The 72,089-nt window shown below is 40.7% G+C and overlaps 4 protein-coding genes across 4 annotated transcripts; all 4 read left to right on the top strand.

Annotated features, from left to right (window-relative positions):
• The first annotated feature begins 38,118 nt into the window (after window positions 1-38,118).
• LOC122054830 (BURP domain-containing protein 6-like) lies at window positions 38,119-38,457 on the top strand. Its single transcript, XM_042616259.1, has one exon. It carries the CDS (start codon window positions 38,119-38,121, stop codon window positions 38,455-38,457), a length of 339 nt encoding a protein of 112 aa, XP_042472193.1.
• A 655-nt stretch (window positions 38,458-39,112) lies between these two features.
• On the top strand, window positions 39,113-39,778 carry LOC122054829. The gene has a single exon (XM_042616258.1). The coding sequence runs from the start codon at window positions 39,113-39,115 to the stop codon at window positions 39,776-39,778; it is 666 nt and encodes a 221-aa protein (XP_042472192.1).
• A 2,157-nt stretch (window positions 39,779-41,935) lies between these two features.
• Window positions 41,936-43,521, top strand: LOC122054827 (uncharacterized mitochondrial protein AtMg00810-like). Its single transcript, XM_042616257.1, has 2 exons — window positions 41,936-42,945; window positions 43,323-43,521. The coding sequence occupies exons 1-2, from the start codon at window positions 41,936-41,938 to the stop codon at window positions 43,519-43,521; spliced, it is 1,209 nt and encodes a 402-aa protein (XP_042472191.1).
• A 26,519-nt stretch (window positions 43,522-70,040) lies between these two features.
• On the top strand, window positions 70,041-71,659 carry LOC122056399 (BURP domain-containing protein 3-like). Its single transcript, XM_042618331.1, has 3 exons — window positions 70,041-70,191; window positions 70,337-70,460; window positions 70,558-71,659. Exons 1-3 carry the CDS (start codon window positions 70,159-70,161, stop codon window positions 71,349-71,351), a joined length of 951 nt encoding a protein of 316 aa, XP_042474265.1. The 5' UTR covers window positions 70,041-70,158; the 3' UTR covers window positions 71,352-71,659.
• The last annotated feature ends 430 nt before the right edge of the window (window positions 71,660-72,089 follow it).

Raw genomic sequence — 72,089 nt, 5'->3', positions numbered from 1 at the left:
TATATTAGGATTAAGAGCACACACTTCCATAATAACTGAGGTCTTTATTCTTTTATAAAGTCAGTATAAAAGGAACGACCTCAAATGGTCCTACTCAATACACTCTAAGTGTACTAGTGTAATCATATAGTTAAGATAAACTAATACCTAATTACACTACGACCTTCCAATGGTTTGTTTCTTTCCATCTTGGTCGTGAGCTACTGTTTATAATTTATAAGGAACCGATAACATGATCTTCTGTATGTGACACCACACACCATGTTATCTACAATATAAATTAATTGAGCAACTACATTTATCATAAATGTAGACATTTGACCAATGCGATTCTTATTTCTAGATTAATGTTTATACCAAAAGCTAGGCTTTTAGTATACACTCTAACAGGAGCAAGTGCCACCCCTACACAAGAAGGTATAAATAGTTCATTTAAAAATAAAAATCATATCATATGCTTTGAATGTAGGGAACATGGGCATTACAAGAGCAAATGCCCTAAATTGACCAAGAAGAAGGGCCAAGTGGCACAAAAGGGCAAGGAGAAGCCCAAGGAGACCATCCCCAATACAAAGAAGAGCAAGGAGCACATTGTGTGCTTCTCTTGCAATCAAAAGGGGCATTATCGAAGTCAATGCCCTAAGGGGAAGAAGGCGGTCAAGGCTCAAGGAGGAAGCTCAACTCAAGGGGGAGCCTCCAAGGTAAAAAGGAAGGTATCATTCATTGAGCGTATCCCCTTAAATAATGGTAAAAAATCATGATAGTTCTAATTTATATCATTTCAATGCTATTTACCATGAAAATAGGAGGCATGATAAAGTTAAGGAAAATCATGTAGCTTTTCATGCTAAAACCTCTCAACCTAGGTTTAGAAAGGTAGATAGAAATTTAGGCAAGAACCCTAAGGATTCTAGGTATTTGCTTAAGAAAAAGAAAAGTCATGATTTTAGTGAAAAATCTATGGTTGAGGGATTATGGAAGGAAAATCAAGTTTTGAGGTCAAGACTTGATAAATTAGAGAAGACTCTTAGAAAAATCAAAAATGAAACACAAGGATCTAAGGGTAAAAATCTAGGGCTAGGAGTATCAAAGTCATCCAATGGCCATAGAGGTTTGGGATACAAACCAAAGGCCAAGAAGGATGTAATTTCCTACAATAGGGTTCCATATAGCTATGGAACTAACTCTAAGTCTAAGGGTCAAGTCAAGGATACAAGGGAAGTTATCCCTAGAAGTATCTTTGCAACAACAAATGTGACTAAGATTTCTAAGAAGTCAAAGAAAGTCACTAAGAAGGTCACAAGGGATGAAATCCCTAGAGTTGACCTAGAAAAAGTGACCAAGGCTTCTAAGAAGCCTAACAAAGTCATTAGGAAGGTATCTAGGGAGGTTATCCCTAGTGAGTACCTAGAGCATCCAAGGAGCACTAATAGGTTTTGGGTTCCTAGCTAGGAGCATCTTCTCTACCCTATAGATGGGTTAGAGAGTGTCAACTCTAAGTGAAAGGGTAGTTAACCCAATCATGATGAAGTTGACACTCAAGGAGCATTTTCAAGGTTATTATTAACCTTTGAAAATGAAAATGATAAAGGGTTTACTCTTGGTAAGAGTAAAAAGTGTCACAATTTAATAAATTGGATGATATTTTGAGTGACACAAATTGGGAAAATCATAAGAACTACCAAGTTGTGACTTTGGTATTTTCTTAGTAATTTAAGGCAAATCTAAGCCTTAATTTAAAGTGTTACTCTTGTGGAAAAATGAAATATGCCAACACTTGAGGAATATGCTTAATTTCAATTGGCATAAATTAATCATGAGAAATAGAAATGCCAATTTAGGTTTTGACACTTTCTGGAAGCACTTTGGACAAATCTAGGTTAGATTTTAAGTTAGCTAAGATTAAGGATACTTAGATAGGTAATCTAGGTATTTTATTTATGATAGTTTGTCATGTTTTGTTTGCCCATTATATGCCATGACATCATGATTATTTTTGCATTCATATTCTATTATGAAAAATACAAAAATATCATGTCATAACATGCATACATCATGTAGTTTTAGGAAATTTTCTTTTGAAAATTATTTCTTTTTGATGTATGTCATAACATTATCATGAATTATGTTTATTTCTTTAAAATTAAGGACAAATGACATTTATCAGCAGGTGGTATCAACAAGTGACATCCTACGTGGATGTTCAATATCCGCAAAATGTCTAGATAGATATACATGATACCTAGATTAGGGCAAAACCAAATTTTACATCTCACAAAGACCTATAAGATGACTTGTATGTGTTTTGTGCACAGTAGATACAAGTGAGATGTTAGGATAATGAACAAAACTCAACATGTTGATTTAGTGCATTTCCTTGAGTTTTAAGTTCATCAAAACACATAGTTATGTGTTTTCCAATCATTGGGAAAGCTAATGTACAAGTCATGTGCATTGAGCCCAAAGAACATGGTTGGATATTGGTTTTAAAAATAAATTTAAATATATTTTGGAAAACCTTGATGAAGGCTATCTTTTTATAGTAATCATCATTGAATAGTTGAACACAAATTTGAAGAAAACACTAAAATTTTTACAAGTTTTCAAGTTTATGTCAATCTTTGAAAATATGATGTATTTTCTTATAAAATTATTTTTCCATGATAATATATGCCCTAAATAGTGTCTACACAAATTTTCATAATTTTTAGAATTTTAGGGAATTTTTGGGGAGTCTCTGAAATTCACCGCAAATAAATTTCAGAACTATCAGGCATTCAATCGATCACCCGATCGATTGAAGGGTCTCAATCGATCAGGCGATCGATTGAGAGCAAGCTTCTCGCGAACAGAAGCTTCCTAGATCGATCCAGCCCTTCTGAATCGATCAGTGGATCGATTCAAGCTGGTTCAATCGATTAGAACCCAACTCCAATCGATCGAAGATGCTGATTTTGGCTGGGAAAGCTTATTTTCAGCATTTTGAACCTATTTTAGTCTAGGTAACCATTCCAAACCCCTAAAAATACAATTGTATACATAAAAAGGGTGTTTTCATGTTGAAAACAAGGATGGATTGGTTAAGGGAGACTAAGTAGAAGTTTACGTTGAGGTTGATTCAAATTTTAAACTTTTGAACCTCAAAACTTCTAAATTTGGGTTTCCTAAAGGTTTAGGGATTCCAAGTCATTGTTGGTGCAATGACAGAAGGTACGACCATGTTTTTAGGGGAAGGTACTCTTTAAAGACATGAAAACTATTTTTCATGAACCTTGGAAGGTGGTTAACCTTCTTTTAAGAACATACTCAAGGTTGAGCATTTTAACTTTAATGGGGAGTGGATATCCTCATTGTTCAAGTGGTTCAAGTTGGTATATGCTCATGGATGAGCATTCGATGCAAATGAAGGGTATGGGACCTTCATTTGGGTTATTGGACCTTGTTAATGCTCAAGGGCGAGCATTGATGATAATGAAGGGTATGGGATCTTCATTTTCGTGTTAATCACAACGAGTGAAGTTGTGAACAATGATAAGCAACTCTTCAGGAGGAGAGGTTGTGTTTGATGTGTGCCAATATGGGGAGAATGTGTGGTTTAAGTTAGGCCTTCATTTCCAGAAGAGGAAGGTTACCCTCTAGGAAAGGAGGAGAATGAAGGGAACCATCATTCATACTTTGGCATGAACAGAGTTAAGACTATGGGGTTAGCTTAACTCAAAGGTGTCCTAACTGTTGGTGCGGGAAGCATCCGACGATCGAACCTGAGTTTTGATAATGGCAAATGATTCAAAGTTAAGGTGTGTTGTTATCTAACATGTTAAATGAGTGTCTCAGGAAAGTCCTAACTGCGGTTAGGCAGGTGAAAACCCTAGGGGGTGGTAACCCTAGGTGGAGAAAAGTCCTAGCTACGGTTAGGCAAAGGGAAAACCCTAGGGGGCGGTAACCCTAGGTCATAGGGGGTGGTAACCCTATACGGAAAGTCTTGGCAGGTCGATGGCTTCAGGCAAAAGTCCTAGGGGGTGGTAACCCTAGGTGGAAAGTCCTAGTGTCGCGAACCAGGTGAAAGGCTGGACTAGCCGGGAAGCGGATGTCCAGCAGAAAGTCCGGGAGCCTCGAGTGTCGAGCAAAAGTCCAGTCGATCTGGAGGATCGAACTGGCATCAGGTAATCTCTCCTAAGGGGAGTAGGTGAGGACGCGTTCCCCGTAGAGGGAACAGTAGGCGTCGGGTCGACCTAGGGTTTCTGGTCGGAAACCCGAAGTCAGACCCGGACAGTCCGGAGACTGTCAGATAATTCCATTCTTCATATTTATTATTGTTTTGTGCTAACTTTGTGCTGCAAGGTATTTTTGGGATTAACATATCTTGTAGGGGCCAAAGTGCACAATTACTCTCGGATGAACAGTGTCCGAGGCGCCTCCATGGAGTTTGGAGGCGCCTCCATGGAGCTTGGAGGCGCCTCGGGTGCAAGGCTGAAGTTGGCTGCAAAGTGAAGCTGGAGGCGCCTTCATATGGATTGAAGGCGCCTTGGACCATTGAAGGCGCCTTGGAGCTTTGATGAAGGCGCCTTCAGGTTAGGATAAGCAGCAGTCAGCGGAGGTTATCGCAGCATAGGAACTGGGATAGAATTCAGCTTCAAGGCGCCTTGGAGCTTGTTTAAGGCGCCTTGAACACTATTTATAAAGGGGGTTCGACCAGCAGATTGAATCAACGAACTCCAAGCAATACTTACGCTACGAGCTGCTCTAGAAACGCCCAGAAGTTCTGTTACAAGTCCCCGACAACCCGGAGCTCCAGATTCTGCTACTTTATTGTTGTCGGTATAATTTGTTTTAGTTCTTTCAATTGTAATATCTTATTGTACATTTTACGAGCTTATAGTTGTTGCCCACGGAAAGCGATCAAGGATCGCGTGCCTTCGAGTAGGAGTCGCCTTAGGCTCCGTGTCACGCCCCCAGAGGAGACCGTACCGAAAAATTTCGGCAGCATCTCCCCTGTACGGGTGACAATCTGAGGCATACATACATACAATATACATCAGCCACATACGGCTGGAATATATCTACACAACCACGCAGTTATATAAGCAGCCAACTCGGCTGAGACAGAAATAAACACAACCACGCAGTTATATAAATATATGAATCAGCCCAACGGCTATACTAAATCAACACAGCGGAAATCACAAACAACGATAACAAAACATAAAGTAACTAACTGCGAGCCGGCTCGGCTTGACACAATAATATCAAACCAAATACAAGAGAATACAAATACATAAACAAGTACAAAACCCAAAATACAAATAACGTAAGCAATACCGAAAACGTAAGGTCGTCCTCGGATGTGACGTGGAACTGGCGGACAGGATCTCCAGGCGACTCCATAAATCCTTTACCTGCTACCTGGTGAAATTACCAATATACAGGGTGGTGAGTATAAAGACTCAGCGGGTAAGAGACAGATAGTGCATGAGTGTAAGTAAAGAACTAGAGATGCAAAGGTATACAGTCTCGTATGGAAATAGCAGATACTACAGTGATATCATAATAAGTGTCCATACCTGAAATCATATCCTAGGCTAGTAAGTAAAAAGTGTAGCAAAGTCCTTACAGTATTGCTCATAACTACATGGTATCGTGTGAGGTATATACATGTCAACAATAAGTAAGTCGGTGTCTAAACACATATCACAGTATAAATCTCAACCTATGTAAGCATAACAAAGATAAATAAACAACAAGAGATAATCTAGCAATATAGATAAGCAACAACAGATAAGTAAACAACCAGATATAAACAACAGATGTACGAATGGTCACCCGCCCACCTCTCTGCACCACCCCTGTATGGGCGAGAGGCCGGATCGATGACAAAGTACCACCCAAAGGCCGCCACTACTCTCGAGTGACCGATGGGACAGTGCATAGTAGCTGAATAGCTACGTCAGCGACGGGGTCCCGCGACTCCAACAATCACTACCCATGAGTGTGCGAGTGGGGCAAGACAGGACATGCGGCACGCCCCAAGCTACCACTACCCATGAGTGGCCGAGGGTGCGGCCAACCATCTCAACCACAAGGGAGCCAAAGTCGTCGGCTATGCATGCAATGACATGATGCGAATAATGCAACAGTCATCATATATATATAACGGGAAATCAGGTATGCTACATGAATCCGCATGCTCAATACTAAGCATAAATAAACAGTAATCAAAGTAGGTAAACATGGTATCAGGTGTCCATATATCCAATACCTACTATCTAATGTCTGGTATCTGGTCTCCAATACCTAGTACTATAGTATCTGCTAAATATCATGAATAGCAACGAGAGACTGTATAGATACAGAAACGAGTAGCTCAAAGATCGAGTGGAAGTATCAAACGCAGGAAGAATAAGAGTGGAGTCAAGATAGATACAGCAACTATCTGAACATAAAGCTCATGCACTAGGATCAAAATACTAAAGAGATAAAGCAAGAAATACCCGCCTATATATGTTGATCGTGCCAAATGACCTCACATCGAGACGCTCATCTCGAATCAAAGTCCTGCAAATCACAATATACAGTTTAGCTAACCGCATATGCAATAACTAGCTAAACCCTAAAACCCAAACTCCATAGTCCAACCAATTTAAACAACATAGATCAATGCTAACCAAATCACTACAAACCATGAAATCCGATCTCCATTTTCAACATTCCATCGAATCCCAAATCTGCTACATCACCAAATCAATCCCAACCAATTAAGTGTAAATTAACAACCTCAAACCACAATCAGATCCCAACAATCCACAATTTACCATACAAATCAATTTTATATCGATTAAGCCTCAACTATTACAATCATCCTTTAGATAACTAAATTCCAAACATAAATACTCATATCAACTAATCAAGTCCATAATCCAATAATTAAATTCAACTAAACAATGAATCCATAATTTCACTATTTTATCCCTTAACCAAATGGACCAATTATCATCAAATCCTAATTAACCAAAACAATACCAATAGAATGGCTTCAACTCAATAAACATCCAATTCTAACCACAACTTACCTAATTCCATTGCACTCCACTGTTAGCTTACAATCGGAGCATCCCACTGCTGGAAATCACGATGTGATGCTTACTGCTACCCACAATTCCATCATCTACTAACCTAACAACCAAATCAAAGAAATCCTTCACTTACCCTATAATAAAATACAAGATCAGTTCATAGCCTTACCTTAATCTGATCCACAGCGACTTAGTGAAAAATCCACAGGTTCCAGCGATGCACATTGGATCCATACCCAAATCTACAACCACCTGATGAAGATCCCGGATGCTGTTGTGAGAAAATCAAGACCTCTTGCGGGTTGCCCTCTTCTCTCAATCACGATCGGCAATGATGTCACCAAGCAAAGCAAAGATTGGCTGGAAATCAGGAACAAGAAGGGCTCTCGGTGATCGGGAGAAAGAAAGGGGAGCAGCGGTGGATCAGCATTTCTTGCGCTTGTGGCCAGAGGTGGAAGAGGATCGAGTTGCCGGCGATGGATTGGCTCTCCTCCGGTCATTTGGTACCCTTCCTAGCCTTGCTATCCCACTGCCGGCTACGTGATGGGAACGGAAATCCGGAGCTAGGGCACAGCGTCGGGTGGCGCTGGTGGTCGGCAACGAAGAGCTGATGGGAGAGGGAGGCTCTGCCGATGCGGGGTGAGCGTGGCCGACGATCGGCCGACGCTGTTGCGGGCTTCGGATGGTGGCGCGAGGAAGCGAAGGGGAGAAAGGGAATCGGTGAGATGGCGGTAGGCTGCGACGTCCGGCGTCAAGCTGTGGTGGCCGACGGTGGCACGGAGAGGAGGATGATCGGGAGACGACGGCGCATGAGGTCTCGGCGACAAAGAGCAAGAGGGAGAGAGATCAGCGGCGATGAGGAGGTTTAGGGGAAATCGGGAGAGGGAGAGGAGAATAAAGGAAAGAAATTAAATACCTAGGGTTAGTTTAATGAAACCTAAAGTTCATTTCTTAATCAACTCCTACTCAAGGGTATTCCAAACAGGCTTTCTCTAAACTCAATAATTGATCCCCTTAAAATACGTCATACGAGCTCCGATTAAATCCCAAAAAATTGCTAAAAATTCCTGAAAAATCTAATAAGATTATTTTTCCAATAACTTTATTATTTACTTATTATTTGGGCACCGTATTTTACACTCCGAACGAAGTAAAATCTCTCGTGTCATTCTGTGTGTGTTCATTCTTTATTCCGCTGCGTGTTTTAATTACTCCGATAGTTTTGCAATTCGAAAAATGATTTTAGCCACGAGCGCTATTCACCCCCCTCTAGCGCGGTCTCGATCCAACAATTGGTATCAGAGCGGGATCGCTTTAAACTGGTGCAACCACCATTCAAGCATTTTTCGTGGCTTTTTCGTTTGTATAGGGTAAAAATTATTTTTGAAAAATTCATTTTTCATCCTTTCACGGTTTATTAGTATTGATAAAATATTGAATTTGGCAAAATTTGAAATAATATTTTTTAAATATTTTTTAATAATATTTTATTATTATTTTATTATTTTTTCTCGAAACTGGTGAACTTCTATTTCTATCCTTCCATACCGCACTGCTAATCCAGGATCAAGTCCTGGTACATTTTTTTTGCTATTTTTTGTGTGCAAGGTTCTTTTAAAATGGCATTCCAAGAAGGATTCTGCATCGTCCGACCGCCGCTCTTTTCTGGCGAGGACTTCGGATACTGGAAGAACCGGATGGAATACCACCTCAAGACGCAAGTCGAGATGTGGATCATCATCCAGACCGGACTCGAACTTCCACGTGACGACACCGGAGAACTTATCTCATGCATCAACTGGGATTCTATCACAATGAAAAAAGTTGAAGCCGATGCCAAAGCAACCTGCATGCTACAATGTGGCCTAACAAATGAAGAACTGAACCACATCGGCCCCTTCGCAAGTGCAAAAGAGTTGTGGCAAAAGTTGATGGAACTACACGAGGGCACTTCCGACGCTCAAGTAAGTAAGCATAATTTAATAAATGATTTATTTGAATTAGATGAGCAGAATAATACTACTTCGGCCAAGGAAGGTATTACGATGGTTGCAGGTACAAGTAAGACAGAGGAAAAGATATGGTCCGAGTCTTCAGATGAATCCGGGTCCGACGAAGAAGAACCGACGAGCTTCCTCGCTCTACAAATACTATCAACCGTGGCGGAAACTAAGTCAGAGTATGAGTCAGAAACCGAGAGCGAATCCGAGACTGAGTCTGATCGAAGCCACGAGTCCGCATTCATTTCCGAAGGACCAAAACCCACTGTAAGTTCACTACTCGCAGAATTTCAATTAGATAACTTGCATGAACTATTACCTTACTTAGTAAAAAAGTTGGCTAAATCCAACGTCCGGGTTAAGTCGCTCCAAAAGGAGGTAACAACCCTTAAGAAAGCGACTGACTCGAGCTCTTTAACTGAGTCAGTTCAAATTGGAAGTTCAACTCAAGTCCAACAACTTGAGGAAGAAAATTCCAATTTGAAAGCTCAAATTAAAGAACTCAAGGACACGTTGGAACGGTTCACCTTGGGCTCCAAGAATCTGGATCTGATTCTTGGAAAACAGCGAGCCGTTTACAACAAAACTGGACTTGGATTTAAAACTAAAATAAAATACAAATCATATTTATCGCTAGTTAATAGAAATAATAGAAAAATTGTGCAAGCATGGGTGCCAAAATCCAACTTGGTTAATCAAGTTGGAACTGGTCATTATTGGGTCCCCAAGGATCAAGTCTATTACCTTGATAGACCATATCGAGGCTATGATCCAGGGAGAGCTAATAGAAAAACAATATTAAGAACATAATTCAAATTAATATTCAAAATTCAAAATTCAATTAAAAATTCGAAATTCAATTAAAAATTCAAAATTAAATTCAAAATTCAAAATTCAATTAAAAATTCGAAATTCAATTAAAAATTTAAAATTAAATTCATTTAAAAATTCAATTAAATTTAAAATTAAATTCAAAATTTAAAAATTCAATTAAAAATTTAAAATTAAATTCAAAATTTAAAATTTCAATTAAAAATTTAAAATTAAATTAAAAATTCAAAATCAAAAATTCAATTTAAATCGAATAAAAATATAGAAGGAGGATCAAAAATAGCTGGCACCCCTAACTAAACTACCCGACTGGGTAACCGAACTTAATCTACCCGAAATAGGTAAATAAGAGTAGACTACCCGGCAGGGTAATTAAGGTTAGATAAAACGGGCTAGATTTAACTTAACCCACAGTACTGGTGAAGTTTTTGGATGATAGTACGTTAGGGAAGCTTGGGCATCACATGTCTAGGAAGATATGGCTTCGACCTGGTGCATTTGGCCAAGTGGAACTGACCGAAGCTACCCTTAAATGGATCCTAACTAGTTATACCAAGGTTTAGTATTAAGTTCAATGAGTAGGACTATTTGGAAAACCTCGAAGGCATGGTTACTTTAATGAGCTCCTTGTGACTCACCATAGCCCAGAAGTTTATCCAAAGAATGCTTACTTGTTGAACCCAAAGCTAAACCTGAATCTAACACAAAGTTAAACCAGATCCTAAAATTCAACCATAACTCATCTCACAACAATTATAGGGTTCCCTGATTGAAAATTTAGATCGGGTGAGATGACTAAGTAATTAATTAACTTAAAATTATTTTCAAAATTAATTAACTTAAAATTATTTTCAAAATTAATTAACTTAAAATTATTTTCAAAATTAATTAACTTAAAATTATTTTTAAAGTTATTTTAAAATCATCAAAATTTAATTTCAAGGTCATTTGAAAAATCTTTTGAAAAATCATTTTAAAAATCCTTTTAAACTTCATTTCAAAATTATTTGAAAAATCTTTCAAAATCTTTCAAAATCATTTTAAAAATCCTTTTAAACTTCATTTCAAAATTATTTGAAAAATCTTTCAAAATCATTTTAAAAATCATTTTAAACTTCATTTCAAAATCATTTGAAAAATCTTTCAAAATCATTTTAAAAATCATTTTAAACTTCATTTCAAAATCTTTCAAAATCATTTTAAAAATCATTTTAAACTTCATTTCAAAATCTTTCAAAAATCATTTTAAAAATCATTTTAAACTTCATTTCAAAATTATTTGAAAAATCTTTCAAAATCATTTTAAACTTCATTTCAAAATCTTTCAAAATCATTTTAAAATCCTTTTAAATTTCATTTCAAAATTATTTGAAAAATCTTTCAAAATCATTTTAAAATCTTTAAAAAAAAACTTAATTTCAAAATTATTTGAAAATTCAAGACTTATTTTATATCAACTGCAAAGACAACTCCATCTCACGCTCACTCATATGCTAAACATGCTTGTTAATCTAGAATGAGTGAGATGGAAAGATAGGAAAATATTTTTTTTAACCTCTCATGCTTGGACTCCTGAACTCAAAGAATTTATTAAGGCATTAATTAAGGGGAAGTGATTTTGAGTTGGTTTTAAAATTAGTTTTTCTTTCAAATAAAATTTTGACTTAACCTCAAAATTAAAAACTATTTTTACTTATCTTCAAAAATTCAGGTTATTTTTAACTTAACTTTAAAATTAAAATTATTTATGACCTGGCTTTTAAATTACAACTATTCTAGAATGTTTTCAAAGCTAAACCTTTATGTAAAACTTCATTAAGCTAAGTACTTAATCAAGTCTTCTTTAACTAAGCTTAGTTAGACTATACTCTAAACTTAGCTATTTGGCAAGAAGTTCTCTCAAGGCAATCATTTTTAAGCTGAATATTTAACTAAGTATTGTCAAATTTAGCTAAGTACTCTTTAAAATTTTCAAAAAAAAACAAAACAAAAAGGGAATTTAGCAAAGTATCTCTCAAACTAAAGGAAATGGAAATATTAAGATTAAGATTACTTGTACTTTAGGGCTCTGATACCTGATCAACACCAATTAGATAATTTGATTGTTATTTAACTTGACTCATGCTTGGACTTAAGGACCAACTAAATAAATAACCTAAATTAAAATATTAGCTACTCTCTCTTCAACCTAAAAATTAACAAGTTCTTTTTCAAAAATAAGTATTATTTTATTCAAAATTAAGCTAAGTCTCTTTTCACTTAAGCTATATTTTCAAAATTCAGTGTTTGCAAAAAGGCTTAGCTAAGTGATTCATAGAGCAACTTTCAAACTTTTTTCAAACTTAGCCAACCTTGAAACCCAACTCTATAAATTCTTGCTAAGATATTTTCTAAGTTACCTTTCAGATAGGCTTGTAAAATTTTAACTCAGTGCTTTCAAAATTTTAGGTGAAAATTTATTTTTCAACTTAGCAATTTTAGTTGAAAATTGTTTTCAACTGGCCTATTTTTTGATAAATGGCAAAGGGGGAGAGTAGGAAATTCAAAAGTAAAAAGTAAAAATTCAAAAAGGAAACACCCTGTATTAAGGGGGAGCTTCACAAAAGTTTAAGTGTTAGCTTAAGTTAGGCGTTCATTTGAATTTATATACTTAAGCTTACTCACTTAAAACTTTTTAATATACGTATGCATTTGTTTTACTTAACTTTGAATTTGGGTTACCATAATCAAAAAGGGGGAGATTGTTGGTGCGGGAAGCATCCGACGATCGAACCTGAGTTTTGATAATGGCAAATGATTCAAAGTTAAGGTGTGTTGTTATCTAACATGTTAAATGAGTGTCTCAGGAGTCCTAACTGTGGTTAGGCAGGTGAAAACCCTAGGGGGTGGTAACCCTAGGTCCTAGGGGGTGGTAACCCTAGGTGGAGAAAAGTCCTAGCTGTGGTTAGGCAAAGGGAAAACCCTAGGGGGCGGTAACCCTAGGTCATAGGGGGTGGTAACCCTATGCAGAAAGTCTTGGCAGGTCGATGGCTTCAGGAAAAAGCCCTAGGGGGTGGTAACCCTAGGTGGAAAGTCCTGGTGTCGCGAACCAGGTGAAAGACTGGACTAGCCGGGATGCGGATGTCCAGCAGAAAGTCCGGGAGCCTCGAGTGTCGAGCAAAAGTCCAATCGATCTGGAGGATCGAACTGGCATCAGGTAATCTCTCTTGAGGGGAGTAGGTGAGGACGCGTTCCCCGTAGAGGGAACAGTAGGCGTCGGGTCGACCTAGGGTTTCCGGTCGGAAACCCGAAGTCAGACCCGGACAGTCCGGAGACTGTCAGATAATTCCATTCTTCATATTTATTATTGTTTTGTGCTAACTTTGTGCTGCAGGGTATTTTTGGGATTAACATATCTTGCAGGGGCCAAAGTGCACAATTACTCTCGGATGAACAGTGTCCGAGGCACCTCCATGGAGCTTGGAGGCGCCTCGGGTGCAAGGCTGAAGTTGGCTGCGAAGTGAAGCTGGAGGCGCCTTCATATGGATTGAAGGCGCCTTGGACCATTGAAGGCGCCTTGGAGCTTTGATGAAGGCGCCTTCAGGTTAGGATAAGCAGCAGTTAGTGGAGGTTATCGCAGCGCAGGAATAGGGATAGAATTCAGATTCAAGGCGCCTTGAACACTATTTATAAAGGGGGTTCGACCAGCAGCTTGAATCAACGAACTCCAAGCAATACTTATGCTACGAGCTACTCTAGAAACACCCAGAAGTGCTGTTACAAGTCCCCGACAACCCGGAGCTCCAGATTCTGCTACTTTATTGTTGTCGGTATAATTTGTTTTAGTTCTTTCAATTGTAATATCTTATTGTACATTTTACGAACTTATAGTTGTTGCCCACGGAAAGTGATCAAGGATCGCGGGCCTTCGAGTAGGAGTCGCCTTAGGCTCCGAACGAAGTAAAATCTCTCGTGTCATTCTGTGTGTGTTCGTTCTTTATTCCGCTGCGTGTTTTAATTACTCCGATAGTTTTGCGATTCGAAAAAGGATTTTAGCCACGAGCGCTATTCACCCCCCCTCTAGCGCGATCTCGATCCAACACTAACTTAAAGGTATTGTCAAAACATCAAAAAGGGGGAGATTGTTGGTGCAATATCCCTTAGGTCAAGGTTGACCTGGTTGACCAAGCTTGAGTCTTGGTTTGGGTTTCGATGTTTGACAATATATTGGGTTTAGAAGATATGGACAATGCAGGTGCAGTAGTTCATTTGGGGAGATTGTTGATACAATTCTCGTTTGGTCAAGGTTGACCAGTTGAGATGTGAAGGAGAGTCAAGGAGGTCAAGGTTGACCGGATACTTGACTGGAAAGTCCTGGTGAGTGAAGCCAGGCAAAAGTAAAGTCCTAGTGAGTGAAGCTAGGCAGAAGGAAAGTCCTGGTGAGTGAAGCCAGGCAGAAGTAAAGTCCTAGTGAGTGAAGCCAGGCAGAAGGAAAATCCTGGTGAGTGAAGCCAGGTGAAAGACCTAGTGAGTGAAGCTAGGCAGTGAGGAAATCCTAGTGAGTGAAGATAGGTGGAAGTCCTGGTGAGCCAAGCCAGGCAGAGGAAAATCCTGGTGAGTGAAGCCAGGTGAAAATCCTAGTGAGTGAAGCTTGGTGATAGTTCTGGTGAGTGAAGCCAGGCAGAGGAAAATCCTGGTGAGTGAAGCTAGGTGAAAATCCTAGTGAGTGAAGCTAGGTGAAAATCCTAGTGAGTGAAGCTAGGTGAAAATCCTAGTGAGTGAAGCTAGGTGAAAGTCCTGGTGAGTGAAGCCAGGCAGAGGAAAATCATGGTGAGTGAAGCCAGGTGAAAATCCTAGTGAGTGAAGCTAGGTGAAAGTCCTGGTGAGTGAAGCCAGGCAGAGGAAAATCCTGGTGAGTGAAGGCAGGTGAAAATCCTAGTTAATGAAGCTAGGTGAAAGACCTGGTGAGTGAAGCCAGGCAGAAGAGAAGTCCTAGTGAGTGAAGCTAGGCAGAAGGGAAGTCCTGGTGAGTGAAGCTATGCACGGGGAAATCCAGATGGGTCAAGGTTGACCAGACATCTGGTGAAAAGTCCAAGTAGGTCAAAGGGATTGACCGGATACTTGGCATGAGAAGAAAAGTCCAAGTAGGTTAAAGGGATTGACCGGATACTTGGCACGAGGAGAAAAGTCCAAGTGGGTTAAAGGGATTGACCAGACACTTGGTGAGAGAGTCCTAGCTGGTCAAGGGTGACCGGATGCTAGATTTTATGTACCAACAGGTCATGGTTGATCGGATGTTGGTTTAGGGGACTTGGGACTCGTTTTTAGGCAAAAACAAGGTGCTGGATCGATCAACCGATCGATTGGCACATGCCCAATCGATCGGCCGATCGATGGGGTGAGTCCTCGCGACAAAGCTTCTCCCAATCGATCAGTGGATCGATTGGGGAGAAGCATCGCGCGAACAGAACACCTCTGGATCGATCGGCCGATCGATCCAGATCCCCCAATCGATCAGTGGATCGATTGAGAGGTGTGGCTTTCACGTGATAAGCCCTGGATTGATCAGCCGATCGATCCAGGCAATTCCCGAGAGCACAGAGGCGCTCTGGATCGATCAGCCGATCGATCCAAAGCCTCCCCAATCGATTGGGAGCAATCCAATTGATCAGGATCCGACCGTTGGCATCGTATTTAGCTGCAGGCGTTCGATTCCTTCGGTAGAACTTACATGATTCATCTCCGATCCACTTCAGTGAGCACAGCAGCTCTCCACACTTCTTCTCTACTCTACCACCAGTTCTTGAAGGGTTCTTGGAGCAAGGTTTTCTAGTGATCCAAGATCAAGAGGCGTGCTACAACAAGAAGTTAGGGTTAGGGTTTCCTTGTGCAAACTTGTAAGTTTTTGCTTGTATTTTGTTTTCCTTTCCTTCTTCTTGTATTGAGAGTGTTGTAGGGCTTCTCCGCCTTCGGTAGTTACCAAAAAGGAGCGTTTTATTAGTGGAGGGTGCGTGAGTGTGTGGATCCTTGGATTAATCACCTCCTTTGGAGGTGGATACTAAGTAAATCTACTTGTTAGCGTTGTGTACAAGAAGGTTGAACAAGGAATGAAAGAGAAGGAACTTACAATGAAAACAAAAGACTTAGAGAATCACCGGCGACAACCAAAGAAAGAAGGTGAGGAGAAGAATGTGAGAGTGATGAAGGGACATTAAGAAATGAACATTAAAAACTCTACTAAGGGGTTCCTGAGAACCGTCCGATCAAGGGTACGAAGGAGAGAGATTTAATTTGGGTTGTTATATTTAAACTATTGGCAATCACATTGTATCTCAACAGACGCCTGTCACATTAGATATTCTTTTCATCAGCATTCGACATGTGGTAGCAAACCATAGGCAGCATTAGTGAGGGATGGGAGGCAATAAGAAGGATTATTATAAAAAGGCGTGCTCATCTTGTTCACATTAATGATGAGTGACATGCCGTATTTCTAAGGTGCTAGAGGGATGTCAACTTGGGTCGAGCGACGATTTGGAAAATAAACATCCGGTCAGGAAACAAGGTATTCCAGAAACATCGACAGCAAATTACAGCATCCACGTGAGTCGGACGGAAGAAGAAAGATTGAAAGTCCAATTAGAGGAGACACAAGTGTCTAGTTAGTTGGACTTACAGCTTTCTTCAACTAGACTTGAAGGAGTGACTTATGATACAGCAAATAAGGTGGGGCCTCCAAGTTGAGTCAAAGTCAAGAAGGTTAGTTAACATGATAGTCAATGTCAAGAAGCGGTCAATACTCGGGGCCAGTGCATACGATCGTCTCGACCAGGAGGTCATTCAACCGAACCCTGGGACTCGTCGGACCCAAGCCCCTCAGTATTGATAAAACTCTAAGTCAACTTAGTGCCATCCAGAGCAAGGTCCCCTTCATCGCTCAGGGTTAACACGGTTAACTCTCTCGATCGAGTAAGCTAGCCAATCTGACTTACAATCCGATTAGGCAGACTAGGCACTCGGTCCAATTGAATTCTAGGCCAAACAAATAGGTCAAGCAAGGGACGAGTCTCCAACAACATTCCTTTAATCCGACTTGTTTGCTCTTATCAGCAACAGCCGATCGGACTACAAAAGGAACTCGGTCAGTTTTCCAGCTAAGTATATAAAGGATCTTTCAACCCAACCACCTCACATTCTTTTTTGCCATTTTATGCTATGAATGACAGAGAATATTCTATGTGCAAGATGTACACTAGAAGCTTCTCATATGACAAATACAGATATTCCGGGTCCATTTAAGAAAAGGTGTCAGAGCATCTTTATGATTTGTTCTGTTTTTGAAACACTTTGAGATTCGTGTATAAACTAATAGTAATAATATAAAAAGGTCTCCATTTATAGGTACAAATACGCTTGTTAGCGTATATACTAAAAGGCTAGCTTTTGTATAAATAATTATTTAGAAATAAGAATCACATTGGTCAAGTATCTACATTTATATATACTAAGTGTAGTCGTTCAATTAATTTATATTGTAGATAACATGGTGTGTGGTGTCACACACAGGAGATTGTGTTATCGGTTCTTTATAAATTATAAACAGTAGCTCATGACTAAGAAGGAAAGGAACAAACCATTGGAATAGTCGTAGTGTAATTAGGTATTAGTTTATCTTGACTAATAAATTACACTAGTACACTCTAAGTGTATTGAGCAGGACCATTTAAGGAAAGTTCTTTTTATACTGACTTAATAAAAGAACAAGTCCTTAGTTATTATGGAAGTGTGTGCTCTTAATCCTAATATAATAACAAGCACATATATTTAGTATTCATTTCTTTAACTTATCAAAGGGTGAGATTTAGCTCGATAAATCAAAAGGCCCGATAAGTTGGTAAATGATATTACTTATAGTATGTGTTGTTGATTATAGAAGGAAACTGTGTCCTAGTAATCTAGGTTGATAATGTCCCCAAGAGGAGCTCATAAGGATTGTAATGTTAAACCCTGCAGATGGACTTAGTCCGACATAATGATAAGGTTAAGTGGTACTAATCTTGGACTAAGATATTAATTAAAGAGAGTTGTCAGTAACTCATTTAATTAGTGGACATTCGACATCATAAACACAGGGAGACTAACACATTCATAATAAGAAGGAGCCCAAAATGTAATTTGGGATTGGTGCGGTAGTTCAATAATAATTTTTTAGTGGTATGAATTATTATTGATGAAATTAAGTTGGATGTTCGGGGCGAACACGGGAAGCTTAATTTCATCGAGAGACCAAAATCAATTTCTCCTCTCGGTCCCTATCGTAGCCTTTTGTATATAGATATTTATATCCACCTATACCCACCTTCTTACCCACTCTTTGGTGGCCGACCAAGCTAGCTTGGAGCCTAAGCTAGGGCCGGCCAAGACCCAAAGATTGAGCCAAGATTAATGGTCGGCCCTAGCTTGGGGTCCAAGCTAGGTGTGGCCAGCCACATATAAAATAAAAGGGATTTTGTTTTAAATTTTTCTTATGTGGATTCCATGGTTTTAAAAGAGAGTTTAAAATTTAAATCTTTCCTTTTATAGCTTTCTACAAAAGATTAAGAAAGGATTTGAAATCTTTCCTTATTTGTAGATTGAAAGGAAGATTTTAATTTTGAGAAAACTTTCCCTTTTTGTAACCACGTTCATGATTTAAAAGAGAGTTTTAAAATTATAAATTTTTTCCTTTTATAGCTTTCTACGAAAGATTAAGAAAAGATTTGATATCTTTCCTTATTTGTAGATTGAAAGGAAGATTTTAATTTTGAGAAAAACTTTCCTTTTTTGTAATCATGTTCATGATTTAAAAAGAGAGTTTAAAATAAATATTTCCTTTTATAAGTTTCTACAAAGGATTAAGAAAAGATTTTATATCTTTCCTTATTTGTAGATTGTAAGGAGATTTTAATTTTCAAGATAACTTTCCTTTTTGGAAATTATCCACATGTTTTAATAGAGAAATTTTAATTTATATATTTCCTTTTATAACCAACCATAAAGGGATAAATTATTAGAGAAATTTTTATTTCCGGAAACAAATAAGTGTTAGTTAGAGCCCTAGAGCCAATCATTTGATGATTGTATGGACTCATGTATATCATATTCTTGTATATTAATAAAGGCTTTTGTTTGGTTATTATACTTATTTATATTAGTGCCAAATAGACTAAGTATAATAGCGTCCTTGAGTAGAAGGTTCATACATATATCAATCAATTAGTTGAATCGATAGTGAGATGATATAGGGAACACTACTCTAAATCATTCCTAGTCGAGTATTAGCATTCAGGGACAATGTTAATACAATAATACTAGCATGTAGGTCAGCTCGATGACTTGATCTCACAAGTCATGGATATAGAGATATCAAGCTGACACATGGGTATGCATTAGAGAATGTATACTGAATGACCTGCCATGAGAAAGTATCATGGATCGTTATATGAGTGTCATATACTTTCTCATGTGGCTATTAGTATGACTATTAGTCCTTAGACCTGAAGTCACCATGGATCCCAACATAAGGAGTTATGTACTTTAGTTTCGTCAAACGTCACCCGTAACTGGGTGGACTATAAAGGCGATTACTGGGTATGTAACGAATTATGTAGAGGGATGTGAGTGATGTAGATGGGATCTATCCCTCCCATATGACGGGAGCGACATCGGTATTCTTGATAGAGTGAGACCACTAAGTGCATGGCCATGCCCAAATGAGTCAACATTAGATGTTGAGCTCATTTGATCGAGTGAGTCTACTTGGAGTTCAAGATTTAGATTGATTAGAGGATGACACGGTCTATGCCTCACATTGATCAATCTAGATGTCTAGGATAGAAGGACACTTGTCATTATTTTGTGAGTAGTCACAATTGGTAGTCACAAGGTGATGTCGGATCTCGACATTCTTGTAACTTGGGTAGTAATGATGTGTTGCTAGATACCGCTCATTACTTATGCTCCTAAATGGGTTTAGGGCATTGCCAACGTTACAAGAACCTATAGGGTCACACACTTAGGACAATTAGGTGGAGATTAGGTTCATTTGATGAACCAAGAGGATTAGATTCATTTGATGAATCAAATTGGATTAAGAGTAATCCTAATTGGGCTAACTTGAGTTCGACTCAAGTTTATTCATGTGTTAAATGAGTCTAATTTAGATTTTGACTCATTGAATCAATTCAATTTAATGAATTAGATTCATTATATTAAGTTGGCTCGAATCAAATGGTTGGATTAGATCCACCATGGTAGAGATTGAGTCAAGTTTGACTTGACTTGAGAAGGAAGACCAAAGGTCAATTTTGACTTGACCAATAATGATGTTCCACATCATCATGGGTGCCACCTCATGGAAGTTACAAAGCCACTCTCTTAATGGTTTCATATTAATTGCAATTAATGCAATTAATTGGTAATGGTTTCATATTAATTGCAATTAATGCAATTAATTGGTGAGTTTTTGAAAGTGGCCGGCCACTAGGTTTTTGGGTGTGAATTTCATTTTTCTCATTCAAGTGGTGTAACTTCTTCTTCTTCCTTGTGTTCTTCCTCTCAAGCTCTCCCTCTCCCTCTCCTCCTCCCTTGGCCGAACCACATAGGTGCTAGCACACCTTGGTTTTTGGTCATCTCCATCTAGTGTGTCCGTGTGGATACTTCTAGAGGACCGGCGCTTGACGGTCTTGAGATCCGGCATCATTTGGACGAGCGGGAACGCGAAGGGCATCGCTACAAGGGTAAACATTTTCTCGTAGATCTAAGTAGTAGATCAGTTTTTGAACTCGTACAAGAAATAGTTTTTCGAATTTTGTATACGAATCTTTGCACGGATCTACGGCTTTGGGTCCTTCGGGGTTTCCGCGACGCGAAAAAGCGGTTTTCGTGGCCCGAAGAACCCAACAGTGGTATCAGAGCCACGTGCAAAGACTTGTACGAGTTAGTTTTTGGTTTTTGGAAAACAAAACTTCTGTGATTTTCTGTAAAAATTCAATTTTTATGTTTTTATGGGTAATTTTTCCTTATAGGCGAAGCACAAGTGTCTCGGCACTTGTAGGCTTCGGCTATCGGGAAGAATTTTCCCAAACGGCTTCGTTTCGACCCAAAATCTTTTGGGACAGCGGACTCGGGTGCCTTTAGATCGCAACGGAGCAACTCACGATGGTTAGATCGTGGGTAGGGGCGCTGCCCCTAACCCCGCAAGGGGATTTGCTCCGCGATCGCACCCGAAATCGCTAAAAACGAACCCGTCGGGAAGATTTTTCCGAAACGGTAATGTCTCGGCCCAAATCGTTTTGGGACAGCGGGTTTAGGCGCTGTTGGATCGCAAAGGAACCCTCGCGATGGTTAGATCGCGGGTAGGGGCGCTGCCCCTGGGCCCCGCAAGGGGATCCGTTCCGCGATTGCGCCCGAAACCGCTAAACGGGACCGCCGGGAAATTTTACTTGTAAAATTGTAAAAAATTATTTTTAAAATTACAGAAAATAAGAAAATATATAATTTTGAATTATATATTAATTTTGTGATAGTCATGGCCCAAAACCCAATATGATTGGTTGTGTTGTAATTCATAATACGGCCTGCGTGCCGTGATGTGTTTTCGCGTGTTGTATTTATTTTATTATTCGCGACCTGCGCGTCGTGCCTCATCTTTTATTCTTGTTGTAAATTAGATTTAAACTCGAATGTAACTCGAGTTTCAAAGTGTAATGTACAAATTGGAGCGGTGGAGGGTCCACACGAGACGGAGTTCCGAGGCGGGCACGAGCAACACAAGGTGGTCAAAGGGAGGAGCTTGGAGAAGCTGTTGACCCTAGGTTGACCATTCGATCTTCTCATTGGCTTGAGAAGATCGTAGTAGGGCCATGACTAAATCACAAATAGATTAATTAATTGCTTGTGTATGTGATGCATATTTAATAAGTAGTTAATTAATTAGTGCCTTACGATTAGATTAGATCTAAGTCGTGCACATGATGCACCCTTGCGATTAGATTAGATCTAAGTCGTGCACAAGATGCATCCCTTTTCGATTAGATTAGATCTTAATCGACTCAGCTCTAATGCCTAACCGTGCCGTGATACCTATCACTACCTCGATCACATGTATTGTTGAATCTGCCAAAGCAGAGCAATACATATTATCTTGGTAGGGTACGGAGGGACAATCTTGGTCCCGTCTATCAACGCATGGGTGAATACAAACTCAATTAGATTGAGTATTCATAGTTACTCGGTTGGATCGAGTCAACTATAGGCATTCTTCCAATAGTTGGAAAGATAGGTCAAAATCACATCTATATTAACTCTCGGGCGTATTAGCCAAAGCTAACTCGAGTTTTAATATAAATGCGGATATTGATTTTATAAACAAGAGTTGCATAGAGATGTAATTGGTAATCGTTACCTACCAATCATACTAAGCCTTGGGCGTATTAGCCAAAGCTAACTCAAGGGTTAGTATGATGTGGATCTTGTCCCACAAGAATTATAGAATTCAGTGGGAGCATCATTTAATTAAAGGCCTAATTAGATGATTTAAAAGAATATGATATTTATTTCTGTAAATTTTCTGTTGTAGATAACCATGACGTCGAATACGAACTTTTTCTCTCTGCGTTCTGTCCTTAAGAAGGACAAGCTCAACGGAGCAAATTTCCTGGACTGGTACAGGAACTTGAGAATAGTTCTCACTCAAGAACGTAAACTGTACGTTCTGGAGCAGCCCATTCCGGAGGCTCCTCCTGCCACTGCCATGCGAGCAGACCAAGATGCTTACAAGAAGCATCAAGATGACGCATTAGATGTGTCTTGTCTTATGCTCGCAACCATGAACTCTGAGCTTCAGAAGCAACATGAGTTGATGAGCGCTTACGATATGGTTGAACATCTTCGTCACCTATATCAAGGACAAGCAAGGCACTGGAAGAGGAACTCCAAAGAATACCTGGAAGATCTTAAAAAGAAGAGAAATAAGATTTCTACTTCAGGTATACATGTTATAGAAGTCAACCTCTCTATTTCTTCATCGTGGGTATTAGATACCAGATGTGCTTCACACATTTGTACTAATGTACAAGCGCTAAGGAATAGCAGGGCATTGACGAAGGGTGAGGTAGACCTACGAGTAGGCAATGGAGCACGGGTTGCTGCTATTGCTGTAGGAACTTATCATCTATCTCTGCCCTCTGGGCTTATACTAGAGTTAGATGATTGTTGTTATGTGCCTGCATTGACTAAGAACATTATATCAGTTTCTTGTTTGGACAAGAAAGGATTCTCGTTTATAATAAAGAACAAATGTTGTTCTGTCTATTTAAACGATATGTTCTATTGTAGTGCACCTCTGATGAACGGACTCTATATTCTAGACCTTGAGAGCTCTATCTATAACGTTAGTACCAAGAGGTTCAAATCGAACGATATGAACCACACCTATCTCTGGCACTGTCGCTTAGGTCATATAAATGACAAGCGCTTATCCCAGCTCCATAAGGATGGTTTGCTGGACTCATTTGATTTTGAATCATATGAGATATGCGAATCATGCCTACGAGGCAAGATGACCAAGACTCCCTTTAGTGGGCACGGCGAGAGAGCGACTGATTTGTTAGAACTCATACATAGTGATGTATGTGGCCCTTTCAATGTCGCTGCTAGAGGCGGTTATAGATACTTCATCACATTTACTGATGACTTCAGTAGATACGGTTATGTGTACCTGATGACACATAAGTCTGAATCCTTTGAAAAGTTTAAAGAATTCAAGAATGAAGTACAGAACCAGCTTGGCAAGAGTATTAAGGTACTTCGATCAGATCGAGGTGGTGAATACTTAAGCCATGAGTTTCGTGACTACTTAGCTGAGTGTGGGATTTTATCTCAACTCACTCCTCCTGGAACACCACAGTGGAATGCTGTATCCGAAAGAAGGAATCGTACCTTATTAGATATGGTACGATCTATGATGAGTCACACAGATCTTCCGACATATCTATGGGGATATGCTCTAGACACGACAGCTTTCATACTCAACCGAGTTCCATCAAAGGCCGTGATAAAGACACCATATAGGATATGGACCGGGAGATGCCTCAGTGTCTTTTATGAGGATTTGGGGTTGTAAGGCTTACGTACGACGTCAAGTCTCGGACAAATTAGGACCCAAATCCGAAGTGCTATTTCATCGGATATCCCAAGGAAACTAAGGGATATTACTTCTACATTCCCAATCAGCATTGTGGAAAGACTGGGTCTTTCTAGAAAGGGACTTTGTTTCTAGAAAGACTAGTGGGAGCGCGTTCGATCTTGAAGAAGTTCAAGATGCGAACAATAGCACTAATGCCACGATGAAAATTGAACTGGAACCACAAAGTGTTGTGGATGATGTTGTTCCACAAGGAGTTGAGGAACAACAACTGGTTCATGTAGACATACCTCTTCGCAGGTCTGATAGGGTACGTCGTCAGCCTGAGAGATACTCATTTCTCTTGTCTGACCATGATGACATTGTGCTCATAGAGGATGAGCCTACCACCTATCAAGAAGCTGTGATGACACCAGGTTCTGAGAAATGGCTAGAAGCCATGAGATCCGAAATAGAATCCATGTACACCAACCAAGTATGGACTTTGGTTGATCCACCTGTAGGGGTAAAACCCATTGGGTGCAAGTGGGTCTTTAAGAGAAAGACTGACATGGATGCACTTATCTATAAGGGTCGCTTGGTAGCTAAAGGTTTCAAGCAGATTCATGGTATTGACTATGATGAAACCTTTTCTCCAGTGGCGATGTTTAAGTCCATTCGGATCATGCTTGCTATTGCAGCCTACCATGACTATGAGATATGGCAGATGGATGTCAAAACCGCATTTCTGAATGGAAACCTACTCGAGGATGTGTACATGACACAACCTGAGGGTTTTGTAGATCCACAGCATACTAGCAGAGTATGCAAGCTGCATAGGTCCATTTATGGACTAAAGCAAGCTTCTCGGAGCTGGAATCTTCGATTTGATGATGCGATCAAACAGTTTGGTTTCATCAAGAACGAAGATGAGCCTTGTGTCTACAAGAAGGTTGTAGGGGACATAGTTGTCTTCCTCATATTATATGTGGATGACATACTACTCATTGGGAAGGACATCCCTATGCTTCGGTCTGTCAAGACCTGGCTAGGGAGTTGCTTCTCAATGAAGGACTTAGGTGAGGCATCCCGCATTCTAGGGATACAGATCTATAGAGATAGATCTAAGAGATTTCTTGGCCTAAGTCAAAGTACATATATTGACAAGGTACTCCTTCGGTTTGCCATGCAGAACTCCAAGAAGGGATTTCTGCCGATGTCACATGGCGTGAGTCTTTCGAAGACTCAAGGTCTCTCTTCTAGAGAGGAGAGAGACCGCATGGATCAGATCCCTTATGCCTCAGCCATAGGATCGATCATGTACGCCATGCTGTGTACTCGACCTGATGTCTCGTATGCTTTGAGCAGATACCAGTCAGATCCGGTGAAAGTCATGGATAGCGATCAAGAATATTCTTAAGTACTTACGAAGGACTAAAGAATATTTCTTGATATATGGAGGCAATGATGAGCTAACCGTAAAGGGTTACGGTGATGCCACTTTCGACCGATCGGGATGATTACCGATCGCAGTCGTGGTTCGTATTTTGCATTAATGGTGGTGCGATACAGTGGCTGATTCTACAACAGAAGCCGAGTATATTGCTGCATCAGAGGCAGCAAAGGAGGCAGTTTGGATCCGCAAGTTCATCACTGAACTTGGGGTGGTTCCTAGCATCGCTGACCCAGTTGAGCTCTATTGTGACAACAATGGAGCTATAGCACAGGCGAAGGAACCTCGCTCACACCAGCGGACCAAGCACATACTACGGCGCTTCCATCTCATTCGAGAGATTATCGATAGAGGAGATGTGAAGATTTGCAGAGTACCGACAGAGGCTAACATCGCAGATCCCTTGACCAAGGCTTTGGCACAGAGGAAGCATGATGGTCACACTAGGTCTTTAGGCCTTAGAGCCTATACTGATTGGCACTAGTGCTAGTGGGAGATTGTTAGTTAGAGCCCTAGAGCCAATCATTTGATGATTGTATGGACTCATGTATATCATATTCTTGTATATTAATAAAGGCTTTTGTTTGGTTATTATACTTATTTATATTAGTGCCAAATAGACTAAGTATAATAGCGTCCTTGAGTAGAAGGTTCATATCTATATCAATCGATTAGTTGAATCGATAGTGAGATGATATAGGGAACACTACTCTAAATCATTCCTAGTCGAGTATTAGCATTCAGGGACAATGTTAATACAATAAGACTAGCATGTAGGTCAGCTCGATGACTTGATCTCACAAGTCATGGATATAGAGATATCAAGCTGACACATGGGTATGCATTAGAGAATGTATACTAAATGACTCGCCATGAGAAAGTATCATGGATCCTTATATGAGTGTCATATACTTTCTCATGTGGCTATTAGTATGACTATTAGTCCTTAGACCTGAAGTCACCATGGATCCCAACATAAGGAGTTATGTACTTTAGTTTCGTCAAACGTCACCCGTAACTGGGTGGACTATAAAGGCGATTACTGGGTATATAACGAATTATGTAGAGGGATGTGAGTGATGTAGATGGGATCTATCCCTCCCATATGACGGGAGCGACATCGGTATTCTTGATAGAGTGAGACCACTAAGTGCATGGCCATGCCCAAATGAGTCAACATTAGATGTTGAGCTCATTTGATCGAGTGAGTCTACTTGGAGTTCAAGATTTAGATTGATTAGAGGATGACACGGTCTATGCCTCACATTGATCAATCTAGATGTTTAGGATAGAAGGACACTTGTCATTATTTTGTGAGTAGTCACAATTGGTAGTCACAAGGTGATGTCGGATCTCGACATTCTTGTAACTTGGGTAGTAATGATGTGTTGCTAGATACCGCTCATTACTTATGCTCCTAAATGGGTTTAGGGCATTGCCAACGTTACAAGAACCTATAGGTCACACACTTAGGACAATTAGGTGGAGATTAGGTTCATTTGATGAACCAAGAGGATTAGATTCATTTGATGAATCAAATTGGATTAAGAGTAATCCTAATTGGGCTAACTTGAGTTCGACTCAAGTTTATTCATGTGTTAAATGAGTCTAATTTAGATTTTGACTCATTGAATCAATTCAATTTAATGAATTAGATTCATTATATTAAGTTGGCTCGAATCAAATGGTTGGATTAGATCCACCATGGTAGAGATTGAGTCAAGTTTGACTTGACTTGAGAAGGAAGACCAAAGGTCAATTTTGACTTGACCTTTTGCCACCTCATTGGTGAGTTGGCATTAGGTGGACCAATAATGATGTTCCACATCATCATGGGTGCCACCTCATGGAAGTTACAAAGCCACTCTCTTAATGGTTTCATATTAATTGCAATTAATGCAATTAATGCAATTAATTGGTAATGGTTTCATATTAATTGCAATTAATTGGTGAGTTTTTGAAAGTGGCTGGCCACTTGGTTTTTGGGTGTGAATTTCATTTTTCCCATTCAAGTGGTGTAACTTCTTCTTCTTCCTTGTGTTCTTCCTCTCAAGCTCTCCCTCTCCCTCTCCTCCTCCCTTGGCCGAACCACATAGGTGCTAGCACACCTTGGTTTTTGGTCATCTCCATCTAGTGTGTCCGTGTGGATACTTCTAGAGGACCGGCGCTTGACGGTCTTGAGATCCGGCATCATTTGGACGAGCGGGAACGCGAAGGGCATCGCTACAAGGGTAAACATTTTTCTCGTAGATCTAAGTAGTAGATCAGTTTTTGAACTCGTACAAGAAATAGTTTTTCGAATTTTGTATACGAATCTTTGCACGGATCTACGGCTTTGGGTCCTTCGGGGTTTCCGCGACGCGAAAAAGCGGTTTTCGTGGCCCGAAGAACCCAACAATAAGGAAGTTTTAATTTTGTTTAAAACTTACCTAGTTTTGGAAGCTGTTAAGGTGGCATCCATATTGTTTAAGAAAAGGAATTTGGTTTTAATAAAATTAAATTTTCCTTTTCATGGCAAAGTAATAAGGAAGTTTTTATTTAAATTTTCCTTATTTGTCGAGACCAAGGATTATAAAAGAGGGGGTAGGGGTGCCTTCATTGCTAACAACTCTATTTTATTTTTCCTCACTCTTTTCCTTGGTGGTGGCTGGCCCTAGAGTTTCTTCCTCTCCTTTTCTCTTCTTCCTTAAGTGGTCGGTTTTCATCTCTCTTGGAGCACTTGTTGGTGGCCGGTTCTAGCTAGGAGAAGAAGGAGAGAAATGAGATTTTGTTTCTTGCATCCCTTGGAGCTTGGTGGTGGTGGTCGAACCTCTACATCTCTTGGAGACTTGGTGGTGGCCGAAACTTGCTTGGAGAAGAAGGGTTTGGGTGGTTCTCATCTCGGTAGATCGTTGCCCACATAACGTCCTAGATAAGAATTGGAATACGGTAAAAAATCTAGAGGTTATTTGCTTACAAAGAAAGGTATAACTAGTAATTATTTTCCGCATCATACTAGTTCTTCTTTGTTAGAGTTCCAAACACAAGGGGCATATGATTTTAGAGTTTCGAATTTGTTTCGAAGTTGTGTTTTTTTTTGTTTATTTTTTGAATTTGTGATTCGATTGTTCCTTTTGGTTAAACCTAGAGTTATATAAGGAAATTGAATATTAGCTTTCCTTAAAAGGCTTTGTCGAGGAAGTGGTGATTGCTCCCATATCCAAGAAGGCCTAGTGTCTCTCCATGTTTAACCTGGAAGCCAATTATGGAAATTAATATTTAATTGAATTTATAACATAGGTGGATTTGGATCAATAGTGTTAAGTTCCGCTTGCGATCCTAGTCTAAACCATTAAGAACAGATAAGTTAAATTTGGAATCAATAATGTTAAGTTCTGTTTGCGATTCCTAATTTAACTTCTAAAGAACACAATAGGTTGTTTAGGAAAAGGTTCGACACTTGTACAAAATTTTTATACAATGGAACTGGTACGATCTTCCTAGGATCTACCAACAATTGGTATCAGAGCTAGAATTTACCTCTGTGTGTTTTGGTTTTCAATTAGATTATGCACATGTCATACATAATTTAGGTAGGATAATAGTAGGATGTGCTAACTTTGTGGTTGCAGGCTCCGACTATTATGGCTTTTAGATATTGTGTGTGATTAGACCCTTGGATATGTCAAGGGCATTTTATTATGTGTGCTTTATTGTAATATTAAATATAGCAGGAGTTGTATTAGTTATTAGGATTTTAAATTTTTTGTTCGATCTAGACTTTATGTACATTCCCTTGTGGAATATAAGATCGATATATGTAAAATTCTATTTTTATCGCTGATCATATCCTTACGAGGAGTGGTACTATTGGAGCACCAGAGCCGCAGCGGAATAGGAAGCAAGATGGATGCAGCGACGGGACCCGATTGCGGTGGCTAAAGATGGCAGCAGCTAGGGTTGACAGCATACAGAGGACAATGATAGAAAATGCCATAATAGTTGGAAAATTATTTTTCCATATTTGTTGCTTTATTTGCTGTGATGTGTGCTTGCATAGTTAAAATTCCTCACCTTAAATAACTAAGTGGGAGAGGGATTAGTATATAAATCCCACGGTCTCGATTATTGATTTGTAAGTGATGCAACAAGCTTGCGTGTTGGCTCTGAGTGCCTCCCTCCACAACGGATGAGTTTGTTTACGGATCACTAGATCAAACTTCCTTAATGGATGGTTATAGGAAATTATTTAGAATGTGTGTGATCTTCTCCAACTGAAGGGACACAATTCTATTTAATGGACTTAGTATCAAAGTAATGGTATACACTTAGATGCATCTAATAGTATCCTCCCCAACGGAGTCACTGCTATTACTTGTGTGACCAAAGGGAAACCAACTATTAATTTGTCATAAAACTAGGTTGACAAGATAATAAAATTAATGGGTAAAACCCCCTCCTATAAATGTTTGAATTTGTATACGTCCACACTAACGTGGCATACAAAATTCACGGTGTTTGAGGTAATTTTATTTATCATAAATTTAGATTGACAAGATAGTTAATGGGTAAAACCCTCCCCTTACAACTGTTTGATTTTGTATACATCCACACAACGTGGCATGCAAAATTCACAGTGTTTTGAGGTGTTGGTAAAAATAGTATTGTTTGAGGATTTAATATTATTCTAAATTTAGAGTCTTGACCAAAGTTTATGTAGGACCGTTAGATTCGATAGAGGGGGGGTGAATATCGATTCGAAAAAACAAGAGTTTAAACGCAGCGGAAAAGTAAAATAGACACAATGGTTTTACTTCGTTCGGAGCCTGTAACGACTCCTACTCGAAGGCCCGTACTCCGTGAGTACTTTCGTTGGGCAATTCACTAGCAATTCGAAATAATGATTACAAAAAACAGTACAATGAATGCTAATGAAAATGAAAAACAAATACCGACAATAAAGACAAGAAAGGAGCGTAGTGTCGGAGCTTTGTTAGCGTCGCAGAAGTGCAGAGCAGTGGAAGACTTTTCTTTTCGTTGTTGTTCTGAAGCTCTCCTCTGACCCTTCTTTTATATGAGGCTCGGGGCGCCCTGGATGCCTTCCGGGCGCCCTGGTGAGACGTGGCAAGTCCAACCAGCGAGCTCCACGTGGCGACGCGCGATCAGGATGAAATTTCCCTCCCGGGCGCCCGGATCCCTTCCGGGCGCCCGGACCCTGTTTTCCCGCAGAATCCGTCCTACAAGACAAACGTTAGTCCGGAGGCAAATTTACCCTGCAACATAGATTGTTAGCAAAAGCAAAGTGAGTATGAATTAGCAAAAATAGTATGACTTAGATTCCATCTTTCCGAGACCGGAATCTAGTCACGATCTCGACTTAGATATCCGAAATGGATCTAAGCCGGATCGACGCCTAATGTTCCCTTCCCGGGAACGCGTCCTCGCAGTCACTCCCTTCCAGTGACTTACCTTGCTTACCTGCCACCCGTTTGGACTTCTCGCCAGCTATCCGGTCAGCCCGTCGACCTAGCTGGACTTCTCACCAAGCGTCCGGTCAGCCCGTCGACCCGCTTGGACTTCTTGCCAGCTATCCGGTCAGCCCGTCGACCTAGCTGGACTTCGTGCCAGACATCCGGTCAGCCCGTCGACCTGTCTGGACTTCTCCTGCACACTCGATCAAAGTGTCAGACAACAACAAAACTAACTTAACCTATTTGTCATTCATCAAAACCTGGGTTAAATCGTTAGTGCTAACCGCACCAACAGTTTATTTTATGATTCTTAGGATTTCAAATGTTAGTCAATCCCCTAGTTGTTATACTATAGAATAGACATAGTAGTCCCAATTATGATTGGAAACACAACTTGGACATTAAGGTGGACTATCCTCTCAGAACTAAGAACAATATAGGTGAATTTTATTCATTAGTTGTTGAACATGTTTAGTGGTGTTATCTACCAGTACCTGGTGTGTAGATACGGGAACCACTGATCATGTCTACAATTCATTCCAGGGGTTCCAGGAAACCCGACAACTATATAAATCACCATCCACATGGGCACTGCTGTAAAAGTAGCAGCTATTGCAGTGGGAGATGTTTATCCTTTAATAGGAATAATATATGGATTTTAAGAAATTGTCTTTACATACTAAGTTTTAGAATGAACTTAATTTCAATTTCTAAAACTATGGATATTCTGTCTATTTTGATGACAAAGTTATTATCAAATAGGGAAGTTATCTATTCTAGTATGTTGGTTGGCAATTTAAATCCAATAATTCTCATGATGCAACTAATGGAAATTAATAACATGTCTTCTAACTCTAATAAGAGAAAGTAACCTTCGAAAATGAACCAATCATCTAAGGCTAGGTCATATTAACTTGAGTAGGATTCAAAGGATAATAGCCGATGAACTTTTGGGTTCATTGGTGATGGAAAACTTTCCAACCTGCGAGTCTTGCTTGGAAGGGAAAATGACCAAGAGGCTTTTTATATTTGAGGGGTATAAAGCTAAAGATGTGTTGAAATTGGTTCATTCTGATTTGTGTGGACCTATGACTATCCAGGCAAGAGGTGGTTTTTGAATATTTTGTCTCTTTTATAGATGACTATTCGAGATACAGGTACATTTACTTGACACACTGCAAGTCTGAGTGCTTTGATGAGTTCAAAGAGTACAACGCTGATGTGGAGAAGCGTCAAGGTAAAAGTATCAAGACACTACGGTGAGATCGTAGTGGCAAGTACCTCTTAAGAAAGTTTAGGAGTCACTTATCAGTAGTCGGGATTCCATCCCAACTGACTACACCTAGTACACCCCAACATAATGGTGTAATGGAATGAAGGAATAAGACTCTTATGGAAATGATTGGATCGATGATGAGTTATTTATAAATTCATTTTGAGGATATACTCTGGAAATGGAAGTGAACATAGTAACTTCCAAATCAGAACTCTCTACCCCATAGAATTACAGAATAGGCGTAAGCCTAATCTGAAGTATATTCAGATTTGGGGTAGTCCAACACATGTGCTGAAGGGAGACACTGATAAGTTAGACAGGAGTTCACTTATTTATGGGTTATCCTAGAGAAACGAAAGAAGCTTTATAGTCCTAAAAATCAGAAGGTCATGGTTAAGCACCAATGCCTGATTTTTAGAAGAGGACTATGTAATGAACCACTAACACATAAGTAAATTTGTTCTTAAGGAAATAATAAAGGACACATCTAATCTAGTACCAACTGTACAAGATGAAATATCACAAGAAACTGCAACACGTATCACAAATGATACACAATTGTAGACAGTGTCTTGTCGTAGTGGGAGGGTTGTTAAGCAACCTGAAAGATTCATGTTTTGGGAGAGTCTTTGGACTTGATCCCTGGTCAACATGAACCCAATCCCTAGTCACATGATAAAGCACTCCAAGATAAAGATGCAACATCTTGGCAAAGAGCAATATAATCTATGTAAGTCTGGAAGCTTGTAGAACCACCAAATGGTGTAAAAGTTATTGGGTGTAATTAAGTCTACAAAAGGAAAAGAATGACAGACGGGAAGGTGAAAACCTTCAAGCAAAGCTTGTTGGAAAAGGAAACCTTTTCACCAGTAGTCATGCTTAAGTCTATCCAGAATCTTTTATTTATTGCTGCTCATATGGATTATGAGATTTAGCAAATGGATGTCAAGACAGCTTTCCTTAATGGAAGTCTTGAAGAAAATATCCATATGAAGCAACCAGAGGGATTCATTGCAAAGGGCAAAAGAGCATCTTGTATGTAAGCTCAATCAATCTATGGACTGAAGCAAGCTTCAAGGTCTTGGAACATCCGGTTGTAATCCAGTCTTATGGATTTAGTTACCGGATAAGTCTTGTGTATACAAGAAGTGTGATGGAAACGTGGTGGTATTTCTTGTACTATACGTAGATGACATTTTTGATAGTTGGAAACAATATCAAAGTGTTATCGGAAGTAAGGGTATAGTTGTCCAAACAATTCGATTTGAAGGACTTGGGAGAATACACACATATTCTTGGGATCAAAGGGATCATTAGAAAAGAATATTGTGCTTATCCCGAGCTTCATACTATCCTAGCTCATTTTAGCATGCAAGACTCCATGAAAGGTTTTTCTACCTTTTGGGCATGGAGAATCTTTATCTAAAGAGATGTCTCTGAAGACATCAAAGGAGATAGAGGATATGAAGACAGTTCCTTATGCTTCAGCTATCGGAAGCCTAATGTATGCTAGGCACGAGATCGGGTATCTGCTTTGCCGTGGGCATGATAAGAAGATATCAAAGTAATCCAGGACGGGGACATTGAACTGCTGTAAAGTATATATTGAAGTACCTTAGAGGGACTAGAGATTATATGCTAGTTTACAAGGCAGATAATTTGAACCCTGTGGGTTACAAGGATTTTGACTTCTAATCATATAGGGACAATAGTAAGTCAACCTCGGGGTTTTTGTGTTTACTTTAGGAGGTAAAGCCATAACAATGGAGAAGTATTAAGCATAGTTATTTTTCGGACTCCACCATAAAAGCTGAGTATGTGGCAGCCTCTGAGGCAGCCATAGAAACTAAATGGCTCAAGTAACCTTAAGATGAACTTAGATATGATTTCTGGTTTGTCCAAAAATTATTACAATTTTTTGTGATAATAAGATGCAGTAGCAAACTCGAAGAAACCATAAGTCCATAAGGCAAGTAAACACAATAGAGCGTAAGTACCACCCAATACGAGACATCGTATAACGAGGAGAAGTTGTTGTCGCCTAGATTGCATCAGGTGATAACCTGTAGATCCTTTCACTAAGGTCCTTAAGGCAAGAGCTTTTGATGGGCATGTTGAAAGGTTGGGAATTAGATGTATGACAGCATTTATGGTAACATAGTCTTTTAGTATAAGTGGGAGATTGTTAGAGTATATACTAAAAGCCTAGCTTTTGTATAAATATTTATTTAGAAATAAGAATCACATTGGTCAAGTATCTACATTTATATATACTAAGTGTAGTCATTCAATTAATTTATATTGTAGATAACACGGTGTGTGGTGTAACACACAGGAGATTGTGTTATCGGTTCTTTATAAATTATAAACAGTAGCTCACGACTAAAAAGGAAAGGAATAAACCATTGGAATAGTCGTAGTGTAATTAGGTATTAGTTTATCTTGACTAATAAATTATACTAGTACACTCTAAGTGTATTGAGCATGACCATTTAAGGAAAGTTCTTTTTATACTGACTTAATAAAAGAACAAATCCTTAGTTATTATGGAAGTGTGTGCTCTTAATCCTAATATAATAACAAGCACATATATTTAGTATTCATTTCTTTAACTTATCAAAGGGTGAGATTTAGCTCGATAAATCAAAAGGCCTGATAAGTTGGTAAATGATATTACTTATAGTGTGTGTTGTTGATTATAGAAGGAAACGGTGTCCTAGTAATCTAGGTTGATAATGTCCCCAAGAGGAGCTCATAAGGATTGTTATGTTAAACCCTGCAGGTGGACTTAGTCAGACATGACGATAAGGTTGAGTGGTACTACTCTTGGACTAAGATATTAATTAAAGATAGTTGTTGGTAACTCATTTAATTAGTGGGCATTCGACATCTTAAACACAGGGAGACTAACACACTAATAATAAGAAGGAGCCCAAAATGTAATTTGGGATTGGTGCGGTAGTTCAATAATAATTCTTTAGTGGTATGAATTATTATTGATGAAATTAAGTTGGGTGTTCGGGGCGAACACGGGAGACCAAAACCAATTCCTCCTCTCGGTCCCTATACCCACCTTCTTACCCACTCTTTGGTGGCCGGCCAAGCTAGCTTGGAGCCCAAGCTAGGGCCAGCCAAGACCCAAAGATTGAGCCAAGATTAGTGGTCGGCCCTAGCTTGGAGTCCAAGCTAGGTGTGCCGGCCACATATAAAATAAAAGGGATTTTATTTTAAATTTTTCTTATGTGGATTCCATGGTTTTAAAAGAGAGTTTAAAATTTAAATCTTTCCTTTTATAACTTTCTACAAAAGATTAAGAAAGGATTTGAAATCTTTCCTTATTTGTAGATTAAAAGGAAGATTTTAATTTTGAGAAAACTTTCCTTTTTTGTAACCACATTCATGATTTCAAAGAGAGTTTTAAAATTATAAATTTTTTCTTTTATAGCTTTCTACAAAAGATTAAGAAAAGATTTGATATCTTTCCTTATTTGCAAATTGAAAGGAAGATTTTAATTTTGAGAAAAAAAATTCTTTTTTGCAATTATGTTCATGATTTAAAAAGAGAGTTTAAAATTAAATATTTCCTTTTATAAGTTTCTACAGAGGATTAAAAAAAAGATTTGATATTTTTCCTTATTTGTAGATTGTAAGGAGATTTTAATTTTAAAGATAACTTTCTTTTTTGGAAATTATCCACATGTTTTAATAGAGAAATTTTAATTTATATATTTCCTTTTATAACCAACCATGAAGGGATAAATTATTAGAGAAATTTTTATTTCTGGAAACAAATAAGGAAGTTTTAATTTTGTTTAAAACTTACCTAGTTTTGGAAGCTCTTAAGGTGACCGACCATATTGTTTAAGAAAAGGAATTTGGTTTTAATAAAATTAAATTTTCCTTTTCATGGCAAAGTAATAAGGAAGTTTTTATTTAAATTTTCCTTATTTGCCAAGACCAAGGATTATAAAAGAGGGGGTAGGGGTGCCTTCATGGCTAACAACTCTATTCTATTTTTCCTCCCTCTCTTCCTTGGTGGTGGCCGGCCCTAGAGTTTCTTCCGCTCCTTTTCTCTTCTTCCTTAAGTGGTCGGTTTTCATCTCTCTTGGAGCACTTATTGGTGGCCGGTTCTAGCTAGGAGAAGAAGGAGAGAAATGAGATTTTGTTTCTTGCATCCCTTGGAGCTTGGTGGTGGCGGCCAAACCTCTACATCTCTTGGAGACTTGGTGGTGGCCGAAACTTGCTTGGAGAAGAAGGGTTTGAGTGGTTCTCATCTCAGTAGATCGTTGCCCACATAACGTCCGAGATAAGAAGAGGAATACGGCAAAAAATCTAGAGGTTATTTGCTTACAAAGAAAGGTATAACTAGTAATTATTTTCCGCATCATACTAGTTCTTCTTTGTTAGAGTTCCAAACACAAGAGGCATATGATTCTAGAGTTTCGAATTTGTTTCGAAGTTGTGTTTTTTTTTGTTTATTTTTTGAATTTGTTATTCGATTGTTCCTTTTGGTTAAACCTAGAGTTATATAAGGAAATTAAATATTAGCTTTACTTAAAAGGCTTTGTCTAGGAAGTGGTGGTTGCTCCCATATCCAAGAAGGCCTAGTGTCTCACCATGTTTAACCTGGAAGCCAATTATGGAAATTAATATTTAATTGAATTTATAACATTGGTGGATTTGGATCAATAGTGTTAAGTTCCACTTGCGATCTTAGTCAAAACCATTAAGAACAGATAAGTTAAATTTGGAATCAATAATGTTAAGTTCTGTTTGTGATTCTTAATTTAACTTCTAAAGAACACAATAGGTTGTTTAGGAAAAGGTTCGACACTTGTACTAAAGTTTTGTACAGTGAAACCGGTACGATCTTCCTTGGACCAACCAACAACGCTTACATTACATGAGGCTACGTAATTCTACACATCCACTACTATTATTCACCACTGCTCATCACATTCAACCAGATCAGTGACTTTAGTGTTGGAATGTTTAATTTACACCGAGAACCTCTTTCCTAACCTAATTGCTAATGTTTTTTTTCAATACACAGGAGCGCTTTCAAATTATTCTTAGCAATGAGGAATCTTCATTGGAATACTAGAAACACTTACCTAGCGAGCCGTCTTTCCCGCTTACATGATTAGTGTTCTTTGCCTCCTAAATTTCTTTTTCCCGTTATCCGATTTATCCATTTTCTGCATATATAATTCAAAGCAACGCACTGTACAAGATTGATTGGCAGAAATATTTTCATATATAAGAAATATATTAATACAACGTGAAATGCGTGCGAACGAAGAAAATCTTTCAGCTTCCCCACTTCTCTATATACGTGAGCCAAAGTGTGTATCCATGAACCATCTACCAATCCTCAATTTCTACCTGCATTATATTGTTCATGGCGAACCAGCTCATCCTCTTCTTCCTCGGGGTGAGAAAATTCATACCACTCGTAGTATTATTAATCAACGGAACTTGTTTGGTTGAATCAGTCAGTAATCTAATTCAATAGATTTGCCTTGTATGACGTTTGTATGTGCGCATGAATTTTGAATTGATTGAAATGGTTGCAGCTCCTCGCCGGACTCGTAGCCCATCCATCAGTTGCACTTGCTTCGTCGCCGAAGCTCTATTGGAAAACTGCCCTCCCGAACACTCCTATATATCCCTAGCTGCATCCATGACCTCCTTCACCCCCCTGGTTCATTGATTTTTATCCATATATATTTTTATTACGATATCATCTTGTTAACATATATATATATATATATATATATATATATATATATATATATATATATATATTGCAGAGATGAGTCCGAAGAGGAAGTGGTGGTTCCCAGAGTCACCTCCTTTTACTACAACGCCGCCAACGCAGTGCAACTCTGCGAAATGTCCTCTCAGTCTCTGTTCTTCCTCGAGAATGACCTGTTTCCAGGAGCCACCTTCGACTTGCAATTCAAGCGATCCATCCCCAATCATGCCGACCTCCTCCCTCGCTGCGTGGCCGACGCCCTCCCATTCTCCTCCAACAAGCTCCCCAATGTCCTCGCGCTTCTCGCCGTCGACCCTAACTCAAAGGAAGCCCGGGATATTAGCGCGACCCTGGAACGGTGCGAGCGCACTGCGAATGCAAGGGAGACGAAGCACTGTGCCACCTCCATCGAATCCATGGTCGACTTCGCCGTCTCGGCTCTGGCTGTGAGAAAAAAATCCAGACCACATCGCTAGTTTATTTTATTTTTATTTTTATTTATTTTCTTGATAATTTCTTATTACTCGGTCTTCCTATTTTTATTCATCTGGTCCTAGCCGATCCTATTTTTATGGTTCTCGTAGTCTTTGCTCTTATCATTTGTGATGTATTTAAAGGGGGGGCGTAGAGGCGTGTAGAAAGTATCTCAATGTAAAGTTTTCTTTCCTAAGTTAAATTTTTATTTGTCCTATTCTTCTTGTGTGCTCTGTGCTTTGGGTGTGCTATATATCCTATCCGATTCTATGCCAACATCTGGTATCAGAGCTTTGGCATTATAGAACACCCAAGAATCCACGATTCCATAAAAATGTCTGGCATCCCACAAGTTACTGCGAAGGAGAACGGTGGAGTGTCATTTCCCTATCCGATGCTAAGCCCTCATAATTACACTGTGTGGGCAATAAAGACAGAGGCGATTCTTGATGCCCAGGGAGTCTGGGAGGCGGTGGAGACAGTGGAAGGAGCCCAAGTAGATATAAGAAGGACAAAAAGGCGCGTGCATACATCTTGCAATGTATCCCCGAAGACATCCTTCTCCATATTGCAAAAAAGAAGACGACGAAGGAAGTCTAGGACAGCCTCAAGACGAGGTACCTTGGTAGTGATCGGGTGAAGAAGGCACGCGTACAAATGTTGAAGAGCAAGTTTGACACCCTTCGGATGAAGGAGACCGAGACGATTGATGAGTTTCCTGGCAAACTCAGCTCCATGAGCAGCAAGTTATCCACTCTTGGTGCCACGCTTAAAGATTCCTCTTTGGTAAAGAAGTTGCTTGATTCTATCCCTAATAAGTTCTTCCCTATTGTTGTCGGTATTGAACAGTTTCACGATCTTGAGACAATACCATTTGAGGAGACTATTGGGCGACAGAAGGCGTATGAGGAACGAACACTACAATTACGCGGCAACACCAACGGCATTGAAGGTGAGCTCCTACTTACTCATGCCAAATGGCAAATGCGACAGAAGGGGAGCAACGTGGACACTTCGTCAGGAGGCAAGGGGAGTGGGTCCAGCAGCCCTAGTCGTGGAAAATGGCGTGGGCGTGGGCGGGGGTGCAATCGTGGTCGTGGTACGCCGAGCCAAGACAGTGCAGGAGGCACTAGCAGCAACGGCAGAGGCACTCGTGACAAGAGTTGTATAAAGTGTTTCAATTGTGAGAAAATGGGACATTATGCATCCGAATGCTACAACAAGCATCGTGATGATGAGGCTCACCTCACTTGTGCCACCGATGAAGAGCCAGCACTGATGATGACCGTGTCCCACGAGGAGTCTGACACTAGGCGTGAGTAGCAGGATACCATTCTGCTTAGTGAAGATAGGTTGCTACCGGAGATGTACCGCGGTGTTAATAAAGGAGATAAAGACGCTTGGTACCTTGACAACGGTGCCAGTAACCACATGACTGGCCATCGCGAGAAGTTTCAAGAACTAGATGAAACCATCACTGGGAGGGTGAGGTTTAGCGATGGATCAACCATTGAGATCATGGGCAAGGGGACGGTTGTGTTCGAATGCAAGAACGGCAATCAGAAGTCTCTCCACGAGGTATACTACATTCTGAAACTTTGTAATAATATCATAAGTCTCGGTCAATTGACAGAAACTGGGAACAAGGTGCACATGGAAAGAGATACCATGAAGGTGATTGATAGGAGCGGGAAGCTCTTGATGCTGGTAAAGCGAACACAAAATCGCTTATACAAGATAACCTTGAAGACATTCAATCAAGTCTGTCTCCGAGCAAGCCTAGAAGACCCAACTTGGTTATGGCATACAAGGCTCCGACATGTCAATTTCCATGACTTGAAGCTATTAGGGGAGAAGAAATTGGCGGTTGATGTGCCTCTATTGCCCCAGCTGAACAAGCTTTGCGAGATGTGTGTGATCGCCAAGCATGCAAGGTCGTCATTCCTGTGCCAAGCAAACTTTAGAGCGGAGAAGCCGTTGGAACTTATCCATGCTGATATTTGTGGGTCAATCTCACCATGTACACTAGCCGGTAACAAGTACTTCCTTCTGATTGTTGATGATTTCACAAGGTGGATGTGGGTGTTTATATTGGCAGCAAAGAATGATGCATTCCGAGCATTCAAGAAGTTCAAATTATTGACGGAGAACAAGACTGAATACAAGATCAAAACACTCCGAACAGACCGGGGCGACGAATTTCTATCCACGGAGTTCACTCAGTTCTATGAAAATGAAGGAATCGAGCGACATCTCACAGCTCCCTACACACCCCAAAAAAATGGTGTTGTGGAGCGCCGTAATCGCACCGTGATGGCCATGGCAAGATCTCTCCTCAAGGGTACACATATGCCACCAAGGTTCTGGGGAGAGGCGGTTAGGCATGTTGTCTATCTGTTAAACCGTCTCCCAACTAAGGCACTAGGAGAGCGCACACCATTTGAAGCTTGGATGGGGAGAAAGCCACATCTCGCCCACTTGAGAGTGTTCGGTTGTGTTGCATATGTGAAAAATACAACCCCTCACCTCAAGAAACTTGACGACAGAAGCTCACTCATTGTATACTTGGGTGTCGAGGAAGGCTGCAAAGCTCATCGTCTATTTGATCCAAGGCATGGCAAGCTACAAGTAAGTAGAGATGTGATGTTTCGAGAAAATTGTGAATGGACATGGAATGCAGGTGCCAACAATGAAGAAAAGGTACCAGAGTTTATGGTGGTGGATGCATTCGGCACCGACGAGGTGATTGTTACAGCAGACATTGAGGCCCCAGCGGAAGATGTCATAACACCGGCAATAGCCGTGGTACCCATGACAGGAGCGTCAAGTCCATTTACACCATCATCGAACACTCATACAGCTTCCTCACCTTCGATAACAAACTCTCCCGATTCTTATAAAGGACCAATCTGTTTTAGATCCATTGCTGATATCTACGCCAACACTAAGGAAGTGGTTGGTATTGATGAAGAAGACAGTGAGGTAATGATGGTGATATCTGAAGAGCCGACATGTTATCAAGAAGCTGCAACCGAGGCTTACTGGTATGAAGCAATGGAGAAAGAGCTGAAATCTATTGAGATGAACAATACCTAGAATCTAACTGAGCTCCCATTAGGCCACAAGCCTATCGGCCTAAAGTGGGTGTTCAAATTGAAGAAAGATTCAGATGGGAAAGTCGTTAAGCACAAAGCAAGATTAGTGGCTAAAGACTATGTACAAAGACAAGGCATCGACTTTGAAAAAGTGTTTGCGCCTGTCGCTAGACTTGACACTATTCGAGTGATTCTTGAGCTTGCGGCAAATCAAAGCTAGGAGGTACACCATCTAGATGTGAAGTCATCATTTCTTAACGGAGAGTTAGAAAAAGAAATATATGTCACTCAACCAGAAGGGTTTGAAGTACAAAATCAGAAACATAAGGTATACAGGTTGTCCAAGGCCCTCTATGGACTGCGGCAAGCTCCACGAGCTTGGAACATGCGTTTGAACAGGAGTCTGGAAGAGCTTGGCTTCAAAAGATGTACTCAAGAACATGCAGTATATACAAGAGGTGAAGGAGAAGCAAGTATACTTGTTGGAGTGTATGTCGACGATCTCATTGTGACAGGAAGTAGCACAGAGAAAATCAACAAGTTCAAACAACAAATGATGACAGAATTTGAGATGAGTGATTTGGGTCTTCTCTCCTACTACTTAGGGATTGAAGTGGAGCAACAGAAGAGCCGAATTTTACATAGACAATCAGCTTATGCTAAGAAAATTCTATCTCAGTTCAAGATGACAGACTGCAATGCCACAAAACATCCAATGGAACCCAAGACACAGTTGCATAAGGACTTGGAAGGGACTCCAGTTGACGCCATGAAGTACAGGCGCATTATTGGTTGTCTGAGATATTTGCTACACACACGGTCGGACCTGTCATATTCTATCGGGATGACGAGCAGATACATGGAAAGGCCTACAATCATGCATCACAAGGCGGTTAAACAGATTCTCAGGTATTTGAAAGGTACAATCTATTTTGGGCTTGTTTACATAAAGGGACCCCAGGAAATTAGTATATTCAGCTACTCTGACAGTGATTTAGCCGACGATCTCGATGGGAGGAAAAGCACAAGTGGAATGACTTTCTATTTTAATGAAAGTTTGGTGTCCTGGAATTCACGGAAGCAGAAGACAATGACGCTTTCATCGTGTGAGGCAGAGTTCATGGCAGCGGCAACTGCGGCCTGCCATGCTTTGTGGTTGAGGAGCCTTGCCAGCGAATTAACCGGTGTAGAGCCAAAGCCGGTAACTTTGTTTGTTGATAACAAATCTGCCATACCTCTCGTGAAGAATCCGATATTCCATGATCGAAGCAAGCATATAGATACAAGGTTTCATTTTATCAGAGAATGTATTGAAAGGGAACAGATTGTGGTTGATTTCGTGAATACCGGAGAACAACGAGCCGATGTGTTAACTAAAGCATTGCCAGGAGTGAAGTTAGTTGGCATGAGACAACTACTCGGCGTCGGTGATTTACAACCATGTCAGGATTAGGGGGAGTAATGTGAGAAAATAATCCAGACATGATAAGGTTCAATCCCCGTAGCTAGTTTATTTTATTTTTATTTTATTTATTTTTTTGATAATTTCTTATTATTCGGTCTTCCTATTTTTATGGATCTAGTCCTAGCCGATCCTATTTTTATGGATCTCGTAGTCTTTGCTCTTATCATTTGTGATGTATTTAAAGGGGGTCGTAGAGGCGTGTAGAAAGTATCTCAATGTAAAATTTTCTTTGCTAAGTTAAATTTCTATTTGTCATATTCTTCTTGTGTGCTCTTTGATTTGGGTGTACTATCCTATCCGATTCTAGGCCAACATTGATCACCGACTATGTTAGTATGGTGTCGACAGTTGCGAACGCCACGGCGGCGACGGCGATGCAGCGGTACGTGGTGCAGGAGTTCGAAAGGATGGGTGGGGAGGGGTTGGGCGTGTTTTGCCACCCCGAGCCGTACGCGTACGTTGTGTTCCACTGCCACGCGGTGGGGAAGGGGATGATGAGGGAGTAAACGGTGAGCTTGAAGGGGAGCGACAGGAGCCGAGTGGAAGCGATCGCAGTTTGTCACCTGGACACGACGTCGTGGAATCCGCAGCACTTGATGCTCCAGGTGCTGCAGGTGAAGCCGGGGAGCGCAGAGCCGGTGTGTCATATGCTGCCTAGCTACCATGTCCTGTGAACCCCTCGCCAACAAATACTGTGACTGCTTGTGCCAGTCTACGTAAAATACGTGCCCATGTGGTCTATGCTTTGATGTCTTCAATAATGACTGCAGTAGAGAGTAGTGTCCATGTGGTCTATGCTTTGTTGTCTTCAATAATGACTGTCTTCAATAATGACTGCAGTAGAGAATAGTGTCCATGTGGTCTATGCTTTGTTGTCTTCAATAATGACTGCAGTAGAGAATAGTGTCCATGTGGTCTATGCTTTGTTGTCTCGACTGCAGTAGTGTGGCGGGGTGTAGTGCGGGTTGCAGTGCTCGGTGTCTATGCATTAATGGATAGCTTTGCTTGCAAATAAATATATTTTACTAAACCGCATCGTTTGATATTTTCTAAATTAAAATAAAAAAAATAATGAAAGGACGTTTTTTTAAAAAAATTATTTTTTATTCCAATATTTTTCTTTACCGAATTTACATATTACACTCATTCCATTTCAATTGTGGTCATAGTATACTCTCACTTATTCATTTTTAAATTTTTATTTTTATAATGTATGTATCAATTTTCTAAAAACTATTAGATGAGCGTATATTTACTAAATTTTACATGTAAATATTCGTCTGTACCATGAAGATTTTTTGACTTATTATTTACCTTTGTTTTTCAATTTTAATTAATTTAGATAATGTAATCAATTTTAATTATATGGATCTAAACTATTTAAATTTTAAATACGATCTCTCTATTATATTTTATATATTAGGACCGATGCACATGAGATAGGGTGAATAGCTTCTATCATGTCATTATTCATAATGCAATGAAAACTTGAAAACTCAATATAATAGACAATCGATTTTACTTTATTTATAGTATCCTAAGTGACTACATCGAAGGTCTAGTCTTAAAGATTACTAACAATAACTTTTCCCTTCTTGGATACCTTCCGGAGGAGGAGAAATCTCTTACACCTTGTTCTTATAAGAACACAATAAGAAAACAGAATAAAAATAAAAATAAAAATAACTTTTCACAATAATATTTGCTTTTGTTTGCTCGTTTGTTGCATTGGATTATCTTTGGATGATATTAATGTTAGAAATACAATCAAAATCTCATATTAAAAATATATTTAAAAAATCATAAATTTAAAGTATCAATCTTTTATGGTAGGAAATACAACAACACTTAGTCTCTAACCTACCAAGAATTAGCTCATTCAAATCATCTTAAAATTCTCTTTTATAAGTTATTGTTGGGGCTGATATATATGTATCAGTCATCTGATCTTACTCATTAGTTAATTAATCCACTATAGATCTGAACATTACTTTGATATGTCAAATCAACGAATCTATCCACCTCAACATGTATCCATCGACTATTTATTACTATCAGTCGATTAATGTCTATTCAGTCGAATCTCAAAGTCAAATTTTAAATATTTTATTCTCTTAAATAAATACATCAATCGATTATCGATTATCATAAGTCAACTATTAACTAATCAGTTGAATCCCATAGTTAAATTCTAAACTCTCTCAACTGATACACTCCATCAATGATCATAATCAATCAAGTTGAATAATCAATTTTTTTTTCATCCTCTGTTTAGTACAATAACAATCACTCAATACTAGAAATAAGGCTTATAACGATACTTTCTTGATGACATGACACTTATGAAAAATGTAATTATAAATATTTTATAACGACACTCATTAATTTTACAGATAAAACATCATATTAGACCATCTATAATGACATATTGTATGCTTTGACGTAAAGTTGGGTTGGTTAATACGGAGCAGAGTTGCTACCATAGGGCAAGGGTTTGAATCTCGGCAAAGTCGAGAGAAAAACCCTCCTCTGCATTGGCCAACTACAGCTTCCCGATTTATCTCCTCACAGATGATCGTGAGGCTGATCGTGTGGGGTTCTTGGGGTGGCGGATTCCACCTTTTTGCTGCTATATTTTATAAATGTAACCTCTCCGCAGCCACCCCTTTTCATCTCTATATCACATTCGCATCTCTTCGCAGCTGGCCCTTTTCCTCTCTGCATCGCCTTTGCATCGCAGGCGGTCTTTCCTCCATCGTACCTCATTTCCTTCCTTTCCCCTGCAACACCGTATCCACCGCCTCCACTGTGCGCCTCCCACTTCACCGCAGCAACCTCCGCAGCAAGCAAGGTGTTGATACATTCCTTGATCTTACATGATGTTAGCTAAGCTCTTCCTTGTCACCTGAGGACAACATGCTTTCTTTTCTTTCCATTTTCATCCAGTTGATCAGTTCTAATGATTCTAGAGTCATGCGCTTGTGTGAGTCATGAGCATGAGAACTTAGGTCTTGTGTACACTTGGCTTGCTTCTTTGTTAATCACCGTCATCATATTTTCTATTGTATTGTTTCTATTGCTTTCTTATAAGATTGTGGTATTGTTCGAGTGATGCAATACATCTTTTTCATCAGTTATTTGAGAAAGACACCAAACAAGAACTAATGTCAAACAAGAGTATAAAGACATTTTTCTACATCCAATGTCACTCAAAGCGATTTTAGTTATGTAGATGTCAAACCGATACATTATCAATTGTTAACAAGTGATCACTAAAGTTTTGATACATTATGAACCACACAACAGATTTATGCTACCTTCTATTGAATAAGAAGTCTGCATCACACAAGCAAAACCTATAAAATACCGAACTAGATAATAATTAAATAATAAGGTTTAATAGGCTAATAGTCTTAACGGAATTTTAAAAAAAAATAAAAATTTTTCTAGAATTAATTAGAGCTCGCACGACGTATTTAGAGAGGATACACTTATGGGCTCAAGAAAAACCTGTTTGGAATATCCGGAAGTGAGAGTTGATTAAGGAATCAACTTAGGTTTTAATTGTATTAAACCTAAGTATAGTTATAAAAAACTCCTCAGCCCTGAATTTCTTACCCGACATCTCCTTCCCCCTCTCCACCGTCGCACCTCCCTCTCCTCCACCAAGGGCTGGCGGCTCCATCCTTCACCACCGCCAGACGTCCGTGTAGGAGGATTGGTGGACGGCTTGAAGGGGGGTTGGATAGACACCCCCAAATACTCGCTTCTTCCTACACTTGTTAGCTTGCGCAGCGAAATACAAACAAAACAAACAAGCTAAACCCTAAAGGAAATACAAAGACTAAGAAAGAATAAGCAAACCACTAACACGTCAATGTAACGTGGTTCGGAGATAGCTTGCTCCTACTCCACGGCTGTCCGTAAGGTGGACGATCCCTCAATCCGTCAGTGGATTAGTCTCCGGCAAACTCCAGCTAGCCCAAACCTCCTTGTGGGTGGAGAAACCTCACCACAAACTCACCAAGACCTCTTGGACACAAGGGAAACTCTTAAGCACTTGTAGACTACTAATAAGACTTTAACCAAGTCCAATTTCATCACTTTGGCCGGCTATCCCAAGCTCCTTCTTATAGAGCTTGGAAGAAATCAGCAAGCTGATTTGCCCGTTACCAGTGGGCTGGTCCTTGCAGCAGTCGACTGGTGCCAACCCAACAACACTCCAACGACTCTTTACCAGTCGACTGGTCCTTGCACCAGTCGACTAGTGCTTGGCCGTTCGGGCACAGAAGCTCTCTGTGCTCACCACCAGTCGACTATTCCCAGTACCAATCGACTGGTACAACCCTAAACTTAGGGTTTTCCATCCCGAGTACATTTCTCTTTCACTCGGACCCTCACAACTCACTTGACTCTTCTTTGCAGCCTTGACCTCTTGCCTTTAGGCCTACTTCCTTCGGTTTTCGTCCCTCAGACGCATTCAAGCCTGCGGCTCATCCCCAATGCCATCCTTCGCGTATGCCTCGAAGTTGCCTTCCTCGTCCTTTGTCCTTGCTGCCTTGTCCACGGTCCCTCGGATGCTCCATCCTTCTCCGGACCCGAAGCCGTCAACTTGAGTCTCATGTGTATCCTGCAGTCCTGCACAACTCAAGTACACATATCAAATAACAAGGGTGAACCTAACTTAAACCCTTTACCCAAAATACCAAAACACATGGTCTCACGGACCATTGGGATTGCTCCAACAATCTCTCCCTTTTTGGTGTTTGACAATACGTTTAAGTTAGGGAAAACATATAGCAAATAAAGATGCTAAAACAAATAGATTTACGTTGCCAAGGCTACACACTTGGACTTACACCACCGAATGGACTTACGATGCCAAGGCTACACACTTGTACTTACAATGTCGAATGGACTTACGATGCCAAGGCTACACACTTAGACTTACAACGCCGAATGGACTTACGATGTCAAGACTACACACTTGGACTTACAACGCCGAAACAAAATGCAGCATATATTGGAACCTATCACAAGGCTCCCCCTACACCTAAGCTTCCCAATGAGCTAGGATTTTACCACAGGGATATTTAAGAACCAATCACAAGGCTCCCCCTATGCAAAGACACTTAAGGTTTTCCTAACTAAACCTTACTTCTCCCCCTTTGCCTAACATTCAAAAAGTTCTCCACAATATCCCAATTGTTAAAAACTTGTCATCCAAACTGACCCTAAACTCATATATTTATCCCCTATGGATCTCATACATCTAAACGAGTTGACATGGTCAAGATCAGTGCTGAAAACACTTTCAGACTGGTATTAGTCGACTGCCCCAAGTACCAGTCAACTGCCCCAAGTACCAGTCGACTGCCCCCTTCAACACAACCTTACAGAAGCATACTGTGGTCGAAAAACACTGTTATCAGTCGACTGGTATCTGCAACAGTCGACTAGTACCCTATTTCTGAAAAAATCAACCTTTTCAAACCAACTTCAGAAATACACCAGAAATTCCATAGACCTCGAAAAATTCCCAAATTTTATGGAGAGGTCTATTGTGTTAGGACCAAAAGTAGCTAGAGGGGGGGTGAATAGCTCGTCGCGTGCTCATTGTTCGGCGTTGCTTGTTTCTTCAAGGAATGGCAGCGGAAAATACAAAAATAAATCACACAACGCTAACAAGGTTGGTTTACTTGGTATCCACCTCACAAGAGGTGACTAGTCCAAGGATCCACACCTACGCACACACCCTCCACTATGAATAAAACTCCTCTATGGTAACTACCAAAGGCGGAGAAGCCCTACAAGACTCAATACAAGAAGAAAGGGAAGGAATACAAGAATTACAAGCTTACAATGAGTGCAAAACCCTAACCCTAGTTTCTTCTTCTTGCTTTGATCCGCCTCTTGACTTGGAAAGCTTCCAAGAACCTTCAAGAACTGGCGATCACGAGCTTGGAGAGAGCTGTGGAGAAGCTGATGAGGATCTGAGATGAATCTGAGAAGAGATGCCGAAGACAACGCTCGCCTGCGGCTTAAATTGACGCCAACGGTCGGAACCCAATCGATTCGAATGTTCCCAATCGATCGAGGAGGCTTTGGATCGATCCACGGATTGATCCATAGCGCCTCTGTGCTCTGGAAAAAATGGCTGGATCGATCAGTAGATCGATCCAGCGCTTATCGCGCGAAGCAGCCGCGTCCCAATCGATCCACTGATCGATTGGGATATCTGGGTCGATCCATGGATCGATCCAGAGGCTCTCTGTTCGCTGGGAGAAGCCTGGATCGATCCACTGATCGATCCAGCACTTGGTTTTTGCCCAAAACCAAGTTCCAAGACTCCCAAACCAACATGCGGTCAACCTTGACCTGTTGGTACATCATGCCTAGCATCTGGTCACTCCCTTGACCTGCCAGGACTCCCCACCAAGTGTCTGGTCAATCCCTTTGACCCACTTGGACTTTTCTCGTCGTGCCAAGTATCCGGTCACTCCCTTAACCTACTTGGACTTCCACCAGATGTCTGGTCAATCCCTTTGACCCATCTGGATTTCCTCGTGCCAAGTATCCAGTCAATCCTTTGACCTACTTGGACTTCCCAACACCAGATGTCCGATCATCCTTGATCCATCTAGATTTTCCCTTGCCTGGCTTCACTCACCAGGACTTTCACCTAACTTCACTCACTAGGGTTTTCCATATACCTAGCTTCACTCACTAGGACTTTCCATCTGCCTAGCTTCACTCACTAGGACTTTCCTTCTGCCTGGCTTCACTCACCAGGACTTTCATTTGCCTGGCTTCACTCACCAGGACTTTCATTCTGCCTAACATCCCAGTTAGGACTTCCCAGTCAAGTATCCGGTCAACCTTGACCTACTCGACTCTTCTTCAATCAATATCTTATTGTCAAACATCTAAACTCAAACCAAGACTCAGCTTGGTTAACCAGGTCAACCTTGACCTGAGGGATATTGTACCAACAATCTCTCCCTTTTTGATATTTGACAATACCACAATAACACTTACAATACCACATGTAAGTTAGGCTAATCCCATAGCCTCATTCTTTATGCCACTAGGTAATGAAAGCATAAGTTAAGCTCTTCATTCTTCCCCTGAGAGGGCAAACTCCCTCTTAGGTAATGAAAGCCTAACTTACTCCCTTTCATAAGTCCTTTCATTCTCCCCCTATTGGCACACATCAACCCATTTTTGAGCACACATCAACCCATGCCTCAATTTTGGGCACACTTCAACAAATCCATTGTTGAAAAAACTCTCCCCCTGAAGAGTTGCTCATCGTTGTTTACAACTTCACTCGTTGTCATCAACACGATAATGAAGGATCCATTCCCTTCATTATCAATCAATGCTTGCCCTGAAGCAATAACAAGGTCCAAAGACCCAAATGAAGGTCCCATAACCTTCATTTATCCTTAACCCTTCATTTATCCTTAACCCTACATTCTCCCTTAATGTAGGAAAATGCCCATCCTTGAGCATTATCCACTTGAAACCAGTGGAACAATGAGGATATCCACTCCCCAATAAATTTTAAATGCTCAACCTTGAGCATTTTCTTAACGGAAGGTTACCACCTTCCAAGGTTCATGAAAAATAATTTTCATACCTTTAAAGAGTCCCTCCCCCTAAAGACATGGTGGTAACTTCTGTCATTGCACCAACAATGACTTGGAATCCCTAAACCTTTAGGAAACCCAAATTTAGAAGTTTTGAGGTTCAAATATTCAAAATTTGAAACAAACCTCAACCTAAACTTCAATATAGTCTTCCTTAACCATTTCATCCTTGTTTTCAACACGAAAACACCCTTTTTTATGTATACAAATGTATTTTAAGGGTTTAGAATGGTTATCTAGACTAAACATGGTTCAAAGATGCTGAAATCAGGCATTCCCAGCCAAAATCAGCAACTTGGATCGATTGGAGTTGGGATCCAATCGATTGAATCAACTGAATCGATCCACTGATCGATTCAGTATGTGTGGATCGATCCACTGATCGATCCAGCGAGCTTCTGCTCGCGTGACTTGCCTTCTGAATCGATCCACGGATCGATCCAGGCACTCCAATCGATCCATGGATCGATCGGAGCTCTGATAGTTGCTGAATTTCAAATTCAGCCAACTTCAGAAACCCCTAGAAAATTCTACAAAAATCCAAAAATCATGAAATTTCGTGTAGACATTATTTAGGGCATACTTAATCAGGAAAAAATAGTTTTCTATGAAAATACATCATATTTTCAAAGATTGACACAAACTTAAAAACTTACAAAAACTTTAGTGTTTTCTTCAAGTTTGTGTCTAACTATTCAATGGTGATTACTATCAAAAGATAGTCTTCACCAAGGTTTTCCAAAAGCATTTTAAAAATATTTTCAAAACTAATATCCCATCATGTTCCTTGGGCATAATGCACATGACTTGTACATTAGCTTTCCCAATGATGGGAAAACACATAACTATGTGTTTTGATGAACCTAAAACTCAAAAGAATGCACTAAATCAACATCTTGAGTTTTGTTCATCTTCCTAACATCTCACTTGTATCTAATGTACACTAAAACACATATAAGTCACCTTATAGTCCTTGTGAGATGTGAATTTTGGTTTTGCCCTAATCTAGGGATCATGCATATCTATCTAGGCATTTTGAGTGGTAAACATCTACCAAGGATGTTACTTGTTGATTTCACTTGTGTATAAATACCACTTGTTGGTATACCACTTGTAGATATACCACTTGTTGGTATAACTTGTATATAAATGCCATTTGTTTATACCACTTGTTGGTAAAAACATTTGTCCTTAGTTTTAAGGAAACCAAATTAATGCATGATAATGTAATGACATACATCAAAATAAAATAGCTTTCAAAAAAAAGATTCCTATAACTATATGATGTATGTATGACATGACATGGTATTTTTGTATTTTTCATAATAAAGGAATGAATGCAAAATACAAAACTAAATATGATGTCATGACATATAATGGGCAAACAATCATGGCAAGATTTAGCATAAATAAAATATACCTAGATTACCTATCTAAGTATCCTTAACCACTTAGCTAACTCAAAATATCACTTGTTTTAACTTAAAACGTTAAACCTAGATTGCCCTAAATGCTTCAAAGAAATGCCAAAACCTAAATTGACATTTCTATTTCTCTTGATTTGTTTATGCCACTTAAAAATTAAGCATGTCCTCAAATGTTGGCATATTCCATTTTTCCTCAAGAGTAATCACATAAATCAAGGTCCGGATTGCCTTAAATTTCCAAGAGAATACCAAAATCCCAACTTGGTATTTCTCAAGGTTTTCCAAATTTGTGCCATTTTAAGATAAAATCAATTTTTCCATCATTAGGCACATTTTACTCTTTCAAGGAGTAAACAATAATTCCATTCCATTTTCAAAGGTTAACAAGAACCTTGAAAATGCTCCTTGAGTGTCAATTTCCTCAAAGTTGGGTTAACTACCCTTCTAATCGGAGTTGACACTCTCTAACTCATTTATGGGGTAGAGAAGATGCTCCTAGGAACCCAACACCTATTGGTGCTCCTTGGATTCTCTAGGTACTCACTAGGGATAACTTCCCTAGATACCTTCCTAGTGACCTTGTTGGGCTTCTTAGAAGCCTTGGTCACATTCTCTAGGTCAACTCTAGGGATAACCTCCCTTGTGACCTTGTTAGTGATTTTCTTAGACTTCTTAGAAGTATTAGTCACATTTATTGCAAAAATACTCTTAGGGATGACTTCCCTAGTATTCTTGGCTTGACCACTAGACCTAGGATTTGTTCCATAACTATATGGAACTCTATGGTAGGAGGGCACATCCTTCCTAGCCTTTGGTTTGTATCCCAAACCTCTATGGCTATTGGATGGCTTTGATTTTCCTAGCCCAAGGTATTGCTCATTTTGCCCTTTTAGGATATTTTCCATCTTTTTTAGGGTCTTTTCCATTTTATCAAGTCTTGACCTCAAGACTTGATTTTCTATCATTAAATCCTTAGGATTTGGTCCATGAACATTTTTGTTTCTAGGCTTGTATCTAAAATCCTTAGAGTTATTGCCTAGATTTTTACCTACATTCCTAACCTTAGGTGTAGTCTTGGCATGTAGGGCCACATGCTTTTCCTTAAAGCCCTCATGCTTCCTATTCTTATGGTAAATTGCATTAAAATGATATAAATTTGACCTAGCATGCTTTTTACCATTTTGCAAGGGAATAGGCTTAATAAAAGATACCTTCTTCTTTACCTTGGAGGCTCCCCCTTGACTAGTGCCTCCTTGAGCTTTGACCACCTTCTTCCCCTTGGGGCATTGACTTCGGTAATGCCCTTTTTGTTGACACAAGAAGCACACAATGTGCTCCTTGCTCTTCTTTGTCCCGGGGGTGGTCTCCTTGGGCTTCTCCTTGCCCTTTTTTGTCACTTGACCTTTCTTCTTGATCAAGTTTGGACACTTGCTCTTGTAGTGCCCACTTTCCCTACACTCAAAACATATTATATGATTTTTATTTTTAATTGAAACATTTATACCTTTATGTGTAGGGATGACACTTGATCCTCTTTTTGATCCGGAGGTAGAAGCTTCCTCTTGATAAGAACTTGATTCTCCTCCATTTGATTTTTCTTGACTTGTGGAGGTAGAAGCTTCTTCCTCCTCTTCTTCTCTTGACTCGGATGTAGAAGCTTCTCCTTCTTCTTGATCCGGCGTCACCAAGGATTGCTCCCCCTCAATCCTAGAGGTGGAGGCTTCATCATCTTGAATATGAAACAAGGAGTATGCTCGCTCCTTGTTCCCTTCGTTGCATTCCCTTGAGGATGAAGCTTCTTGGATTTCCTCTTCTTCGGAGGTTGAGCATCTCTCAACCTTGGAGTCCTCCTCTTGGTCTTGCTCCAAAGAGTCACCCTCTCTGGATTTTTCATGATCTTGTACAGTGGAGGGGATCTCTTCATGAAGCTTGGCCAATTTGCTCCATAATTCCTTTGCATCTTCAAATTCTCCAATTTTGCAAAGGATGGTGCTTGGCAATAAATTGACCAAAAACTTGGTCACTTTGTTATTGGCCTCGCACCTTTGGACTTGCTCCGATCTCCATTTGCTCCTCTTGATAACTTTGCCCTTTGAATTTCTTGGAGCCTCGAAGCCTTCCATAAGAGCAAACCATTGCTCTATCTCCATCATAAGGAAATTTTTGATTCTTGATCTCCAAGAATCGAAACTCGTGGAGGTGTATGGTGGAGCCACCCTTGTGTCAAATCCAAGTCCATCTTGGAATTGCATCTTGAAGTTTGAGCTTGATAAAACCTTAAACTTGAAGAATTTGCTCCAACTTCTTCACCCTCTAGCTTTTCTTGTTATGCTTGACCCTTCCGGCGATGATTTCGGTGAAGAGCAGCCTCGCTCTGATACCACTTGTTAGGACCAAAAGTAGCTAGAGGGGGGGTGAATAGCTCGTCGCGTGCTCGTTGTTCGGCGTTGCTTGTTTCTTCAAGGAATGGCAGTGGAAAATACAGAAACAAATCACACAACGCTAACAAGGTTGGTTACTTGGTATCCACCTCACAAGAGGTGACTAGTCCAAGGATCCACACCTACGCACACACCCTCCACTATGAATAAAACTCCTCTATGGTAACTACCAAAGGCGGAGAAGCCCTACAAGACTCAATACAAGAAGAAAGGGAAGGAATACAAGAATTACAAGCTTACAATGAGTGCAAAACCCTAACCCTAGTTTCTTCTTCTTGCTTTGATCCACCTCTTGACTTAGAAAGCTTCCAAGAACCTTCAAGAACTGGCGATCACGAGCTTGGAGAGAGCTATGGAGAAGCTGATGAGGATCTGAGATGAATCTGAGAAGAGATGCCGAAGACAACGCTCGCCTGCGGCTTAAATCGACACCAACGGTCGGAACTCAATCGATTCGAATGTTCCCAATCGATCGGGGAGGCTTTGGATCGATCCACGGATCGATCCAGAGCGCCTCTATGCTCTGGAAAAAATGCATGGATCGATCAGTAGATCGATCCAGGGCTTATCGCGCGAAGCAACCGCATCCCAATCGATCCACTGATCGATTGGGATATCTGGATCGATCGATGGATCGATCCAGAGGCTCTTTGTTCGCTGGGAGAAGCCTGGATCGATCCACTGATCGATCCAGCACTTGGTTTTTGCCCAAAACCAAGTTTCAAGACTCCCAAACCAACATGCAGTTAACCTTGACCTGTTGGTACATCATGCCTAGCATCTGGCCACTCCCTTGACCTGCCAGGACTCCCCACCAAGTGTCCGGTCAATCCCTTTGACCCACTTGGACTTTTCTCGTCATGCCAGGTATCCGGTCACTCCCTTGACCTACTTGGACTTCCACCAGATGTATGGTCAATCCCTTTGACCCATTTGGATTTCCTCGTGCCAAGTATCCAGTCAATCCTTTGACCTACTTGGACTTCCCAACACCAGATGTCCGATCATCCTTGATCCATCTAGATTTTCCCTTGCCTGGCTTCACTCACCAGGACTTTCACCTAGCTTCACTCACTAGGGTTTTCCATCTGCCTAGCTTCACTCACTAGGACTTTCCATCTGCCTGGCTTCACTCACCAGGACTTTCCATCTGCCTGGCTTCACTCACCAGGACTTTCACCTAGCTTCACTCACTAGGACTTTCCATCTGCCTAGCTTCACTCACTAGGACTTTTCTTCTGCCTGGCTTCACTCACTAGGACTTTCATTTGCCTGGCTTCACTCACCAGGACTTTCATTCTGCCTAACATCCCAGTTAGGACTTCCCAGTCAAGTATCTGGTCAACCTTGACCTACTCGACTCTTCTTCAATCAATATCTTATTGTCAAACATCTAAACCCAAACCAAGACTCAGCTTGGTTAACTAGGTCAACCTTGACCTAAGGGATATTGCACCAACATATTGTACCCATGTCTACTTGGGAAAAAATACATTACAAAATGTATCTATCACCAATCCTAAATTGACACAAAATCTAAAACTAGCTAAATGGCTCAATTGAATCTTGACCTAAAGTCCTAGTTTTGGCTTCCTCTTGATGTATTTGCCCATACCAACCCACAATGCATCCCTAGCATTGGTTTATATGGCATTTATACATCCAAAATCAATTATCATGCATTATTACCCTAATGTCATATTTTCTTGCATGAAACACAACCCAATTGTGCCAATTCCCTGAGGTTGAGACTCAAATCCGTCTCCAAATATTTTGGCACATTTCATGACTCATCTAGAATCCCAAGTAGTACCCACTTGAGATCCATTGGCCATGGGTCCCAAATTGACTCTTTGAACTCCCCTAGAGCTCTTAACCTTAGTCACCTCCCTAGGTGACTCATCCACAATTGCTAGGCCACATCGGTGCACCTCTGGTGACACTTGACCTACAAACCTAACCTTTTTAACCTTGGACACCTTGTCCTTGGTTAACTTCTCCTTACCTTTAAATGACTTTCTCTTGCCATTTATTGGCTTCTCCTTGCTATAGTCATATGTGTTAGGACTGAAATGTAGCTAGAGGGGGGGTGAATAGCTCGTCGCGTGCTTGTGTGCTTCGTTGCTTGTTTCTTCAAAGATGCGCAGCGAAAATACAAAGAAACAAATGCATACAATGCTAACAAATGTATTTTACTTGGTATCCACCTCACAAGAGGTGACTAATCCAAGGATCCACGCACACACACACACCTCCACTATGTAAACACTCCTTTTCGGTAACTACCGAAGGCGGAGAAGTCCTATAAGACTCTCAATACAAGAAGAAAGGAAAGGGCAGTAAAGAACAAGCAAAAGCTTACAAGAAGTGCAGAAAAAACCCTAACCCTAACTTCTCTTCTTCGCCTCTTGACTTGTACAAACCTTCCAAGAATCTTCAAGATCTAGCGTGGAGAGCTCTGTGGAGAAGCTGTGGAGTCGTTGGTAAGAATCGTACGAGCTCTCAGAAGTTCTGCCGAAGAAGACGCACGCCAACGGCCTTTATCTGCGCCAACGGTCGAATCATGATCGATTGGATTGCTCCCAATCGATCGGGGAGGCTTTGGATCGATCAATGGATCGATCCAGAGCGCCTCTGTGCTCTGGGAATTTGTCTGGATCGATCGGCTGATCGATCCAGGGCTTATCGCGACAAAACGCACCTTCCCAATCGATCCACTGATCGATTGGGACCTCTGGATCGATCAGCTGATCAATCCAGAGGCGTTCTGTGGGCTCGCGACTGCCTCCCAATCGATCCACTGATCGATTGGGATGAAGGCTTCTCGCGGGGACTCCCCAATCGATCGGCCGATCGATTTGGCTCCAGCCAATCGATCGGTTGATCGATCCAGCTGCTGGTTTTTGCCCAAAATCAAGTCTCAGAGCCCCCAAACCAACATCCGGTCAATCCATGACCTGTTGGTTTATCATGCCTAGCATCCGGTCACCCTTGACCTGCTAGGACTCCCTCACCAAGTGTCCGGTCAATCCCTTTGACCCACTTGGACTTTTCTTCATCATACCAACTATCCGGTCACTCCCTTGACCTACTTGGACTTTCACCAGATGTCTGGTCAACCTTGACCCATCTGGATTCCTCCATGCCAAGTATCCAGTCAATCCTTTGACCTACTTGGACTTTCACCAGATGTCTGGTCAACCTTGACCCATCTGGATTTCCTCGTGCCTGGCTTCACTCACCAGGACTTCCCTTCTGCCTAGCTTCACTCACTAGGACTTCCCTTCTGCCTAGCTTCACTCACTAGGACTTCTCTTCTGTCTGACTTCACTCACCAGGTCTTTCACCTAGCTTCACTCACTAGGATTTCCTCACTTCCTAGCTTCACTCACTAGGTCTTTCACCTAGCTTCACTCACCAGGATTTTCCTTCTGCCTGACTTCACTCACCAGGACTTTCAAACTTCTTAGCTTCACTCACTAGGTCTTTCACCTGGCTTCACTCACCAGGATTTTCCTTCTACCTAACATCCCAGTTAGGACTTTCCCAGTCAAGTATCTGGTCAACCTTGACCTACTTGACTCTTCTACAACCAACCTGATCAGACCCTGATCAGAGGGGAATTGCACCAAACAATCTCCCCAAATGAACAACTGCACCTGCACTTGTCCATATCATCGAAGTCTTGTATTGTCAAACATCGAAACTCAAACCAAGACTCAAGCTTGGTCAACCAGGTCAACCTTGACCTGAGGGATGTTGCACCAACAATCTCCCCCTTTTTGATGTTTGACAATACCACATTTAAGTTAGGCTAATTCTCATAGCCTCAACCTCCTTCATGCCACTAGGTAATGAAGGCATAAGTTAAACCCTTCATTCTCCTCCTAAGAGAGCAAACTCCCTCTAGGTAATGAAGTCCTAACTTAAACCCTTCATTCTCTCCATATTGACACACATCAACAACATTCCCCATCTTTGGGCACACATCAACAAATTCACTTGTTGAAAACTCTCCCCTTTGAGACTCTCCCCCTGAAGAGTTGCTCATCGTTGTTCACAACTTCACCCATTGTGATCAACACGATAATGAAAGTCGCATACCCTTCATTATCCTTAACCCTACATTCTCCCATTAATGTAGTCAAATGCCCATTTTCCCTACACTCACCAGGGTTTTCCTTTTGCCAAGATCACACTTGGACTTTTCAGTTGCCTGGCTCCTCACCAGGACTTTCCCTTTGCCTAGCTATACTAGGACTTTCCAATTGTCTGATCTCACTTATCAGGACTTTCACCACCAAGTCTGGTCAACACTGACCTACTTGGATTTTCACTCTTGCCAACCTTCCTGTTGGACTTACCTTTGCCTAATCTCCAATTAGGACTTTCCCAGTCAAGTCTCCTGTCAAACTTAACCTACTTGACTTCTCTCTTGCCTAACCCCCAGTTAGGACTTTCCATATGCCTAAGCTCCAGTTAGGACTTTCCCGGTCAAGTATCTGGTCAACACTGACCCACTTGACTTGTCTTCTCATCAACCTGGTCAATCCCTTGACCATCTCCACAATCGGACGATTACTCCAGCAATCTCCATATATTGTCAAATGGGCGATTGCCCTAGCAATCTCCATATATTGTCAAACATCCAAACTCAAATCCCAACTCAAGCTTGACTCAACTCAAGCTTAGTCAAACTATTCAAATTTGACTTAGGGAAATTGCCCTAACAATCTCCCCTTTTTGATGTTTGACAATTCCTCTAAGTTAGGCTAAATCTCATAGCCTTAACCTCTTCTTTATATCAAGGCTAAATCTCATAGCCTTAATCTCCTCTCATGACAAAGCATGAATGAAGGTTTCCTTCATTCTCTCCTTTTCCTAGAGGGCAAACTCCCTCTGCTTGGGATGAAGGTCTAACTTAACCTTCCATTCTCCTCATTTGTCACACATCAAAAACTGAAAACAAACTCTTCTCCATAAGAGTTAACGTTACGTTGTTTACAACCGCATATGTTGTTAACAACCCCACAATGAAGATCTCATAGTCTTCATTGCCGCCAAAGTTCCCCCTTGAGCTCTACTTCACTTCACAATGCTCATTCTAGAGCATGCATCAACTTCCCAATGAAACTCTCATTCATTGTATTCAATGCTCCCCCTTGAGCAGTAATCTTCTTCTCAATGCTCATCCAAAAGTATTTTCACTTTACCAATGAAGGTTCGATCCCCTTCATTAACCCAATGCTCCCCCTTGAGTAGTAATCTACTCCGCGATGCTCATCCGAGAGACCTCAACCTAAACTTCACCTAAGTCTGCCTTAACCAATCCGTGCTTGTTTACAACATGAAAGCTCCCCCTGAATGGATACAAGTGTATGTAAAAGGGTTAGGAATGGTTAGTGACCCTTGAAAACCAGAACTTGAAGTTTTAAGGTTTCACAATTCAGAATTGAAACTAAACCTTATCCTAAACTTCACTTTGATTTTTCTTAACCAATCCATACTTATTTTCATCATGAAAACTCCCCCATAACGTCTACAAATGTATTCCAAGGGGTTTGGGATGGATATTGGGACTCAAAGTGACTTGAAGTACTGAAATCGAGCTTTTCAGGCCAAAATCAGACTTCCCAATCGATTAAAGTTGGGACTCAATAGATTGAAATCACTTCAATCGATCCATTGATCGATTTCACAAGCTACTGCTCGCAGAAATGCCCTCTAAATCGATCCACTGATCGATCCAGACAGGGTCAATCGATCGGCTGATCGATTCAATACCCTTCTGTTCGTGGGACATTGCTTCCCAATCGATCGGCTGATCGATCGAACCCATCCCAATCGATCGGATGATCGATTGGGTTTCTGATTTCCTGAAATTCAAGTTCAGCGAAATTCAGAAACTTCCCAAAAATTCTACAAAATTCTAAAAATCATGAAAACTCATGTAGACATTATTTAGAGTATACTTTATCAAGGAAAAATAGTTTTCTATGAAAATACTTCTTATTTTCAAAGATTGACACAAATTTGAAAACTTGTAAAAACTTTAGTGTTTTCTTCAAGTTTGTGTTTAACTATTCAATGATGATCACTATCAAAAGATAGTCTTCACCAAGGTTTTCCAAAAACATTTTAAACTCATTTTCAAAACCAATATCCAACCATGTTCTTTGGGCTTAATGCACATGACTTGTACATTAACTTTCCCAATGATTGGAAAGCACATAACTATGTGTTTTGATGAACCTAAAACTCAACAAGATGCACTAAATCAACATCTTGAGTTTTATTCACCATCCTAACATCTCACTTGTATCTAACGTGTATTAAAACACATTCAAGTCACCTTATAGTTCTTATGAGATGTATATTTGGTTTTGCCCTAAACTAAGGGATCATGCATATCTATCTAGGCACTAGGAGACTTATGATCATCCACATAGGATGTCATTTGGTATAATCCTACTTGTTGGGATATTTACCATTCTTAATGAATGTCTTTTGTCCTTAATTACAAGGAAATTAACATAATGCATGATGTTACATGGAATACATCAAAATAAGTAATTTTCAAAAGAAAAACATGTTATAGCTACATGATGTATGTATGACATGAGATGATATTTTTTATATTTTTCATAATAAACATGAATGCGACACATGATGTCATGACATGTGATAAGCAAGCAATCATGGAATTTTAGCATAAATAAAATCTACCTAGATAATCTATTTAAGTATCCTTAAACCTTAACTAAAACCTTAAAATTAAGCCTATATTGCCCAAGATTTCTCACAAAAATGCCAAAATCTAATTTTGACATTCCTTTCTCTTTCTAAATTTGTGCCATTTTAAATTAACCAAATTCCTCAAAATATGGCACGTTTTACTCTTTCAAAGAGTAAATGAAATCAAATTAAGGCTTAGATTCGCCTTTAACCTTCTAAGAAAATGTCAAAACCCCAACTTGACATTTCTTATCCTTTTCTAACTGTGTCAACTTGAATTAAGTTCAAATCCTCAAAGTTTGACACATTTTAGTCTTCCAAAGAGTAAACATCTTACATTAGGACCTAGGTTTTCCTTTAATTACCCTAAGACAATACCAAAACTCCAATTTGGTATTTCTTATGTTTTCCCAATTGTTCCAAGTTATATTAAATCTAATTTTCTTAGATTTTGGCACATGTTACTCTTTCCAAGAGTGACACTTTGGATTAAGGTTTACATTTCCCTTAATTCCATAAGAAAATGCCAAATTCCCAACTTGGCATTACTTTTGCTTCTCCCAAGTGTGTCAATTTAAATTAGATTCAACTCCTCAAGCTTTGACACATTTTACTCTTTCAAAGAGTAACACTACAATCCTTTTCATTTTCAAAGGTTAACATTAACCTTGAAAATGCTCTTAAGTGTCAACTTTACCAAGGTTGGGTTAACTACCTTTCCAATTGGAGTTGACACTCTCTAAACCCATCTAGGGTGTAGAGAATATGTTCCTAGGAACCCAATACCTATTGGTGCTCCTTAGATGCTCTAGGTACTCACTAGAGATAACTTCCCTAGATACCTTCCTAAGGACCTTTCTAGGCTTCTTAGAAGCCTTGGTCACTTCCACTATGTTACTCCTAGGGATAACTTCCCTTGTAACCTTCTTTGTGACTTTATTTGGTCTTTTTGGAGCCTTAGTCACCTTTACTAAGTTAACTCTAGGGATGACCTCCCTTGTGACCTTATTTGTGACATTATTAGACTTCTTGGAAGTCTTAGTCACATTGGTCTTTGCAAAAGTACTCTTAGGGACAACTTCCCTTGTACTTTTAGCTTGACCTCTAGTCCTAGATTTGGTTCCATAGCTATATGGAACCCTATGAAAGGAAGTCACATCCTTCTTGGCTTTAGGTTTGTATCCCAAACCTCTATAGCCATTGGATGACTCTTGTCTAGTTCTTCCTAGGTTATGCTCATTTTGACCCTTAAGAATATTTTCCATTCTTGCTAGGGTCCTTTCTAAGTTATCAAGTCTTGACCTTAAGACTTGGTTCTCCATCATTAAATCCATAGATTTGGTTTTTTCTTGACTCCTATGAGTATTTTTATATTTAGGCATATATCTAAAGTCCTTAGAGTTATTACCTAAGTAGTTATCTACCTCCCTAACCTTAGGTGTGGTAAATCTAGCATGAGGAGGAATATATTTATCCTTAGTATCATCATGCTTTCTACTTTCATGATAATTAGCATTAAAATGATAAAAGTTATTTCTAGCATGCTTTTTATCATGTGTCAAAGGGATATGCTCATTAAATGATACCTTGGTTTTTACCTTGGAATCTCCCCCTAGACTTGTGCTTCCTCCCTTGACCTTGATTGTTTTCTTCCCCTTTGGACATTGGCTTCGATAATATCCATTTTGGTTGCACAAGAAACACACAATGTGTTCCTTGCTCCTCTTTGTTGTGGGGATTGTCTCTTTGGATTTCTCCTTGCCCTTGGGTGCTACTTGGCCCTTTTTCTTGGCCAATTTGGGACACTTACTCTTGTAGTGTCCATGCTCCCTACACTCAAAATAAATGATATGATGTTTATTATTTACAATTCAAATTTCTATACCTTTGCTTGCAAGGGTAGCACTCAATCCTCCATTTGATTTATCTTGTGTTGTGGAGGCAGCATCATCATCTTCTTCTTCTTCTTCTCTTGAGGATATGGATGCTTCCATCTCTTCCTCTCTTGAGGATGTATAAGATCTCTCCCCTTCCACCTCTTTCTTCTCTTTCTCTTCCTCCTCTTCCTTTTCCTCCTCGAATGTTGACCTCTCGTCAACATCGGATTGCATCTTTTCTTCCTCCTCTTCTTCGGATGTTGACCTCGTGTCAACATCAGATTGGTCCTTCTCTTCTTGGACCAATGAGCCCTTCTCCTTGGGCTCTTCCACTCCTTGGACTTGTGTAGGATCTTCATGATAGGCAATGATATTTTTCCAAAGATCACTTGCATTTGTGGTTTCACCTACACTCAACAAAATATTAGAAGGTAGTAAATTATGCAAAATTTTCGTTACCTCCTTGTCCGCCTCCAATTGCTCTCGTTGCTCTTCGATCCAATTCCGAGATCAGAGGCATTTACCCTTCTTGTCCGTAGGAGCTTCAAATGGGTCACTCAAGACAATCCATTGGTTTCAATCCATTTGGAACCATGTCTCCAACCGATTCCTCCAAAAGGCAAAGTCTTCCTTGTTGTATGGCGGAGGAATCTGGATGTCCCATCCAAGTGGACCTCCCAAATCCATCTTCTTCTTCCTCTAGCTTCTTGCTCTCTTGGCGGTTAGTCCGTAGAAGAGTGGCCTCGCTCTAATACCAATTGTTAGGACCTTTGTGCCCGCTAGAGGGTGGGTGAATAGCGTTTCGTCGCGCACTTGTGCTTGCTTCGGCTTGATATGCAGCGGAAAATAAAAACAAACACACACAATGCTAACACATAGGGTTTACTTGGTATCCACTTCAAGATAAGGTGACTAATCCAAGGATCCACACACTGACTCACTCCTCCACTATGAAACACTCCTTCTCGGTCACAGCCGGAGGCGGAGAAGCCTCGTACAAACCTACACAACACTACAACACTCACACAAGAAGAGAATACATGAATACAAATGAAATTTACACTTCTTCTTGCTTACTTGTTGTGGTTGCCTCCTGAATCTTGGAGATGCACTCCAAGAACCCTCAAGAACTGGCAAGAATCTCAGAGAAGATCGCTGGTGAAAATCGCTGAAGAGCAGCGCAAAAGATCGCAAAGATCTGGCGAAGAAAACGCTCCGCCCAGGCTATATACAGTGCTCCCAATCGATTGAGATAAACCCCAATCGATTGACATGTCACATCGACACAATCTTAGTTATCCATCACGTGCATCCTGCATAACGGTCAAATCTCAATCAATCGACCAATCGATTGGGAACATCTGGATCGATCCACCGATCGATCCAGAAGCATTATGTGCTTCTCGCGATCGCACGAGAACACCCCTGCCCAATCGATCGCCCGATCGATTGGCAGCTCCCAATCGATCGCTTTGTGCTCACGAAATATGGTCCCAATCGATCGACCAATCGATTGGGCCATTCCTTCCTTTGCAGCACACTCTAATCGATCCACTAATCGATTGGACCCTGGTTCAATCGATCGCCCGATTGATTGACCAGCCTGGACTTGACTCAAACTCAAGTCCAAACTCCCAAACCCATCTCCCGGTCAACCATGACCTGTGGGGTCTTCATGCCTAGCATTTGGCCATACCCGACCAACCTCGAACTAGCCTTCTAGCCTCCTCCATCAGCCTTGCGTCCCTCGGATATCTCCCCATCCTTCACGCCTTGCCTTCAAGAGCTTCATTCGGCCTCATCCTAGTTATCGAGTTCTCCTAGCCAGATCACCCTAGGACTTGCTTTGCCAAGATCACACTTGGACTTTCCAAATGTCTGGCTCCTCACCAGGACTTTCCCTTTGCCAAGATCACACTTGGACTTTCCAGTTGCCTGGCTCCTCACTAGGACTTTCCCTTTGCCTAGCTATACTAGGACTTTCCAATTGCCTGATCTCACTTCTCAGGACTTTCACCACCAAATCTGATCAACACTGACCTACTTGGATTTTCACTCTTGCCAACCTTCCTGTTGGACTTATCTTTGCCTATTCTCCAATTAGGACTCTCCCAGTCAAGTCTTCTGTCAGCCTTGACCTACTTGACTTCTCTCTTGCCTAACCCCCAGTTAGGACTTTCTAGATACCTAAGCTCCAGTTAGGACTTTCTCGGTCAAGTCTCCGGTCAACACTGACCCATTTGACTTGTCTTCTCATCAACCTGGTCAATCCCTTGACCATCTCCACAATCGGACGATTGCTCCAGCAATCTCCATATATTGTTAAATGGACGATTGCTCTAGCAATCTCCATATATTGTCAAAAATCAAAACTCAAATCTCGACTCAAGCTTGATTCAACTCAAGCTTAGTCAAACTGGTCAAACTTGACCTAGAGAAATTGCCCCAACATCCTCATCCACACTAGTGGATGACATTTCTTTATCTTTCTCCTCTTCGAAAGTTGAGTGCTCGTCACCTTCCGGTTGCTCCTCCTCATCTTGAGCCATTAAGCCCATCTACTTGGGTTCTTCTTCTTCTTGTGTAGGCATAGGTTCTTCCCATTGAACCTTCTTTATCTTGTTCAACAAATCGTGGGTGTTGTCATATTTACCTACACAGCTCATCACGTCATTAGGCAAAATATCAATAAATATAGATATTACCTTATCGTTTGCCTTTGACCATGAGGTTTACTCCTCCGTCCAATGTCGTGGTCGGAGCTTCTTCCCTTTCTTGTCCTTCGGAACTTCGAACGACTTTTTGATCACCATCATGGTGTCCCAATCCGTGTCGAAGAAGATCTCCATCTTCATCATCCAATATGTGATGTCCCCAAGGCTTTCTCCTTCAAACTTTGGAGGTTCAATCAATCCGGTCATCTTCTTGTAGTTGCTCTTCTCGGTGGTTAGTCCGGTGAAGTGCAAACCTCGCTCTGATACTAACTGTAGGAGGATCGGTGGCCGGCTTGAAGGGGGATTGGATAGACGGCACCCCCAAATACTCGCTTCTTCCTACACTTGTTAGCTTGCACAGCGGAATACAAACAAAACAAACAAGCTAAACCCTAAAGGAAATCCAAAGACTAAGAAAGAATAAGCAAACCGCTAACACGTCGATGTAACGTGGTTCGGAGATAACTTGCTCCTACTCCACGGCTATCCGTAAGGTGGGCGATCCCTCAATCCACCGGTGGATTAGTCCCCGGCAAACTCCGGTTAGCTCAAACCTCCTTGTGGGTGGAGAAACCTCACCACAAACTCACCAAGACCTCTTGAACACAAGGGAAACTCTCGAGCACTTGTAGACTACTAATTAGACTTTAACCAAGTCTAATTTCATCACCTTGGCCGGCCATCCCAAGCTCCTTCTTATAGAGCTTGGAAGAAATCAACAAGCTGATTTGCCCGTTACCAGTCGACTAGTCCTTGCACCAGTCGACTGGTGCTAGCCCAACGACACTCCAACGGCTCTTTACCAGTCGATTGGTCTTTGCACCAGTCGACTGGTGCCTGGTCGTTCGGGCTCAGAAGCTCTCTGTGCTCACCACCAGTCGACTGGTCCCAGTACCAGTCGACTGGTACAACCCTAAACTTAGAGTTTCCCATCCCGAATACATTTCTCTTGCACTCGGATCCTCACGACTCACTTGACTCTTCTTTGCAGCCTTGACCTCTTGCCTTCAGGCCTACTTCCTTCGGCTTTCGTCCCTCGGACGCATTCAAGCCTGCGGCTCGTCCCCAATTCCATCTTTCGCGTATGCCTCGAAGTTGCTTCCCTTGGCCTTTGTCCTTGCTGCCTTGTCCACGGTCCCTCGGATACTCCATCCTTCACCGGACCCGAAGCCGTCAACCTAAGTCTCATGTGTATCCTGCAGTCCTGCACAACTCAAGTACACATATCAAATAACAAGGGTGAACCTAACTTAAAATCTTTGCCCAAAACACCAAAACACATGGTCCCACGGACCATTGGGATTGCTCCAACAGTCCTGTCCTCTCTTCTCCCTCTCCATCTTCTTCTACCTTCATCCAAATCCAGTTTTGACGCCAACTTCTCCTCACAGACAGAGGCAGAGAGCATCTCCGACCACCTTCAGCCGCCGGTCTCTTCTCCTCACGCGAGCACCAAAGTCGCGGCTCTTTCTCCCTCACACAAGCACCCCCGGACGCCGCCAACATCACCTCCTCACGCCAGCATCAGAGACGCTGCACCACCACAGGTTGCAATGAGCCAGCGACCAACGTGACGCCTCTCCATCACTTGCTGTCGTGCCCTATTACCGAGTCCACTAACCCCTTGTGATTTCCTCCGTCAGTCACTAGGGTTCGTTGAGGTGGGTTCCATCCGAAGAGGAAGCTATGGACACAAGATTTGGTAAGGCACTTCGATCCCCCTGCAGTGTATGTCTTGCACTTTGAAGGCGCCTCCAACAGTGTATGCCTTGCTCCAAGTCTTCCTTTGAATCTTCTGTTACTCCGATCGCCTGGGTAATTTTGGCCAACCTAAATAGGGCTCACTCGAACCCATTTTCTGGCTTTCTCCTCGAGCAGGCTTCCACTCCGATTTTTCATCCCTCGAAACATCACGTGCATCCTTCTCGTCCACCGGTGTACTCTTCTATAGCACCTCGTCCCTCGGATGCATCGAGCCCATCGACTCCCTTCCCGTGCCATCCTTCTCGCTAGCTGCATCTTCTGCTCGACTTCCTGTGCTCCTAAGCTCCTGCACACTTAGACACAAGGATCAAACAAAAACATGACCTAACTTAACTTGGTTGATTACACTAAAATAACCACGGGGTCTAACAGTCTCCGTACAGTAATCTAATAGAGTTAGATGCTCATTGTTGCAGGGGATATGAAAATTAGAACAAACTTCCGAGAAAAAGGGGTGCAAGGGAAAACGAAGGCTGGTGAGGAACTGGTCCCTAAAAAAGGCAAGAGAGCCTGCCGGGAGGAGATGGGGTCAGTCATGGTCAGAAGGGATGACGAGGCGATGGTCAGGTGGAATGTGGTAGGATATCAACTCATCACCATTGAAGTCAGAGGCCATGGAGGTATATCAGAGCCTATAAATAGTGACATGAGGAGCAGAAGCTATAGAAAGGGGAGAAGGTTGAACAAGGAATGAAAGAGAAGGAACTTACAATGAAACAAAAGACTTAGAGAATCGCAGGCGACAACCAAAGGAAGAAGGTGAGGAGAAGAACGCGAGAACGATGAAGGGACATTAAGACATGAACATTAAAAACTCTTCTAAGGGGTTCCTGAGAACCGTCCGATCAAGGGTATGAAGGAGAGAGATTTAATTTGGGTTGTTATATTTAAACTATTAGCAATCACATCGTATCTCAACAGACGCCTGTCACATTAGATATTCTTTTCATCAGCTTTCGACATGTGGTAGCAAACCATAGGCAACATTTGTGAGGGATGGGAGGCAATAAGAAGGATTATTATAAAAAGGCGTGCTCATCTTGTTCGCATTAATGATGAGTGATATACCGTATTTCTAAGGTGCTAGAGGGATGTCAACTTTGGTCGAGTGATGATTTGGAAAATAAACATCTGGTCAGGAAACAAGGTATTCACGTGAGCCGAACAGAAGAAGGAAGATTGAACGCCCAATCGGAGGAGGCACGAGTGACACAAGTGTCTAGTTAGTTGTTCTTACAGCTTTCTTCGACTAGACTTGAAGGAGTGGCTTGTGATACAACAAATAAGGCGGGGCCTCCGAGTTGAGTCAAAGTCAAGAAAGTTAGTTGACATGACAGTCAAGGTCAAGAAGCGGTCAATACTCGGGGCCAGTGCATACGATCGTCTCGATCGAGAGGTCATTTGACCGAACCCTAGGACTAGTCGGACCCAAGCTCCTCAGTATTGATAAAACTCTAAGCCAAGTCAGTGCCATCCAGAGCAAGGTCTCCTTCATCATTCAGGGTTAACACGGTTAACTCTCTCAATCGAGTAAGCTAGACGATCTGACATACAGTCCGGTTGGGTAGACTAGGCATTCGGTCCAATTGAATTCTAGGACCAAACAAATAGGTCAAGCAAGGGGCGAGTATCCAACAACATTCCTTAAATCCGACTTGTTTGCTCTTATCAGCAACCGCCGATCATATTACAAAAGGAACTTGGCCAGTTTTCTAGCTAAGTATATTAAAGACCTTCAACCCAACCACTTCACATTCTTTTTTGACGTTTTATGTCATGAATGACAGAGAATATTCCATGTGCAAGATGTACACTAGAAGCTTCTCTTATGACAAATACTGATATTACAGGACCATTTTAGAAAAGGTGTCAGAGTATCTTTATGATCTTTTCTTTTTTTGAAACACTTTAGGATTTGTGTATAAACTAACAGTAACACTATAAAAAAAAGTCTCCATTTATAGGTACAAGTACGCTTATATTACATGAGACTACGTAATTCTACACATCCATTATGCTTACTTTGAAATTATTCTTAACAATAAGGAATCTTCATTCAGTCAATACTTGAAACACTTACCTAGCAAGCCATCTTTCCTGCTTACATGATTAGTGCTCTTTGCCTTCTAAATTTCTTTTTGAGTAATGATATGCTCAAGGAAAAATTTTTAAGAAAAAGTTTAAGGATAGACACATAAATTTATAGCCCACCATTTCATTTTTTGTGGGTCCTATGAATCTATGTGTCTATCCTTAAATTTTTCATTAAGATTTTTTTTTAAACATATCATTTTTCTTTCTTTTTCCCGTTATCAGATTTATCCATTTTCTGCCTATATAATTCAAAGCAATGCATTGTACAAGATTGATTGGCAGAAATATTTTCATATATAAGAAATATATTAATACAACGTGAAATGCGTGCGAACTAAGAAAATATTTCAGCTTCCACACTTCTCTATATAAGTGAACCAAAGTGTGTATCCATGAACCATCTACCAATCCTCAATTTCTACTCTGCATTATATTGTTCATGGCGAACCAGCTCATCCTGTTCTTCCTCGGGGTGAGAAAATTCATACCACTCGTAGTATTATTAAATATCAACGGAACTTGTTTGGTTGAATCAGTCAGTAATCTAATTCAATAGATTTGCCTTGTATGACGTTTGTATGTGCGCATGAATTTTGAATTGATCGAAATGGTTGCAGCTCCTCGCCGGACTCGTAGCCCATCCATCAGTTGCACTTGCTTCGTCGCCGGAGCTCTACTGGAAAACTGCCCTCCCGAACACTCCTATCCCTAGCTGCATCCATGACCTCCTTCACCCCCCTGGTTCATTGATTTTTATCCATATATATTTTTATTACGATATGATCTTGTTAATTTGAAATCCCAATATATATATATATATATACCAATTGAATTGCAGAGACAAGCCCGGGCTTATGGATGTCGCCGGAGTCCGAAGAGGAAGTGGAGGTTCCTGGAGTCACCTCCATTTACTACAACGCCGCCAACGCAGCGCAACTCCGCAAAATGTCCTCTCGGTCTCTGTTCTTCCTCGAGAAGGACCTGTTTCCAGGAGCCACCTTCGACTTGCAATTCAAGCGATCCATCCCCAAACACGCCGACCTCCTCCCTCGCCGCGTGGCCGACGCCCTCCCCTTCTCCTCCGACAAACTCCCCGACGTCCTCGCGCTTCTCTCCGTCGACCCTAACTCGAAGGACGCCCGGGATATGAGCGCGACCCTGGAACGGTGCGAGCGCACGGCGAATGCAAGGGAGACGAAGCACTGTGCCACCTCCATCGAAAGCATGGTCGACTTCGCCGTCTCGGCTCTGGCCACCGACTATGTCAGCGCGGTGTCGACAGTTGCGAACTCCACGGCGGCGGCGGCGATGCAGCGGTACGCGGTGGAGGGGTTCGAAAGGATGGGTGGGGAGGGGCTGGGCGTGTTTTGCCACCCCGAGCCGTACGCGTACGTTGTGTTCCACTGCCACGCGGTGGGGAAGGGGATGATGAGGGAGTACACGGTGAGCTTGAAGGGGAGCGACGGGAGCCGAGTGGAAGCGATCGCAGTTTGTCACCTGGACACGACGTCGTGGAATCCGCAGCACTTGATGCTCCAGGTGCTGCAGGTGAAGCCGGGGAGCGCAGAGCCGGTGTGTCATATCCTGCCTAGCGACCATGTCCTGTGGACCCCTCGCCAACAAATGCTGTGACTGCTTGTGCCAGTCTACGTAAAATACGTGCCCATGTGGTCTATGCTTTGATGTCTTCAATAATGACTGCAGTAGAGAATAGTGGCCATGTGGTCTATGCTTTGTTGTCTTCAATAATGACTGTCTTCAATAATGACTGAAGTAGAGAATAGTGTCCATGTGGTCTATGCTTTGTTGTCTTCAATAATGACTGCAGTAGAGAATAGTACTCGACTGCAGTAGTGTGGCGGGGTGTAGTGCGGGTTGAAGTGCTCGGTGTCTATGCATTAATGGATAGCTTTGCTTGCAAATAAATATATTTTACTAAAGCGCATCGTTTGATATTTTCCAAATTAACAAAAATAAAATAAAAATAAAAAAATAATGAAAGGACGTTTTTTTTAAAAAAAATGTTTTTTATTCCAATATTTTTCTTTACCGAATTTACATATTACACCCATTCCATTTCAATTGTGTTCATAGTATACTCTCACTTGTTCATTTTTAAATTTTTATTTTTATAATCTATGTATCATTTTTCTAAAAACTATTAGATGAGCGTATATTTACTAAATTTTACATGTAAATATTCGTCTGTACCATGAAGATTTTTTGACTTATTATTTACCTTTGTTTTTCAATTTTAATTAATTTAGATAATGTAATCAATTTTAATTATATGGATCTAAACTATTTAAATTTTAAATACGATCTCTCTATTATATTTTATATATTAGGATCGATACGGATGAGATAGGG

This window comes from Zingiber officinale, chromosome 3B, assembly GCF_018446385.1.
Source record: "Zingiber officinale cultivar Zhangliang chromosome 3B, Zo_v1.1, whole genome shotgun sequence".
NCBI lineage: Eukaryota > Viridiplantae > Streptophyta > Magnoliopsida > Zingiberales > Zingiberaceae > Zingiber > Zingiber officinale.
The sequence above is the reverse complement of the archived record's forward strand: the minus strand, read 5'-3'. Positions and strand labels throughout refer to the sequence as shown.

Coding starts and splice junctions, on each gene's coding strand:
- LOC122054830 (XM_042616259.1), top strand. CDS start 38,119: ATGTCCTCTCAGTCTCTGTTCTTCCTCGAGAATGACCTGTTTCCAGGA.
- LOC122054829 (XM_042616258.1), top strand. CDS start 39,113: ATGTTGAAGAGCAAGTTTGACACCCTTCGGATGAAGGAGACCGAGACG.
- LOC122054827 (XM_042616257.1), top strand. CDS start 41,936: ATGCGTTTGAACAGGAGTCTGGAAGAGCTTGGCTTCAAAAGATGTACT. Junction 42,946..43,322: donor AAAGCATTGCCAGGAGTGAA/GTTAGTTGGCAT, acceptor ATCCGATTCTAG/GCCAACATTGATCACCGACT.
- LOC122056399 (XM_042618331.1), top strand. CDS start 70,159: ATGGCGAACCAGCTCATCCTGTTCTTCCTCGGG. Junction 70,192..70,336: donor TCATCCTGTTCTTCCTCGGG/GTGAGAAAATTC, acceptor AAATGGTTGCAG/CTCCTCGCCGGACTCGTAGC. Junction 70,461..70,557: donor TGACCTCCTTCACCCCCCTG/GTTCATTGATTT, acceptor ATTGAATTGCAG/AGACAAGCCCGGGCTTATGG.